The sequence below is a fragment of the Heterocephalus glaber genome, unplaced genomic scaffold, assembly GCF_053883595.1.
Source record: "Heterocephalus glaber isolate CG9 unplaced genomic scaffold, H.glaber_assembly_v1.0 deba00001703, whole genome shotgun sequence".
In the NCBI taxonomy this organism is placed as follows: domain Eukaryota; kingdom Metazoa; phylum Chordata; class Mammalia; order Rodentia; family Bathyergidae; genus Heterocephalus; species Heterocephalus glaber.
The window spans coordinates 1-67,301 of record NW_028258423.1 but is presented as its reverse complement, the minus strand read 5'-3'; the positions used below and the strand labels follow the sequence as shown (position 1 = coordinate 67,301).

General features: G+C 45.3%; 1 protein-coding gene across 2 annotated transcripts; it reads right to left on the bottom strand.

Annotated features, from left to right (window-relative positions):
- Positions 1–11,662: 11,662 nt before the first annotated feature.
- On the bottom strand, positions 11,663–27,157 carry LOC147821770 (protein lin-54 homolog). Of its 2 annotated transcripts, none has more exons than XM_087199345.1 (9): positions 26,522–27,157; positions 21,529–21,602; positions 21,177–21,374; positions 19,359–19,450; positions 18,483–18,554; positions 17,698–17,800; positions 17,403–17,540; positions 14,894–15,096; positions 11,663–12,489 (listed from the first exon to the last, which is right to left on the bottom strand). In XM_087199345.1, exons 1-9 carry the CDS (start codon positions 26,748–26,750, stop codon positions 12,288–12,290), a joined length of 1,311 nt encoding a protein of 436 aa, XP_087055471.1. In that variant the 5' UTR covers positions 26,751–27,157; the 3' UTR covers positions 11,663–12,287. The 2 variants fall into 2 exon arrangements, with proteins under 2 accessions (XP_087055471.1, XP_087055472.1); XM_087199346.1 differs by having other exon boundaries at positions 26,549–27,145.
- Between the last annotated feature and the right edge of the window lie 40,144 nt (positions 27,158–67,301).

Here is a 67,301-nt window from a genome sequence, read left to right as displayed (position 1 = left end):
CCATCCCACTGCTTCTGCTCCAGAGGAAGGGGCTTCTCAGCCACCATCCCCTCCCACTGCTCCCAGCCCACAGGAAAGGGCTTATGGGTCACCATCCCTAACGCAGCTTCCGGCCCCTGTCCCACATCACCCAGCTCAGAGGAGGTCATCCGTGCAGGTACTAACAGCTCCCCGCCCCAGTCAAAATGAGAAAACAGGTAAATAAGTCTCAAATCAGACTTCCAGATCACCTACAACAACCACAAGGGAAATTAGATGGAGCATTCTGATACTCAACCACCTGGACCCACTGAACTGGCAACAAAAGGGGATCTGGAAAAAATGAAATCAGAAATAATTTCTCAGATAACAGGAGAAATTGTGCCCCTAGTGCAAGACATGATTAATAAATCTAGAGAGGAGCTCAGGAACATTATGGAATCCCAACATAGGAAACAAATGGAATCCATAAAACAGATGCAAATAGATTTCCAGGATATGAAAAACTCCACTGAAAGTCTACACAGCAGAATGAGCCAATGTGAGGACAGAATTTCAGATATAGAAGATAAGATTGCAATTAGTGACCAGGAAAAGAAAAATTGCTTCAAAATTATAAGGGAACATGAGAAAATCAATCCAGCAGCTGCTAGATGATGCAAAGAAGAATAACATAAGACTGATTTGAGTCAATGAAGAAACAGGAGAGAGTGGAGATGACATAAAAAATCTCCTCACAGAAATAATGGGAGAAAACTTCCCAAGCAGGGGACAAGAGCTTGACATACAGATAAGGGAGGCATATAGGACTCCAAATAGCCTTGATCAAAAAAAATCTACACCTAGGCATATAATTGTTAAGATTCCAGAAACTCAACAGAAGAACAAAGTTCTCCAAGCAGTCAGAGAAAAGAAACAAATCACATACAAAGGAAAGCCCATCAGAATCACAGCAGACTTCTCAATGCAAACCCTCAAGGCAAGAAGAGCTTGGAGTGATGTATTTCAAGCCCTAAAAGAAAACAGCCTCTAACCCATATTGATGTACCCTGCAAAACTATCTTTTAAAATGGATGGAGAAATAAGATACTTTCATGACAAAGAGTACCTTAGGAACTTCGTGAATACCAAACCAGCACTCCAAAGAATTTGACACAATATCCTAGGAACAGATATTGAGGATCACAACCCCAGGAAGCAAAGCAGAATGAACACATCTGGCATGACAAGAAATTAAATGGAAAGGGGGAGAACCCAACAAAAAGAAAAAGTCATGGCAATGACAAGTCAATACATTTCAGTTATGACCATCAACATTAATGGTCTCAATTCACCAATCAAAAGAAATAGACTGGCAGAATGGGTCAAGAAGCAAAATCCAACAATATGCTGCATACAAGAAACACAATTCAAAAGGAAACTCATAGACTGAAAGTTAAAGGGTGGAAAACAATACTCCATGTGACAGGAACCTGAAAAAAAGCAGGAGTAGCTATCCTCTTGGCAGATCATGTAGATTTCAAACCAACCCTGATTAAGAGAGATGAAGAAGGACACTACATCCTTGTAAAGGGAAGAATCCAAGAGGAAGAGATGACAAACATAAATATCTATGCACGAAACACTAGTGTGCCCAACTATATAAAACAAATACTAATGGACATGAAAAGTCATATATGCACTAATACAATTGTAGTGGGGGACCTCAACACCTCCCTGTCACAAATAGATCTAGTCTAAAAATCAGTAAAGAAATACTAGAACTCAATCGAACTCTTGAACAAATGAACTTAACAGATGTTTACAGAGTCTTCCACCCCACAAAATCAGAATACACATTCTTCTCAGCTGCACATGGGTCATTCTCCAAAATAGACCACATACTCACACATAGAACATGTTTAAGTGCAAAGGAATTGAAGTTGTCCCCTGTACATTGTCAGACCATAGTGTGATGAAATTGGAGATCCATAGCAAAAGAAACTCAAAATATTTCATAAACACATGGAAATTGAACAACACACTTCTGAATAACCAATGGGTCACAGAGGAAATTAAAGAAGAAATCAGACAGTTCCTTCAATGAAATGACAATGACGTTACAACATATTGGAATCTATGGGACACAATGAAAGCTGTCTTGCAAGGGAAATTCATAGCAGTGAATACGCATATTAGGAAAACAGAACAATCCCAATTAAACAACCTGATGCTGAACCTCAAGCTTCTAGAAAAACGAGAGCAGGACAACCCCAAAGCTCATACAAGGGAGGAAATTATAAAGATCAGAGGGGAAATCAATGCAATGGAGACTAAGAGAACAATACAAAAAATCAATGAAGCCAAGAGTTGGTTCTTCAAAAGAATCAACAAAATTGACAAACCTTCAGCCAACCTTGTCAGAAAAAGGAAAGAAAAGGCCCAAATCCATGCAATTAGGATTGAAAAGGGTGAAATTACAACAGACCCAGCAGAAATCCAGAGGATCATCAATACCTATTTCCAGAACCTATACGCCAATAAGATCGACAACACAGAAGAAATGGACAGATTCCTAGATACATATGAAGTACCAAAGTTGAACGAAGAAGACCTAAAAATTCGGAACAACCCAATATCAACCAATGAAATTGAAAATGTAATTCAACACTTATCAACTAAGAAAAGCCCGGGCCCTGATGGCTTCACTGCTGAATTCTACAAGACATTTAGAGAGGAACTGCTGCCACTACTGTTTCAACTCTTCAGTGAAATTGAAAGGGAAGCAATACTCTCAAATTCATTCCTGGAAGCAAGCATCATCTTGATCCACAAAGCAGAGAAAGACCCAACTGAAAAAGAGAACTATAGGCCAATCTCACTAATGAACATAGATGCAAAAATCCTTAATAAGATAATGGAAAGAGAATGCAGAAGATCATCAAGAAGATCATAGACCCTGATCAAGTGAGATTCATCACAGGGATGCAGGGATGGTTCAATATACAAAAATCAATCAATGTAATACACTATATCCACAGAGCCAAAGACAAAAACCATATGATTATCTCCATAGATGCAGAAAAAGCATTTGACAAAATCCAACATGCATTTATGATAAAAACCCTACAAAAAATTGGAATAGATGGTCTCTACCTCAAACTGATAGAAGCCATCTATGAAAAACCAACAGCCAATATCGTACTAAATGGTCAAACACTGAAATCCTTCACACTAAAATCAGGAACAAGATAAGGATGTCCACTATCACCACTCTTGTTCAATATAGTTCTGGAAACATTAGCCACGGCAATTAGACAAGAGAAAGAAATAAAAGGAATAAAGATAGGTAATGAAGAAGTCAAATTGTCACTATTTGCAGATGACATGATACTCTATATAGAAGACCCCAAGAACTCCACCAAAAGTCTTCTAGACTTAATAACCAAATTCACTCAAGTAGCTGGTTACAAGGTCAACACACAAAAATCAATAGCTTTCTTCTACACCAATGACAGACTCACTGAGAGAGAAATAGGGCAAATAATTCCTTTCACATTAGCATCCAAAAAACTGAAATACCTAGGAATCATCCTAATGAAAGAAATCAAAGACCTCTTCTCTGAAAACTATGGCACTCTGAAAAGAGAGATTGAAGATGATATCAGAAAATGGACAGACATCCCCTGCTCCAGGGTAAGAAGAATTAATATAGTGAAAATGGCCATACTTCCAAAACTGCTATATAGATTAAATGCTATCCCAGTTGAGATCCCAGCAGCACACTTCATAGACCTTGAGAAAACAATCCAAAAATTCATTTGGAACAAGAAGAGACCAGAATAGCCAAATCAATTCTAGGTAACAGAGACATGGCAGGGGGTATCACAATCCCCAACCTGAAAATATATTACAAAGCTACCATGATAAAAACAGCATGGTACTGGCAAAGAAACAGACTTGAGGACCAGTGGAACAGATTACAAGATGCAGAAACGCCAGACACACTCAGCCATCTCATCTTTGATAAAGGAGCCAAACACCCTCACTGGAGGAAAGATAGTCTCTTTAATAAATGGTGCTGGAAAAATTGGGCTTCAACTTGCCAAAGATTAAAACTAGACCTATATCTCTCACCATGCACTAAACTAAAATCAAAATGGATTAAAGATCTAAATATTAAAATAGAAACTCTGAACCAGTTGGAACAGAGGTTAGGTAGAACCCTTGAAGACATTGGTGTAGGAAAAGATTTTATGAACAAAACCTCAGTTGCCTGTGAACTAGCACAAACAATCAACAAATGGGATCTCTTCTTATTAAAAGGCTTCTGCACAGCAAGAGAAACCACCAGCAGTGTGAAGAGACAACACATAATGTGGGAAAAAACCTTCACCTGCTCTTCCTCAGACAAAGGTCTACTATCTCGAATCTATAAAGAACTTACAAAGATCAGACCTCCCAAATTTAAAGACCCAATCAGAAAATGGGCATCTGAAATGAGCAGACATTTCTCACACAAAGAAGTAGAAATAGCAAATAAATACATGAAAAAATGTTCAACATCACTGGTCATTCGAGAGATGCAAATGAAAACAATGCTGAGATTCCACTTCACTCCAGAAAGAATGGCTGCTATCATGAAATCAACCAATAACCAATGCTGGCAGGGCTGTGTGGAAAGAGGAACCCTGCTCCACTGCTGGTGGGAGTGTAGACTGGTGCAACCACTGTGGAAATCAGTATGGAGATACCTCAAAGAACTAGGACTGGAAGTCCCATTTGACCTTGCTATTCCACTGCTGGGGATCTTCCCCAAAGAATTAAAAGAATCATACCACAGTGATATATGTGCGCCCATGTTCATAGCAGCACAGTTTGTGATAGCTAAAACTTGGAAACAGCCCAAATGCCCATCAACTGGAGACTGGATAAAGAAAATGTGGTTTTTTAATAAAATGGAGTACTACTCAGCCATAAAATATGAGAAATTAGAGACATTAATAGCTAAGTGGATGGTCATTGAGGCAATACTCTTAAGTGAAATAAATAGGACACACATGTGTAAATACCAAATAGTTTCTCTGGTGTGAGAAACTGAAAGTGTAAATAAGGACTAAATGTATAATAGGTAATGTGAAATAGGAAGTAAAGGGGCAAAGGGGAAGGAAGTGGGAGGGCTAGGGGAAAGGACAGAAGGGAATGGGATTAATATGAGAAAACGGAAAAATAGGAACAAAATCTTTGTAAATAGGGAGGACTGGAGGGATTGAAGGGAGGGCTGGGCAAGGGTGAAAAATAAGAACCAAGAGAGATTATGTAAAGGTGCAAATTTCCAAGGATGAATGTCATTATATTGTATACCTAAAATGTACCAATGATTAGAATGAATAATCGATAATGTAAAATAGGAAGAAAAGGTCCAAAGGGGTAGTGGTCGTGGGAGGGGCAGGGGAAAGGAAAGAAGGAAAGGAAAAATGCTGAGAAATGGAAAAAATGGAAATAAAGTCTTTGTAAATAGGGAAGGGTGGAGGGCATGAAGGGAGGGCTAGGAATGGGGAAAAAATAAGAACCAAGATGCATTACGTAAAGGTACAATTCCCAATGAGAAATGTAATTGTGTTGTATACCTACAATGTACCAATAAAAGAATTTAATACATTAAAAAAAAAAAGAAGTACCTTGGAAGACAAATTAATGAAACTAACTCTATAGGAAATATAAAATTTTGAATAGCACTTATTACAAAAAGTATATTCCTAGCTTGAAAACCTAACTATATGACAACAGGCTCATATACATTTTAACTGATAAATTATATCAAACATTTAAAGCAGAAAAGAGAAGGAACACTTCTCCCCTTATTTTAGGAAATCAACATTATACTAATACTAAAACTGGATAAAGATAATAGAAGAAAAAAGTATGAACATAGATAGAAATTTGTGTAACAAACCAATTAGAAGTCAGATCTGGCAGTATGTAGAAAGTGGTTTTATTATAGGGATGGCAGTGTTGGTTCAGCATTGGAAGATCCACCCCCAGAAGTCATCATTTTAATGGAGGAAAGGAAAAACCCATATGATCCTGTCACTAGTTGGAGAAAAAGTATTGGACTAAATTCTACAGCTATTCATGGTAAATGCTATCAGGAGACTAGAAGTAGAACAGAACCTTCTCAACAGATTAAAGACACATGCTCCATACTTCCAGCAAAAATGCCTTATATGAATGTAGAAGATACAATGTTTCTCCCTAAGGTGGGGAACAAGGGCAGATTATACCTACTCTTCATCTGTCCATTAAACTTTGAAACATAGGCCTAAACCAAAATAGTCTGGAAATAAAATGACACAATTAGCACATGACTGGCAAAGTAGATGCAAAATCTTTGTATGTAGATGAAATGATCATCTACAGAGAAAACACTAAAAAATCTCTAGGACACCCTAGAACTTGTATTTGAATTTAGCAGGATTAGAAAACACAAGGTATATATAAAAATTCAGGTCTATATACTTGCTATAAATGAAAAATTCGATATTGAAATTTAAAAGCTATGTAAGAGTACAAAGGACCTAGAAAAGTAAAAAGAAAAAGAAAAAAAAGTGTTGCAAGATGTTTAGTACCTAATTTGAAGACTTCCTGTAAAGCTACAGTAATCAAGGCAGTGTTGGTATAAGGAAAGACATATAGATCATTGGAATAAAACAGAGAATCTAGAAATAGAACCACACATATATGGTCCACTGAGTTTTGAAAGATTATTTAACATTTACATTTTATAGAATATAAATTCATCCCAAGAGCTGAGGAAGACAGTGTTTTCAGCAAATGGCATTAGAACACCTGGCATCCGTATATAAAATTAAACTCAACCCTTTATTTCCATACATAAAAAATAACTTGAAAGGATCTATGAACCTAAATATGAAAGCCTAAAAGTATAAAACTTTAAGGAAGAAATTATATGGGAAAATATTTATGAATTTAGGGTAGGCAAGAACTTCCTAGGATATAAAAAACATGATGTATAAAAGAAAAAAAATTGATGAGATTTCATCAAAATTTAGAACTTTAAATGACATTGTTAAAATGAAAAGTAGTCCTTAAACAGACCATAATTACAATGCATATAACCTATGACCAGAATACACAAAGAACTCTTACAGCTCATTAATAGACATCCTAATTAAAAAGTAGACACAAGATGATAGCCAGTACAGCACAAGGAAAGGTGTGCAACACTAGAATCAGAAAAATGCTAATCAGTACAAGATTGAATTATACACTCATTAGGGAGATGAAGTTAAAAGTTTTAAAAGCCTTGTCATGACTTTTTCTTTTTGTTGGATTCTCCCGCTTTGAGTTTAATTTGTCAAGCCCAATGGATTCATTCTGCTGGGCTTCCTGGGGTTATGATCCTCATTGTCTTTTCCTAGGATATTGTGTAAAATTTTTTGGAGTGTTTGTTTGGTATTCATGAATTTCCTAAGGTTCTCTTTATCATGAAAGTATCTTATTTCTCCATCAATTTTGAAAGATAGTGTTGCAGGGTACATCAATCTGGGTTGGAGGCTCTTTTCCTATAGGGCTTGAAATACATCACCCCAAGCTCTTCTTACCTTAAGGGTTTGCATTGAGAAGTCTGCTGTGATTCTGATGGGCTTTCCTTTGTATGTGATTTCTTTTCTCTCACTGCTTGTAGAATTTTGTTCTTCTGTTGGGTTTCCGGAATCCTATTATATGCCTCTGTGTAGATTTTTTTATCAAGGCTAGTTGAAGTCCATATTATATGCCTCACTTATCTGTATGTCAAATTCTTTTCCCCTGCTTGGGAAGTTTTCTGTCATCACTTCTGTGAAGTTTTTTTATGTCATCTGCACTCTCTCCTGTTTCTTCATTGACCCCGGTCAGTCTTATGTTATTCTTCTTTGCATCGTCTAGCAGCTGTTGGATTGGTTTCTCGTGGTCCCTTACAATTTTAAAGCAATTTTTCTTTTCCTGGTCCTTAATTGCAATCTTATCTTCTATATCTGAAATTCTGTCCTCACATTGGTTCATTCTGCTGTGTAGACTTTCAATGGAGTTTTTAAATCTCCTGGAAATCTGTTTGCATCTGTTTTATGGATTCCATTTGTTTCCTATGTTGGGATTCCATCATGTTCCTCAGCTCTATTTTTTTGTGTTCTCTCTAGATTTATTAATCATGTCTTGCACTATGGGCACAATCTCTGCTATTATTGTGAGAAATTATTTCTGATTTCATTTTTTCCAGATCCTCTTTTGTTGCCCTGTTCATGGAGTCCAGGTGGTTGAGCATCAGATTGTTCCATCTCTTTTCCCCTTGGGGTTGCTGTACGTGATCTGGAAGTCTGTTCTTGAGGCCTGTTTATGTGTCTTCTCATTTCCATAGCAGGGGGTGCTTCTGGCACCCGCACGGCTCTCGTTCTCTGCCCTAGGAGCATGGAATGGTGGCGGAGGGGCCTCCTTCCGGATGCTGGGACTGGCACACCTTCTCTGCCCAAGGAGCATGGAATGGTGGCAGAGCCTCCTTCCAGGTGCTGGGACTGGCTCACTTTCTCTGCCCTAGGAACTTGGAATGGCAGTGGGGAGCCTCCTCCTGGGTGCTGGGATAGACTCACCTCCTCTGCTCTAGGAGCTGTGGAATGGTGGAGGGGAGCCTCCTCGTGTGTGTCTAGCACCATTTATTGAAGAGGCTTTCTTCCAATGAAGGTGTTAGCGCCTCTGTCAGAGATGTGGCTATGTTTGGAGTTGTTTCTGCATATTCTAAACTGTTCCGTTGATTCTCCAGTCTGGTTTTTGGGGTTTGTGTGTGTGTGTGTGTGTGCGCCAGTATCCTGCTGTTTTTATCACAATTGCTTTGTAGTATAATTTCAAGTTGGAGATTGTGATGCTTCTTGCCTTGCCTTTGTTGCCCAGAATTGCTTTTGCTATTCTAGGTCTCTTCTGGAGCCAAATGAATTTTAGGACTGTTTTCTTTAATTCTGTGAGATATACTATTGGAATTTTGATTGGGATTGCATTAAATCTGTGTAAGTTTTTGAAGTATGGTCATTTTCACTATATTGGTTCTTCCTACTCAAGAACAAGGGATATCTTTCCATTTTCTCTATATTCATAGTCATTGTCTGCCTCATTTTTAATGATCATTTAGTTTTTCTTTCATGTATTATTCAGTGAGTTACATTTACATGTTTTAATGTTGGACCAACCTTTTATTCCTGGGAGAGACTTTACTTGGGTGATGTATGTTTTTATGTACTGCCAGATTTCATTTGCTAATATAAAGTCCCTGTGATTTTACATAGTAACTTCCATATACTTTTCTCACTGCTTTTGAGTAGAAACTAAGAATGTCTTGGAGAAACTAAGAATGTCTTAAGTGCTGTCCCAAATTTGCCACTGAGAAAATACTTAATTAAAAAAAAAAAATCCCTCAAAATCACATGATCTGGCTGAGGGTGTAGCTCTGTGATAAAGTACTTTCCTAGCACACACAGGCCTTCAATTCAGTCTCTAGCATGAAGGGGAAAGATGGATTAAAAATACAGTTTGCATTTGGTGTACCAATGATGATAAAGTGTAAATTTTTAAAGGAGCCCTAGGTAACTTGCATAATAAAAAATCCCAGTAGTAAAGATGTTAGCTGATTTGCTCCCCTCGGTTTAGAGTGGCTGGCCCCAAATTCCTACCTAAAATGGTTAAGGGATGCAATGAAACTAGAGGTAGAGCTAGGGGTCTTTGAACCTTCAATTATAAACTAGTCATTTCCTTATTAATGTTACAGAGCAACAAAAATAGAAATTTTTCTAAAGGTATTTTTATTCACATTCTACATAAGAGTGAGAAATTAATTGTTAAATATCTACAGCAGGGAGCTAAGGCTGTGTGCCCCGTCCACCCCTCCACTGCTGTGCAGGCTATAGGGCTGTGCATTAGGGTTCCGTCTCCCACATGAAACTGTGGAAGGTGTGTATCATAAGTAGGTGGGGTTTCTGCTCCCAGAAGAAAGTGGAAAAGGAAAATAAACATTCTCATTTCAAAGCAATTTGTGTTAGAGATAACCAGCAAAGTTCTTTTTTTAGTTGTATGGTTTATGAATAATGTCAAACTTATTTGAAAATCAGATCATTTAGAAGGTTTCTTGCATGTTGAATGGTTAAAACTGATTATTGAACTAAAGAAAAATTTTAGAAAGAAAACGAAAGAATGCAACTTTTTTACAGAATAGTATAAATGTTTATTTTCTGTATGATTTACTTTCCTGTCCTGTTTTTACAATATAGAAAAGCGTATTCTTTGAATAGCTCTAGTAAATATAAATTTAATCATTCTATCTTGGGATGTAAATAGAGCTAAAAAGTTATATACCCAATCTTCCCCAAATAGTCTTTTAAAATGGTTGAATGTGGCTATTAATGTGGTTCAACAATTTGATGCAAATGCCTAAATACAAAAAGTTGTTTAGTAAGTACTGCACAGGAAGAAAAAGGGCTTAATACTTCAGATAGCCTCTTGAAAATCAAAAACCTAGTAGCATGTGATTGCACCTTCAAATTTTTACAAGCAAAACATTCTTAAGCAATGCCATCATACATAATCTACAATTGTAATCAAAATTCACATTTTCTGCACACTGTATATAAATACACATCACAATGGTGCAATTAGAATTAACACAGAATATATACAAAATGAACAAAGTTTAGGTTTAGACCAAAAATTTATTGCAATTTTTGAAAAATAACTTGATTAGGTATTATTTTATCCTCTTACACTAATTTACATTTATACAAATTTTAATTAGGCATACTAGATTGAGGTGCTAAGAATGTCTGCACTATCTACATTTAAAGTTACTGCACTATACTTCTTTAAATCCAGATTTCAAAAGGAGGATACTTTAATGAACAATGGAATCCTCTTTTGGATTACTTAATTTCTATTGCCTATATCTTGCATGTTGATATGAACATATATACACAATACATACAACTATAGAGTCCTTGTAGAAAATATAATAATCATATATACTGATAATTACTGAGGATTAAGGTACCTAACAAAATGCCTAAATTCCAACATGGTTTGTTTTGTCATAAAATCAAGAGTCCTACTACAATAGGCTCTTAAATTCATAATTTAATTACTGAAAATGATTTAGCCTATTTTACCAATTACATGAAAACACACATGCCTTCAGCTTACCAAATCACTGGCTAAAAACAATGCCATAATAAACTTCCCTCATAAAAAGAAATTCCATTATAATTTTGAAAGCTTTGCTAGGAGACCTATTTCAGTAATCAAGTAAAAGCCATATATTGGTCTGAAAGTTCTTAGTTCAAACGTCAACAAAGAGAGCCATATAGAGAAAAATCCTTCCTTAAATTCATCTCTTACAGCTTCAATATTCCTTATTTCTCCATCCAAGCTAAATTTTATACTTGATAATTATATGAAGTTCTATAATATCTCTACATAATTTTTACTTATATTCACACACCTCTCACTTTACTAGTAGCCAGTAATCACTTTGACACAACTTATTTCAAACACATACCACTTCTGTGAAAATGGAGACAGCTCAGAGCATTCTTAGCCATTCCTCATTACAGAAACACAATGCACACCTTCTGATAATTATTTACTGTCTCTTCACTTGTGCGTTTGTGTGAAAAAACAATTTTTATTTTAAAATTGTGCCTGGGGATTGCTGCCTCTTTTGATATTCCAGAATCCAGGCAAAAAGCTGATTTTTTTTAAAAAGAGTGTTTTTTGGAACACAAAATGCCATTTGAATACATTCCATAAGAATTTATGTAGACCTTTTACCTGTGTATATTCTAGATTAGAAGCAAAGAATGACTGCACAGGACCAATGGTGTTTTGACTTTTTCTACTGAACAAAGCCATACAACACCACATATAAATTACTTAATTTATAAAATGTTCTTTGTTGATAGTATCAGAAAGTTAGAATATCTAATCGTTAAGAAACCCAAGCAAATTAAAAATCTATATAATAAAAATTAAAAAGAAAAATTCAATTTAGAAGGGGTGTAAACAGAATTAACTAAGATTCCAAGTTCGATCCCCAGTACCAAAAAAAAAAGAATTAACTAAGATTTAAAATGTATTAATTTCCTCAATTAAAATTTCTTCTCTTTCAGTATTATAATTTCAGATCTCTTAAAACAAGGACTGAGTTGAAATACAGTAATCGTTAACTTATCCAGAAAATCAAGGGTCCTTGAACCCTACATTTTCTGTACAGTTCCATTTCTCCATCTTTTATGCACAGGTCAGCAGTTCATGGCACAAGGGTCACTTTTCGCTTTTCCTGCAGAGTTGATGACACTCATCAGACAGCGTCCAAATTCCTCCAGTATCATTCGCTCAGCAGCTGCCTTTGACTTCCCCTTCTTGTCTGCTTGCTCTGCCTGGGCAAGCAGGCAGTTACATGTGGCTTCAGCTACTTCCTTGGTGACAAAGGTGAATGGCAACCTGAAATGATGTTGAGAGAGAAACAGAAAGGTGGTGATGCCTGAGCAACGACAGCAGCAAGATCTTCTCCATAGAGTCCAGTATCTGAGTGCCACACCATACACAAACATCCTAAAGAGCTTTGGGGTCATGCTGGGTTTAGCACGGACATATCTAAAACACCATTCAGGAAATACAGTATTTAACACAGAATACATGATCGATTACTGACACAAAACACGTGGTCAATGACCTACCTACATGTAGTAAGTAGGTAATTCACCACTAATACCAGATTTCTCATTGGGCTCACTAAAGAAATAATTCTACATGTCCCATGGACATCTTTGTAATTGAAGTCCTTGCAGCTCATGAGCAAGACTGTGCCACTGTGGGTCTCTCTTTATTCAGAGCTGTTTGTCCAGAGCCAAAAATGGCACCTGACCGAGGCAATATGCCCAAGGAATGGCTGAGTAATACTGGGAATACTGTATGATTCCCAATACTAAGGACCATCGCTGGGGCAACCTTTAAAGAAAGCACTTTCCCACATTCCCTCATACCAAATGAAACAACCACACATGCACACCAGCACCTTGCTGTTCCTCAAAACACACGACACAAGGGGAAAACCAAACCCTGTTCTCTACCATGCCCTTTTTAAAGACCTGAACCACTGAGCAGTGAATTAGACAGCAGCTCCTCCTAAGCCTATGCTATTGTGGCCAGGTCTCCAAGCCTGAGAGATTAAACCAGGAAACCTGACCTAACCACAAACTCAGCAGCCCATCAGTGAACAGTCACTCCTAGAATACTGCCATCTATGTCAAGGAAGCCTGAAGGTAAGGCCCACTCTCACAAGGGAACATAATTGAAATTCAGGATGCCATACTATTGCACAGAATCTTTAATGTACAAAAAACCATTTGAAATTAAATCATGGTAACATTGTAGAATTACTAATACTACATAATAAAAGTGTTCACTACAAAATACTTGGAAATTAAAGGGGACTAAAAGGAAAGAAAGAGAATTCCAGAAGTACTGGTGCACACCTGTAACCTCAGCACTGGGGAGGCTGAGGCAGGAGGATCATGAATCCAAGGCCAGCCTGGGCTACACACTGAGACCCTGTCTCGAAAAGTACCAATCAATCAATCCAAAAAACCCACAAGAGTTCCAGATTTTAAACACTCGAACAAAGGTTTATTAACATGCTGATGTAACTTTATACTGGCTTTTTTAAAAAGAAGGTTTTTATTGTATTGTGTAACTTCGTATTTTCATTTCCTAGCATAAATATTTTCCCAAGTGGAAAAATTTTATGTTTTACCTTACTATACCTTTAATCTCCACATGAAGATTAGACTTACTCATCTAAAAGATTATTAAAAGGCCAACAAGTATTCATGCCATAACCCTAACTAATGTATCTGCCCATTTCCACTTCTGTCAAGAAACATCTGTGTAGTCCAGGTGTGAGAGTTCATCAGAATAGCTGAACTATTTTGTACAAAAAGACAGCCTTATTTATTTTTATTTTTTCTGGTACCAGGGATTGAACTCAGGACCTTGTGTTTATAAGGCAAGAGCCAGAACCACTGAGCTAAATCCTCAGCCCCTTTTTCATTTTTTTTTTAATGGGACCGAGGATTAACTTCAGGACCTTCACACTGAGCAATATCTCCAGTCTTTTCATTTTTTTTTCACTATGAAACAGGGTCTTGCTAAGTCTCTCAGTTGCCTGGGCTAGGCTCTATTTGTGATCCTCCTGCCTCAGCCTCCTTGAGTGCTGGGATTACAGGTGCATGCCACCACAACTGGCCAAAAGCCTTACTTTTATAAGCATTGGATCTTAGTTCGACTTAAAGGGCTTATTCCACTTAACTTCTCAAATTAATCTAATAACAATAAAAGACTACAATATCAGAGTATGATGGGTAGTTCCAATAGGATGGGAAAAGTGCTTCAAGAATATAGAAAAAGGGCCAGGGATTTAGCTCAGTGGTTTTGCTGCCTGCTGTGCAAGCGCAAGGACCCAAGTTCGATCCCCGGTACCAAAAAAAGAATATCGAAAAAGAGGTAAGAAAATGCAAAGATATGAGTAATTAACCTCATCAAAAAAGGTGTAAAAAATTTGGTTTTTTATAGGTGTTTCTCAAATTACATAGTACTGCCTCTTAGTAGGGAGAAATCTAATTAAATTAAGCACAACAAACTAAAGCATCACTTTGTATTTTAGAATTGCACAACGTATCTGACAGTGATTTTTCTGTTATCCTTAAATTCCTTTAAAAACAACTAAAGATGGAAAGAAATACAAAATTCAGATTTGAACTCAGCTTTGAATCCCCCAAAAGAAACATTACCAAAAATAAGAATTTGAGAAACATTATAGAAAGACTTTTAGAAGATGCAAACTTACTTTCCTCCTCCACTATTCAAAGCTGGCGCTGGCCGAGTAAGCAGGTCGGAAATCTGAGAGGACAGCTTGGTCTTGGCCGCTGTCTGCTGCTGCACCCTAACTTCAGCTGCATCTGCCAAGTGCATCAGTGTCTTTCTTTCTGGGCTTTCTTCAAAATTTTTACAGCCAATACACTTGCATATCGAGGAACACATTATTTTTGCCTAAAAGATTAACAAAAGAGGAAGTTTCCTAATCAAAACCTATAAGCAGATGCCACAATCAAATCAACAAATAATATTACCTGGCCAACTGACATTAAGGTTAGATGGAAGCACCTTTTGTGACAAAGACTAATTAGGATAACTACACATGTGGACCAGTCAGGAGAGGCTGAACTGTTCAGGTCCTTTCCTGTCAACTCCACCCACTGAGTACAGATTCTCTCCCACCAGGAATGACACAGGTTCTCTGTAAGGAGTGTGAATGAGACACTAAGGTATCACCAATGACAGCTATTCAGAACCCAGCCACTTTAAACAAATCATCATTGACATGCCAGTGACCACACAGTTTCACACGAAAAGGATTTCAACCATACTAGAGTAGTGATGGTGAGCCTTTTAGAGCTCTCAATGATAACACCTGCTGTGGCACATACGCCATAGGTTTGCCACCATTGTTAATGGGTTTATTTTCTGCTTTTTGGTGAACCTAGGAATCAAACACAGGGTCACTTTACCACTGAGCCACATCCCTAGCCCTGTGTATTTATTATTTTGGGGGCAAGGCCTCCCTAAATTGCCCAGGCTGGCTTTGAACTTGGAAATCAGACCCCGAACAGCTGGGATTACAGACATGTGCCCTCCATGCCTGGCTGATGTGCCACGTTGACTAGATACTTCCCTCACTGAACTATCTTCCCTCTCCAGATCCCCAACCTCCTCAATGATCAGGAACCAGTGTGTCCTTCCATGTAAAACATAAAATATATTTACATGAAACGGAGGCCTTACGTCCAAATAGCAGTTAATAAATACAGAATTCTCTCTTTGAGTTTTTAGTTTGTTTTACACAATCATGTACCTGCCTTTCAGCATCTTGCTTTCGTACATGGCAAGAACTAATGGGGTTCCTCTAACCTGTCACCTGGCACAGCTGGAATACATTATCTTTAATGGCTGGGTGGAATTCCTGGTATATATGTGCCACATTTTATTGGGCATTTATTCCTCCACTGATGGGTATTCAGTTTCTCGTTCCATTATCCACAAATAATGCATGAAAAGATTTGGGGCGGTAAAAATTATGATGTTATTTTTCTGAGTTAGTTTTAGAACAGGGCTCACTAGTCAAAGTATATGTAGCTTTCAATTTTAAGAGATGTGGTCAGATTTTTTTTTCAGCTGTAATACTTCACATTTCATCACCAATGTATAAATTAAGGCTTTCTATGTTCCCTACAACAATGGATGTAATAACTTAGTATTTGACGATCTCATTGAGGAGAGCACTGTTCTTTACATTTTCTTGGCTCTTAATGAATTCCTTTCATGTAAATTTAAATAAGCAAAACTACTGTCTATCTCCGTATAGCACCTAGCAAGATAAATTGACCATATTATGAATACATTTACTCTGCTTCTTTGTGTGCATGCATATGTACGAGTGTGTATAGAGAGGGAATGAAGATTGAATCCCAGGTACTCTCTCACTGAGCTCCATCCCCAGCCCTGTCTGTCTATCTGGCTGGCTGTCTATGCTATCCTCCTGCCTCAACCTCTCCAGTGCTAGGAATATAGGTGTGTACCACCACCATACCCGGCTGCCCTGGTTCTTTCTTACAATACACAAATGAGTTCTATTTATCAAAGCATTAATGACTATACATTTGAATTAAATGGATTACTGTCAGCCTGTGTGGGAATCCAACCAAGTGACATTTTTATTAAGCCCTGAAGACAGAAAAAAATCCCTGGCCTTGAAGCAGGGGGAGGTATCAGTGGTGATAATTTGGACTGTTTTTTTAATTTGTTTTTTGTGGTGCTGGGGATCATGTCCAGGGCCTTGTACACTAGGCAAGTGCTTTACTACTGAGTTCCATCCCCAGCCTAGGACAACCCTTGGTCTCAGGACTATGCCCAGAGCACAGGCTGTTGCACACACACATGTATTTCAGAAAAGCCTGCAGAGAGCAGCAGGCAATGCTGTCTCTTGGTTGAAGACACCACTGTAGTTTGTAAACCTCTGTGACATTGCTATTTTTATTGAAACTTGACATGCAGGTGCTGTGGTGTTCATGCTGTCAGTCATGAAGCAGCAAATCAGCAGCAAGACCCCAGCTGTACCAACGAGCACAAGGCTCACTGCCCTGAAGCCGATTCCTCCTCAGCTGGGGCCCTGGAACCAGCTGTATTATTTCCAACACTAACACAAAATGACTCCCAATTGTCATGGAACACTTTTGCAGTGTGTTCAACTAAAGCTGTTTGCCAAAGGCAGTTAGGAGATGCTCCCTGCAGCATCTCACCTCGTAGCACTCACAGTAGTTCTTGAGACACCCTGAGCGCTTACAGTTACAGCCCTTGCTGTGCCGTCGGTCTGACTCTCCCTCCTTCCCTTTCCCAATCTTCGGCTTGAAGGCTTCTGGATTTCTGTCCAGGCAGGCCTGCCAAACACACCAGTGTCAACTGCACTGAAGTCACAGCACATTATGCATACACACCACATAGGTTATTAGACTTTCTTTATAAGACAACTGGGTTCTTTAAAATAAAACCAGAAGAAACTAGATTTTTGTCAGATAAAAAATAAAAAATAATCACCTTTATTGCTTTTTGCCTTTCATTTTCATGTTCCAAATTGTTGTAACAATTAGTACAATTGCAGTTGTTGCAAAATTCACCATTTGCAAAGCAATCACAATATCTGGAAGGTGAAAACCAGTCTAAGATTAAAAGTCGATGAAATAAAGCTAGTAACTAGATAATTATATATATACACATGCATTATGCTTGTGATAAAGCATTTCAGAAACAAATTTACCCAGCACCACCTAGTTGCAGAGTTAAAAAAACAGGTGGTCAGGCTCAAAATTTAAGTCACCAACTCCTAGAATTTGGGCCTAGAAACTTAGTCTAAATAGTAACAGTTGTCAGCATAAGATCTATAGGATTTTATGTGCCCCAAAGTGAATTATTTCAGAATCCTGATAAAGGAAAAACACAGCTTAAGCCAGAGCAGTGTTGCTTTGCCTTCTGAGTCCCTCAAAGGCAGTGCCACCCCTGAACTACTGCATCTTCTAGCTGAGCACTGCAGACCAAACACGAGGTCGTAAGTGTCTGTCATTAAGGACATGAACTGTGTCTGTCTCATGCTGCATGTCCCTAGCCGATAACTCATGTATCACCACAGAGAACTCCAAAGCACTGCCTTTCATCCATGAAGGAAACTATACTTCTATACTGCTATAGGTGCTCATGCACTTGTATGTTTATTTAAATTACTTAGACTTATGAAATTGGCCTGTTAAGAGTTTAAATTAGGTCCATTTGTTTTTAAGAGCATTTCTAATTATATAAGGTAAGCAAACAATAGAAAAAACACTTACAATTTCAAACACAGAGATTTTGTACAATTACAGGGCTTTCTGGGCCGACTGGCAGACTCTGATGGGATTATCCTATACAGACACACAAAAATATACATTTTAATCCATTTAACATAACCATTTAAAACTATGAAAGTCTCCAATCTATTAATTTCTCCTGAAATAAATCTTGAACAAAAGTATTCATCTCTAATAAAAGTCTATTTTGTAAATATGTATTTTAAAGTTATCAATAGCTATAAAGAACACTTCTCATATACCCTTCCTTCTGAAAGAACAAAACTTGAAAACAGGTCAAAACCCTTGGACTTCAATTATACAAGACAGGGGCCAGGGATTTAGCTCAGTGGGTCCGCCACCTGTCTTGCATGCACAAGGACCCGAGTTCGATCCCCAGTACCAAAAAAAAAAAAAAAAAAAAAAAATATATATATATATATATATATACACACACACAAGACAGTGAGAAGGGTGGGGGAGGACCGGGCTTTGGAAAAGGACAGGTGCCCTGGAATTAACCATGCAAGCACTGCTTCCACACCCAGACTGCAAAGATGGAACCAAGACGTCAACAAACAGGAAGAAAAACCAAAAACCTCACATAATTTAAAAATAGTTAACATCATTTTAAACACATATGCAGAATGACAGAGTGAGAGACAGAAAGAGAATAAATGTGGAAAAGTTGGTGGATCTGAGTAAAGGGTATCTGGAGATCTTTGTTTCTATAACTTGTTTGTTTGATATTTGAAAATAAAAAGCACTTTAGAGGACTGTTTATATAGCTTTAAGGGAAAAAAAATCAAATGTGATGTATTTTGGAATAAATATACTTAATGTTGGATTTAAGTCAACCCGACAACTTAAAGCACTCACCCATTGAATGGAAGCCTTGCCTGGGTCTGGATCCCAGGCGTCCCAGTGAAGTTAGAGTTGCTTGCTATGGACACATATGAAGACTGCTGTAGCTGTGTGTAAAGAAGGTGAGTTAAGATCATATCTGAAAAATAGACAACACTCTGAGATGCAGTGATCATGAGAAGCACAAATTCATCAACCAAAGTAGAAAACAATATAATGAAGAAGTCATATAAACACTTCCTGCAACTACTTTATTTTTTTGAGACAGGGTCTAACTATGTAGCCCAGGCTGGCCTCAAAATCAAGATACAGCCTTCTGCCTCAGCCTCTCTAGTGCTGAGATTACAGGTATGCACCACCATGCCCAGCTTCATGGAGCTCTTTGTAAGACCCAAACCAATACTAGAGGTGAAATAACATGAACAATTTAGTATACTAATACTAAATACTATAAATGTAAAAAAATTATTTCCTAAGAGTATGTTAGAACTATGGGAAATTCTAGATGGATACCCTACAAATACTGAAATAAACTTTATTGGTTAGAAAAATGCACATAAAATACATACTATATTGATCACACTACAAATCATAGATAATGAAGTTAAGTGCATAAGTGAGCTTCATTTTATGGGATTTCTTTTTCTTTATCCCTTTTTTTCTTTCTTTTCTCCCTCCCTCCCTTCTTCCTACCCTTCTTGCAGTGCTGGTGGTGGAACATGACCTTGTGCGTGCTGGGTAAACATTCTATACCAACTCAGCTACATTCCCAGCCCTACACTGACTTCTAAACATAGAAAAGGTATAATAAAAATACTGACTGGGTGTGGTGGTGCACATGGCAGCCTCAGCACCCCGGGAGGCTGAAACAGGAGGCTGACAAGTTTGAGCCCAGTCTGGGTAACTTAGCAAGACTGTCTCAAAGACAAAAAACAAACAAAAAAGGTCTGGGGATGTTGCTCCATACAGAGGGCCCAGTTCAATCCCCAGTACCACAAGGGGGTGTGGTTGGAGGACTTGAAAGAACATTTGTTGCTTGTAGTGGTATATGCCAGTAATCCTAGCAGTTTGGGAAGCTGAGTCAGGAAGATGACAAGTTTGATTCCTGCCTGGGCAACTTAGTGACATGCTGTCTCAAACAATAAAAGGGGCTGTGGATGTAGCCCAGTGGTAGTGCACCTGAGTTTGATCCCTAGTGCTAACAAAACAAAACAAACCTGAACATCAGTCCACATACATTTCATTAAAGTACAAGTATTTCTTTCTATTTCCTCTCTGACAATGGAAGTCAATCCATTCAATACTTAGAACACTGTTTAATCTTTGCATGACAAAGAAAAACCTCCATCTGCTTCCTGCTAGTGGTGCACCACACCTGGACAAAAGGCTAGTGCATGACTTCCATTCTATCGAGGGCTCAATGACAGTGGCTCAGCCACTAAAGACACCTGGAAAATCCTCCCATGGTTTACTTTCCAAACACAAGCCAGTGGCATCCTATTGTGAAGAAGAGCAATATCACAGTCATAGTCTTTCTAAAGACACTGGGACTTTGCCAACTTTAACTTTCTCCATCTCCAAGTCTTGCCTGTCACCAACCAGCACACAGCTCCAAACTGCCTACTTTTTTTATCTGACTTGTGTCATATATTCCTAAATGCTGAAAACACATAGAAATAAACTCACATGCTTCAGATAACACTTCAAGATTTTAGAAAGAGCCATGTTAATCCTGATTCTGATGCTCCTGAATAGTTTCAGAATGTGGTGGTACTAGACGTCCTAGACCCGATCTCATTTCTGGAACACAGTGACTTCACCTTCTCCACATACCTGAGTGACATACTGAGCCGGAAGCACTGCATAGCCCACATTCCCTGTCCCTGGGGCTGGGGCCAGGACTGTTCCTGGAGGCAGGTTGGTGAGGTTGGGCTGGATCTGGGGCAGTGGTGTGGCGGGCATGATGAGCCGCTGCTGGGGCTGGGTATTGGTTACAATCTGTGAAGTTGGGTTGATTGGTTTTGGAACAACCTAAAAAAGGGAAATTTTGTGCTCAATGGTCACAATAATAAATTTTATAGCTGTTCAATTCAGTATCAATCTCTTATACCTAAATCTCAACTCTGAACTTGAACAGTAAATTATCATTTGGGAGAAACCAAGAAAGAAGTTATGTGATACTCACTTGTTTGACAGCCTGCGCTGGGACAAAGGGGACTGACATCCGCACTGGGGTTGCATTAACAACCACAGGCTTTGCTTTTAAAAGAAGAAAAAAATATGAACAATTTATAGAAAATAGTACTCAAAACCCTTAGAATACTTAGCTCCCTTCAAGTTATACTCAGCAAGGAGTATAAGGAATCCCATGTGCTGCCTACTTTGCATCATCTTTTACCAGTTACTGCTCAGAACTGTCCACCCTGTCCACCAGAGAACTCACATCTGAGCAGCCACAGTCTGCTGAGGAGAGAATGTCTATAGGCTCAAGATGCTCTACTGAAACTATTTCAATCTGTACGTACACGACTTACACACTCAGTGTTCAATCCAGCCAAATGCAATGTATAAATAAAAGAACTGCAACTCATAAGCTTGGATGACAACACTGCTCTCTACATTACTATTTCTAATTGCTGTGTTTCTATCCAAACCAGAGAAAAATATTGTTCTTGCATAATTCAATATTTATAGAATAAATACTAAAAGGCAGCATGGCAAAATGACTAAGAATACGGGTACTAAAATCATAGACCCAGGGAGCTCAAATCCCGGTTGTGACACTTTTTTAAACTCTATCTCCCTGACTCCTTGTTGCCATCTGGTTAAGCATCTATTCTCACAGCATCCAGACTTAGTATGTTACCATCAGAAATGATTAGAACAGTGCCTAACAGGGCCAGGGATTTAGCTAAGTGGTGCCGCCACCTGCCTTGCAAGCTCAAGGTCCCAAGTTCCATCCCCAGTACCCAAAAAAATTTTAAATTAAAAAAAATAGAACAGCGCCTAATACACAGTAAGTGCTCCATGATTGTTAGTTTCCATTACTGTCACTGCTGTTATTACAATCATAGCTACTATGGAAATTGCATCACTGCCAGTGTTCCGGGGAAACTAAAGCATAGGACCCTCTGCTTGCAAGGAGATTACATTCTAGTAGAATAGATCAGCCAAGTCCCAAGTAAAAGAAATACTACTGAAGAAAATAAAACAAATTCTGGGATTTCAAAGGATAGAGAATGCAAGTCTTATTGGCAGAGATTAAGAATATAGAAGTCTTTCTCCTAGCTAGGGCTGATGGTGCATGCCTATAATTCCAGTACTCTGGGAGGCTGAGGCAGGAGAAACACAAGTCTAAGCCCAATCTGGGCAATTCAGTGAGACCCTGTCTCAATAATAACAAGGGCTGAGGTTGTAGCTCGTTGCAAAGGCCCTGGGTTCAACCCCCAGTACAAAAGAAAAAAAAAACTGAGAAGTGGAGGGGGTGCAGAGGTGGAAAGATGAGACCTAGGGAGGCAAGGAACATGACTTCCACCACAAGGTGGGGAGCTGCAGTGCAGGGGATAGGCAGGGCACAGGGAGTGGCCACTGCAGGGCTCTCAGGAACCAGGAAAGTAATGATTGTGAGAGGCACATACTCAAGGACAAGTTGACCTAAGGAGGACGAACATGATACAGAGAAGTAACAGGTAACATGCAAGAAGAGGTCAGTGCTGTCCAGGGGAAGGGGAAGTGCCGCTCTTGAAGCCTCCTCCTGTCATCCCACATGGGAAGAGTATAAGAAGGATGACATCTCTCTGGGCCTCGAGATGGGTGGAGACAGTAAGATCACACTGCTGTCACAATAATGGAAAGACCCCAGAAGGCCTATCATGACAGTAAGAGTTTTTTTGTTTATACTTTTTTTCCCATACTGGGGATCGAACTTGGGACCTTGCACTTGCAAGGCAGGCGCCAGAACCACTGAGCTAAATCCCTGGCCCCTTTGTTTATACTTTTGATGAAGACAAGAGGGCTGATAGCTGAGGACAGAAGAGCTGAGAGTACTGAGAGAGATCTGGCAAGAGGGATCTGAAAGTGCAGGCCACAGCACCAGGTACACACTAGGGGAGCTCCAGAGTGGTAGGAACAGTGACAGCTGCACAACTCTTGGCATTCACTGAAATCCTGTACTCTGTACACTTAAAAGGGTGAATTCTGAGCCAGTGTAGAAGTGCACACCTATAATCTCAGAACTCTGGGATGCTGAGTCAGGAAGACTGCAAGTTCAAGGTTGACCTGGGCAACTTAGTGAGACCCTGTCTCAAAATAAAAACGAAAGAGTGAATTTTATGGTACATATATAAACTATATCTCGCTAAGTTTGTGACACAGAAGGAGTATATGACTGTGAAATAAGGGAATGCTGACAAAGCCAGGCACAGTGGTAAACATCTGTAGTCTCAGCTACTCAGGAGGCTGAGGTGGAAGATTCACCGAGCCCATGAGTTCAAGGACAGCCTGGGCAACAGAGCAAGACTCTGTTTCAAGATAAAAAAAAATAAAAGAGAGGAGCAGTGACATCCAACATCCACCCAAGGCTGCTTCTGCTCTGGCTTGGTTCTTCTCAGTGAGAGGAAAGCATTAGTGAAGTTACACTAACTGCTGCAGACTGTCTCAGCCACACTAGGAGTGACAGGGCAAATGTGGCATGCACCTGCAACACAGGCAGCACCCTCTACACCTGCTCCTGAGCACACAGGGCAGTCCTGAAGCCAGGGCAAGATCCTGCAGAGTAGAGGACTCATTTCCTGTCTGTTGTTGAGAGTGTGGGCAGGCGTGGCCCACTGTACCTGCATCCAACCCACCAGAGGCGGGCAGAAACACAGGCACTAAGAGCACACGGAGTCTCCCTGACCCACGGAATGAGGGCAAAGTGAAAGGAATGGTCAGACACAGCACCCTAACAACGTGGAGAGGGGAGGGCATAAAATGAAGCCAACAGCCGTGTTTCTCCTCCTCCTCCGTCAGTGTTTCCTGCTTCAGTGTATGACTACTGCAGTTTTCAGAAAAGCTGGCATCATCTTCCATTGTGCAGTTCTCAAAGGAACGCTAAACAACTCTTTTTTTTTTTTTGGTACCAGAGATCGAACTCAGGACCTTGCACTTGTGAGGCAGGCGGTGGAACTACTGAGCTAAATCCCCGGCCCAACAGCTCTTTACAATAGCGTCTTTTCAAGCTTCAGTAACCAGGCCAGAAAGTGTCTGAGGCTTTCTAGTTTGTGAGATAAGCATCTGCCCTCCTCAGAGAGCAGAGTCCCTGCTGAGGAAGCCAGCCAGGCAACCCGGGGCCCAGAGACACCACTCCTCACACAGCTCTGGGGAAAAATGTGCAAGACAAGCCCTGCTCCTGTGGCCTTTAAGTAAATCCTTCTCGGGAAATGAGGACTCCAGAAAGGCTTGTTAATATATTTGATGAACCAGAGCAACTCATTAGAGTACCCTAAAAAACACTATAAATTTATCTCATTATCCCTATAAAGTAATATAACATATGTACTCAGATCTTTTACAGAACAGGAAAGAAACACAAATACAGGTGAATATAAGATAAACTGTACAGCCAGGATGTGTGATGGGTTTGAAGAAATACAGAGAGGAAGAAGGAAGTGAAGAGACAGACAACGTGGACGGGAGAATGCAAGAAAAGGAAGTCAGCTGGGCATGGTAGCACGTGCCTATAATCTCAGCACCGAGGCAGGAGACTGTAAGTTCAAGTCTAGCTGGGCAACTTAGCAAGATCCTGACTCAAAATAAAAAATATAAAGGGGTAGAGCAGCCTAGTTCGGGGAAGAGGGAAGAAAATGAGGGGAAGGGAAGAGGCCCAAGGAATAAGCTGGGGAAACAGCAGCACTGCCAGAAGAGGAAAAAAGTAGAGAGACACAAAAGATAGACACAAAGTTAGAAAAGGCAGCACTGGGACATACACTAGAATCCTAAATGTGCAGTCTATTCCTTCACTTTCCTGGGTCTTCAGCTTCCTTTCATCTATATCAAAAATTTGTTCATGCCAATAAGAAAAGTGTTAACTCTGTCTTAAAAAAATGGATTCTCCACACTTGTACACACGCACGCGCGCGCAATAGAACCAACAGCATCAAATGACTATCTCCATCATCATAACATCTAAGCACACTAGGCTGGATACATATGAAAATGTGTTTACTCCATTGTCTCAAAGGTGAGTGAGCTACCAATAGGTAGTCTTTGTACCCTACCACTGAGCTATCAGAGCTGTATTCCCAGACCCTCTATTACTTTAATAAACAATTAATCATTCACTAGCCATCAACTGCCTTTTTTGGTTTTTTGTTTGTTTTTGTTTTTTGAGACAGTGTCTTGCTATGTAGTTCAGATTGGCCTTGAACTTGCTATGTAGTCCAAGCTGGCCTCAAACTCCCAGTGATTGATCCTCCTGCCAATCCAAGTGCTGGAATTACAGATGTATACCACCACACCTAGCCTCAACTGCTTTTTGACATTGGTAAAATATAAAGTGGTTTTTCATAGAAAAACTCAAGCCCTAAACTATAAATATCCTTTTTCACGACATTCAGTTTTTTACAAAGTAGAAAAATATGAGAAAGATTATTTATGTGTCTGATGCAGGTCGTAGGAAGGATTAAACAGAAACACAGAAAATAGAAGGACCACAAAGAGGGATATCTTCTAGGAAAACTACAACTGAGCAAGAACATGTTAGTCACTTTTTATTAGCAATTACTGATTCAAAATAAGTACTACTCAAAATTAGAGAAAAGCAATATTAAATTCCTACTTATTTGTACCTTGCCTATTGGTCATTTCAACTGACCCGAACCCTACCAAGGAGCTGCGTAGTTTTAAAACTAAAATAAATAATTTAAGTCTATTCCAATGGCATTAATGGTGGGATTTAAACCAGTGATAAAATAGCAAACCACACATTTCCAAGTACAGTCACTGGGACTATCCAGTATTATAGCACAACTCTAGCCACCGACCTTTAGCAGGAGGAAATGTTAGTTACATGCCACTCTAATCTATTGCACTGTCTCCTGCAACAGCTGTGAAGTCCAGCTGCCAGCTGAAATGAGCACTTAATTAAAACTTCAGCAAGAACAGGATCGATGCTCTGTAATAACCCCAGAAGCACTCACCACTATTTTTGAAAAGTGGGTATTCACCTTGCTGCAGAGGCGGAGTGTTGGTGCTGGGGTTTTGACTGGCAGGTGGGGTGGAGCTGCTGGCGGTGGTGGCAGTGACAAGTCGGACATAATGGAACTTGCTGCCAGGCACTTGGATTTGTTGGACATTGGGCGAAGTGGCCAGAGGAATAATTGTCTTAAACTGCGACGTGCTCACACCTCCTACAGTGATGGTCTGCATGGCTGATTTCACCGCCTGTTAATTAACATGACAAGACACAGCTAGCATTAATCCAGATGCAACTTTCCTGCTCTTTGAACTTAGGACAGTTGCCCAAGTAATAAAGAATGCTCCTGATTGGGATTTGTTGTTGTTTTTGTGTTGTGTTCTTTTGTTTTTGACTTCAGGACGCCATAGACTATTCTCTGAGTCTGTAAATAAAGCTTGGAAGCAGGGAGGGAAAAGAAAAAAAAAAAAAAGAACGTTCCTGGGCTTTATCAAAACTGCTAAAAGAAACAAGCTGTTCAAAGAGAAACAAAAGACAATAATAATGAATGTAAGGGTGAAATCTAAATTTATGAGTTCTACCTCCCATCACCAATAGTTAACTCCCTTGACAATCCAGATCACATGACTTGCTATAGAGAAATTATTACTTAATTTATAAGAACTTACACAATTTTGACAGATAAAATTTGTAAGAAAAAACATTTTTTAATTTCCACAATTAAGTTCCATATTCCAAAGAGAGAAAAGAGGATATAGATATCTCCCCCAGAGTAAAATAATAATGTTTATATAAGGTCCGGTCAATGCTGAAAGACTTACAATATCCACTCCCAGATACAAAAGTACCCACTTACCATACAGGCAGGATGCAAATTCAGTACACAAGCACCCCAATACTGGTTATCTAGGGAAACTTATCAGTTTTTAGGTGAATTGGATCTTAGACAATATAATCATTTTAATTAACTTTAATCCTTTCCTTCAGTTTGACAGAAAGCAGTAAGACTGCCCCCAAAGCAAAACAAAACATCAGATGGAGAGAAGAAACCAGTCCTCCGGGAGGTCCCTAACTCACATATAGTACACTGCATCCAAAGCTGGTTGCATTTATTATTCTCTAAAAGGCTATGTCCCCACCTGCTTTACAGAAAGCCTTCAGGGTAGATGACAATAGCCATACGATGGAGGCTCTTTCCTATATTCACTATGAGAAGAACAACTTATGAAAATCATTCTTAAATGTCTGAACATTTCTATAAAAGCCAAAGAAAAAAGAAAAAAGAATGTCCTTTGATATTCAGTCAAATGAGATTGTCAAGGAGATTATTTTGGCATAATTCATGTATTATCATTTGGCTGAGGCATCAAGAAGCCAACTCAAAGATGGAGCTAAACAATATCCACAGCAGTCAGTGAATGAAAACAGAAAGCAAAATGCACAGATATGGAAGCTACTGAAAGCTCCAGTAACCTACAGGGCCACTATGTACACTGCATCAGCTATCAACTCAAAATGGGAGTGAGTACTGCCCTAAGAACAAGATGCTTCAAACAGTAACAGTTCTGGGCTTGATACATACAGAAAACAATAATAAAAATATCACATGGATGAACTGGTTTGAATCTAGCAACCACATTATGAGATAGGTGTAGCCTGGTAAGTTTGCATAGTGCTGTCTTTTTCCCTAAGTTGTGCATACTTAAGGCTTATCTGTAAGGGACACATATACATGCTAAATGGTTACAAGAGGGAGGCAAATTAACATGCCCCTCATCTGCCCTTTTTGTTTTTGTGGCAAGAGCAGCTAGAATCTGTTAATATAGCAGGAGCCCTAAATATAGTCCAATTGTATGACCTATAGTCCTTATGTTTTGTTGCAACAGGATCCTTGGACTAGTTCATCCTCCATTTCTGCTACTTTGTATCCTCTCACCTCCTCCTCACTCCCTCTGCTGCAGCCCATCTCCAGTCTCCCTGGGAAATGCAGTTTTATTCTGTCTCTGTATATGTACTCTTTCGTTTAGATTCCATTAAGTGACATCATACACTCAAACTGTGGCAAATGGCAAGTTGTTTTTTAAAGTCAAATAATATTCCAGAGAGAGAGAGAGAGAGACGGGGGGGGGGGTGTTTCTATACCCATTCATTCATTCATTAGTAGACACTTAGGCTGTTGTGAGTGACCTGCAGGGACATGGGCTGCCTATCTGGGAGGTGATGATTCACTCCCTTTGGGTGTACATCCACAACAGAGTAGCTGGGTCACATGGTGGTGCCTTTCTTCCCTAGAGGTGCTGCTGTGTGTCCCAGGCTGGTCTCAAACTCCCAGGTTCAGCCTCCTGAATGGATGGGGGTGGCTGCACACACCAACACACAGGCTGATGTTGCTGATGATCCCTTTAGAAACCTTCAGTCTTCCCTCGAGGCTGCACCAATCTGCGTTCCCATTCACTGCTATGTGGGGCTCCTTCCTCCCAACATGCTGGTTGACACCAATCTTTCACCATTTTGTTAGCAGACATCTTACCAGGCATGAGGTGGACTCACACTGCCCTAATGATGTTGAGCACCTTTTCATCCATCTGCTGGCCATTTTTATATCTTCTTTGGTGAAATACCTATTTAGGCCCTTTGCTCATTTTTCATTTGGTTTATTTATTTTTCTTTCATGAGTTGTAGGAGTTCTTTTGGGTTCTTTTTTTCCGGTACCAGGAATTAAACTCAGGACCTTCCACATCAGGCAGGTACAATGTCACTGAACTACATCCCAAGCCTGAGTTGTATGAGTTCTTTATAAATTTTGAATATCAGCCTCTTACTGGGTAATGGTTTGCAAATATTTTTTCCCCAATCTATGAGCTGTTCTCTCATTTTGTTGTTTCCTTTGTGTGCAGAGCATTTTAGTCTGACACAGCTGCATTTCTTAATTTTTGCTTTTACAATGTGCGCTTTTGGTGTGACATCCCCCTCACCCTCCCTCCGTATCAAAAAAAAAAAAATCACTCCCAAGCCTAATATTCAGGAGCTTCTCTCATTGACTCCTTGGAGTTTCAGGGTTTCTACTCTTACACCAGGCCTTTCGTTCACTTTGGAGTTGTTCTATGTTTGATGTTAGACAAGGGTCTGACCTCATTCTCTTGCACGTGGTAAACTCGTTTTCCCAGCACCATTTTTGTAGACTATCCTTTCCCCAGTGTACTTTTTAAAAATATCTTTACATTAAACTTCCCGTATCCTAAACATCAAGAAAGAACTTTTACAATTGGATCTGAAAAAAAAGATTTGCTGGGCATGGTGGCGCATACCTGTAATCCCAGTACTCAGGAGACTGAGGCAGGAGGACCTCCATGAGTTCAAGGCCAGCCTGGACTACATAGTGAGACCTCATCTCAACCCCCTCCCCTCAAAAAAGACTTGACTATACTTTAAATTAGTACAGTATATAAGTTCATTTACATTTACCATAGCCAATTAAATATCTGGATTTAAATCAATCATTCTATTATTTCCTATTCGAACCAGCCATCATCTTCTGTTCCTTTTCCTTTCCCGTCTTAATTTCCTTGGGATTAGTATTCTACTGGAGCTGGGATACAGCTCAGCAGTAGAGCACTCACCTGCTATGGTTGAGGCCCTGGGTTCAATACCCAGCATTACCCATTGTTATTTCATTTTCCCTGCATTTGCTTGTTATTTATACATTATGTTACTATTCTTTAAGTGGTTATCATAGAGATTATAATACACAATGTACAGATATAAATTAGTACTTACAATAAAATCATTTACTTTTGCCCCAGTTTGGTGCTGTTGTTAAGTATTTTAATTCTACATATAATTTAAACTTCACAAGATATTTGATTAGCTACATTTACAAAACTTACTCTTACAGCCTTTCCTATGTCTCCATGCTTCCATTCAGGATCATTTTCCCTCTGTCTAAAGAGTTTACTACAGGATTTCCTTAGGTGTAAGTCTACTGATAAAAAACTCTCAAAATGGTACTTAATCTTTTCTTTATCTATGGATCCAGTCTGCCGATAAACTCATCTACTGATTGAGTTCTCCATCTCAGTTTTAACTGTTCAGTTTGAAAATATTCCCTGAGCTAAGTGTGATGGTGCATACCAATAATCCTAGCAACCCCAAAGGCTAAGCCCAGAAGGACCTTGAGATGGAGGCCAACCTAGGCAACTAAGACTCTTGTCTCTAAATAAAAATAAAAAGGGGTGGGGATGTAGCTCAGTGATAAAGTGCTTGCCTAGCATGTGTGAAGTCTGTGGTTCAATCCCTAGGATTAAGGAAAGGATGCATCTAATTCTTCTTTATAGTTGCTAGCTGTTTGCTGAAATTGCTCATCTTGATAGCTAAACCCTTAAGTATATAATCCTATTTATATTTAAAGTCTCAGTACGAAAACTCCATTATTATGTCTCTTGCCTTTGAATCACGTAGTCTAGTCTCCTAGTATGGCTGATGTTCTTCACTGTTAAGGAGATAAGTTGAGACTCTGAATGGTACTAAATGACTCTGGAGACTTCACCTTGGCTCCTGGCATGCAGCACAAAGTAAGGGCAAAGAATCCTAAACCAGCCCCACACTAACTGGGGTGACCGTGGTGGGGCTTCAGGACCCAGGCGCCGTCTGTGTCCAGTCAGTGCCTCTTCCATGAGACAGCACCCATGGGGTGCCAATAGGAGGACCTGGGTGGCCCCGCTCCTAGGGCTGGAACCCAAGCTTTTGTCCACAGATCTGTAAGACTGACAGTCATTCAGCTCCTCCACTTGGCCACGATACTTTCTGCTCTTGACCACAACTTACCAATCAGCACTTGCCCTAAGGGAAACTGCTACCCAGAGTGTCAGATGGCCTCCTGGGGTATTCCTTTACCCAGGATGGTGGCCTCTGAAGTGCTGGCTCTTTTGGTAGGTCTTCTAACCCTTCAAACAGATTATTAAAATATACTGCACTCTACTTTTAGTTATTCTTAGTGGGAAGCCTGGTCTGCAATGAACTGGTTCTGTATACCCAAAAGTAGAAAACTCCATGTCACATGCCTATAATCCCAGCATTCAGGAGGCTGAGGCAGGAGGATCATGAGTTCAAGGTCAGTCTGGGCTACACAGTGATTTTAATGACTGACTACATAACGAGACCCTGTCTGAAACATAACATAACATAACACAACAGAAAATCCAGACTGTCAAGTTCCATCATTCCTTAGCTTATGGCCACGGGTAAATAACTAAACTTCAGAAAATGGGAAAATGATACTTTTCTCAGGATTGTTCGGAAGACGAAATGAGTTAAATTATGTAAAATGCAGATTATAGTGGTACCTCGGTTTATGAACTTAATTTGTTTTACAACTTTGGAAAAGATGGCTGCATTTGTGTTTGTGCAGGGAAGATGGCTGTGGTTGTGTTTGTCACCTAATGTGGATTTGCAAACAGAAGGAAAATTTTGCAAAACACTTTTGTTTGTGAACCGAACTATTTGCAAACAGAAGCATTCATGAACTGAGATATTATTGTATAAGTAATATGTCATATAGTGCAATGCTCAATAAAAGTAAGCCACTATTTATATCACCATTAATACAACCACTTCAGATAGGGATAATGAAGCTTGGGCAGATGAGGTAACTTCCTCAAGGTCACACAGCTAGCAAGGAACATGGCCCTAGATTTGAAACAGATCCAACTCCAACACCCATTCTCTTAACCAAAACATTATACTGTATCCTACTGTAGATGCTTGATGAATAATTATTTTTTCTTCAATTTTTTTTTTATTGGTACATGTTTGCAGTACATAATCATTACATTCCTGGTGGGGAGTTGGTACATGTGCACAACACATCTTAGTTCTCTTTTCATTTTCCCCAATAATTATTAAATGATTGAATAAAACATCATCCAGTCCTCAAGGACTATGTTAAGAACTAAAATAACATATTTGCCACTAAGGAACACAAAATTATTTTTTAATTGGCATACTGAACAGAGGTATGGACATAATTTTTTTTTAATTTAATAATTTTATAATAATTTTCTTTTTGGGGGGTTACTAGGAATCAAACTCAGGACCTTTCGCTTGCCAGGCAGGCAAAGCACCACTGAGCTAAATCCCCTACCCTAATAATTTTAGACTTACAAGAACAATCCCCCTGTACCCTTCCCCAATATAATAACCTCTTACCACCCACTGAATGTTACCAAAACCAGGAACCTGACATTTGATACAGCACTGCTGGCTACACTACAGAACTCCTTGCATTCAGAACCCACCTGTTCGTGTTTTGATGTCCTACCCTAGGTAACCGTGTCACTTGCATAGATTCACATAACCAACACCACCATTGACACAGGAACCTTCCTGGGACAATCCAACAGTCACACTTGACTCTTGGCTCTAACCAGACAACCATGGGTGAAACCGCAATGTCAACATTTGGAATGCGAAGTAGCTCATAAAAGTTGATAGTTAAAAACTGCAAAAGACAGAAGCACTAAAGCATACTTCACTGCTGGACAGAGCTGTCACAAGTTGTACCTTATGAAACTCCACAAGAGCCTCCCTGAACACACTCCAAGGCTGCAAAACACTTCATGTCATTCAAAAAGCACCTTGCTGCAGCTCTCTTTCCTAAACCACCTCTCTAACAGTAGGATAAAAGTCAATATCCTAACTGGAATTCAAAACAGCTATGTTAAATATGTTCTTAAAACAGTGGACTTGAAGGATTTGTTTTAATTTATATTATTTCCTAAGCCATTTCTTACAGATTAATATCACAATTATTTAAGACAATTTCTTTGATTATTTTCCACTTGGCAAATACAGTATTAGATAGCCTTACTTAAGTACAGATTTACCCAAAAGAAAAAGAGAATGAAACATTCTCTTTTTGTTTTACAAATAGATATATTTTTTTTAACTTGGTAATTTGGGGAGATACAGATAGATAGACAGACAAATATAAACAGCTCAACCATCACAAAAAATATTGAATTTGTAAGGACACATACATGCTTTTCAAAATTTGTGACGTTTATGAGCTAATCATCATAACTGTGTCTGTTATCCCAATTCTCACACTTTTGGCTGTTAAATGAATGAAGATGTGAATTTGTGAACTTCAAAATGTTTTCAAGCTAAAAGAGACAACTAAGTTAAGAAAAGTTAAATACTATGTGCTTACATTACTATTATGGTTTATATCTAGATGTCCCCCAAAGTTTCATGCGCTCAAAGGCTTTTGGGAGGTGACTGGATCATGGAAGGTGTGATCTTCACCAGTGGACTGGCCTGCTGAAGAGTTTATAGCTAACAGTGATGTTGGGAGGAAGCCTGGTCGAGGAGGTGGTCACTGGGAATGTGGCCTGGGAGGGTCTCTTTCCTGCCTCCTCTCCTGATCTCTCTGCTCCTACTGCCATGCCTTGAGCTTCTCTGCCAGGCTCCTCTGCTATGCCGCCTTGTGTGGAGCCAGCTGACTATAAACTGAAATCTCTACAAACTCGAGCCAAAATAAACCTCCTTAGCATTGCGGGTGTCAGGTATTGTGTCTCAGCGACAAGAAAGTAACTAAGACACTAATGACAGAGACATACTTTAAGACACCTAACAGGACATTCAGGACTGACTTACTGACTGGTAAAATATTATAAAATAAGTGAAAGACATTCATTTGCTGTTTTCATAACTATTAATTCAACTTCTGTTTTATTCACTGTTTCCTATGATAGTAACAAGGGTGAGTAATTTCATGTGTGTGATGCCGGCAACAGAACCTATAGTGAGTGCCTTGTTTAGCTAATGAAGAGCTCTCCTACCCAGGCCCAAGGCTGAAGAATGCAAACACGATTCATTCACATCCATTTACACAGTAATGGAACAAGTTGAATGACCATATGAGACAAAATTAAGACAAAATGCTTTATGAAGTGACATGAAAAAGGACCAGTCCTACTAAAGAGTAAAACATGCTATCAAGATAGGGTAAACAAAAACAATACAGGATTTGCCTAGGAATCAAGTGCTAAAGATCAAATGAATAGATAAGAGAATCCACATATAGAAAACTCCATGAAGAAATTTGGCATCTGAAATCAATGGAGACAATGAATTATTCAATAAACAATGTAGATTGGCTAGTTTGAAGAAAAAAGCTGATTTCTATAGCTCGCTCCTTCTAACAGATTCCAAAAGGATCAGAGATTTAATCTAAAAAACCCAAAACTGGCATAAAACAGGCACAGTCCAACAGAATAACAGAAGGCCTACAAACACTCCCTTGAATCCAGGCAAATGTGTGCAACAAGGGTGCCGGAGAAGAAAGAGTCTTTTCAACGGTGTTGAAGAAACTGGGTATCTACACGCAAAAGAACAAAGTGGAGGGGCCCAGGATTTAACTCAGTGGTTCCACCACCTGCCTCACAAGTACAAGGTTCTGAGTTTGATCCTCGGTACCAAAAAAAAAAAAGAATAAAGTAGGACTCTAATCCAACACCATGTACAAAAATCAACTCAAAAATGATCCACAACCAAAATGTAAATGCAAAACTATAAAACTATTAGAAGAAAACAAAAAGCAAAGCTCCATAACACTGGATTCGGCAATGATATAACACCAAAGTGTTGGTAATACAGGAAAAATGACAAACTGAACAGAAAAATATAAAAATTTGTACATCAAAAGACACAACAGAGTAAAAAGACAACCCATAGGAGAAAATATTTACAAGCCGGTGCTGGGGTGCATGGCTGTAATACCAGCTATACAGAGGCTGAGGCAGGAGGATCATGAGTTTGAGGGCAACTTAGCAAGAGCCTGCCTCAAAATAAAATAAAAATGGATGAGGATGTAGCCCAGTGGTAGATAGAGTGCTTGTCTAGTACGCATGAAGTTCTGAGTTCAATCCCCAGTACCATAAAAACAAAAACATACAAACCAACCTTATTCAAAACTGGGCAAAGGACTTGGACAGACATTTCTCCAAAGCAGCACAGGAAAATAGGAGCATCTGGGTCCCAGGGACTCTCTAAGCCAAGCAGCATAATGCAGAGATCAGAGAGATGCAAACACTAACTCTAGACTCTTAGAAACTACAGAATATAAACAGCCTGTCTGTGTCTAGATAAAAAGATAAAAGGTGAGAAAAAAGATAAAGAAATTAAGACAAATAGCAATCACTTACACACTTATAAAACATAGAACTGGATTCCAATTCAAACTGTGTAAAAATAAATAGAAGGGTGCCGGAAGGAACGCAGAAGTGCACACCGCAGAACCATGCTGAAGATTGCGTGTGGCTTCTCACGTGGTGTTCTTCTCAGGAGAAAGGAGAGGACTTTCTAGGACCTGTCTTTCAGCAGAACCTCCGTGCCCTTTCCAGGAAAAAGTGCCTGTCACGCTCCCGGCCTCCTGGAACAGTGCTGCCGAAATCAGCAGTGCAGAGAGCCAGACCGGCACGGGAAGAGTGTTGGCTATAAGGTGAAGTGTGGAGGGAACTGGAACTGGCAAGTGGACAAAGCTCTGGCTCCTGTCTCGTAGAAGGAAGTGCACCTTTTCTCCTACCCTTCCCTTGCCTTGCCTGGGAGAGCTGGCGCTCGAAGCACGCTGGAAGGAAAACTGAAGTGGAAGCTGCCCGACCACCCTGAGGACTGTGTTTGGTTTCACACCTGATGTTCTTTTCAGGAGAACGTAGAGGGCGTTCCAGGACCTGTCTTTCAGCCAAACCTCAGTGCACTTTCCAGGGCAAAGTGCCTGTCCCTGTACAGGCCTCCGAGCGATGTGCTGCCGAAATCAACAATGCAGAGAGGCAGATTGGGGTGTGAGAGGTATTGGATGGAAGTCCAAGCGTAGAGTGCACTGGCAAACGGACAAAGCTGTAGCTGCTTTCTCTGGGAAGGAAGTGCACTTTATATCCTAACCTTCCTTTGACTTGCCTGTGGGACAGTTGGACGTAAAAGCGTGCTTGAAGGTAAACTGAAGTAGAAACTGCCGGACCGTACTGCAGACTGCGAGTGGCCTCTCACGTGAGGTTCTTCTTAGGACCCAAAGGAGAGGAACAAGCAGAACCTTTCAGCAGAACTTCAGTGCCCTTTCGTAGCCAAAGCGCTAGTCACGGTGCAGGCCTCGTAGAAATGTGCTGCAGCAATCAGCCCTGGAGAGAGCCACACGGTGAGGTGAATTTCATTGCCTTTGTATGCATGAGTGCGTGCAGTGGACTCGCAAACTGACAACGGTCTTACCTGCTTGCTGTGAGAAGGAACTGCACTTTGCATCCGACCGTGCTTTCGCTTGCATGGGAGAACAGGCCCTAGAAGTGTGCTTGAAGGAAAACTGAAGTGGAAACTGCCGGACCATACTGAAGGCCGCCTTGGTCTTCTCACGTGTAGTTCTCCTCGGGAGATATTGGAGGACTTTCCAAGACCTGTCTTTCAGCAGAACCTCAATGCTCTTGCTCGGCCCAAGTACTAGTCAGCATATAGGCCTCAAAGAGATGTCCTGCAGAAATCAGCAATTCAGAAGGCCAGGTTGGGATGTGAATGATCCTGCAAGGGCGGCACAGACTGATGTGCCCTGGCAAACTGACAGAGCTCTACCTGCTGTCTCTAAGAAGGAACTGCACTTTATATCCTAACCTTCCACTGACTTGCCCGGGAAAGCTGGGGCTAGAAGGGTGCCGGAAGGAACGCAGAAGTGCACACCACAGAACCATGCTGAAGATTGCGTGTGGCTTCTCACGTGGTGTTCTTCTCAGGAGAAAGGAGAGGACTTTCTAGGACCTGTCTTTCAGCAGAACCTCAGGGCACTTTCCAAGGCAAAGTGACTTTCACTATACAGGCCTCCGAACGATGTGCTGCAGAAATCAGAAATGCTGGCTGGGGATCTAGCTCAGTGGTTCCGCCGCCTGCTTCGCAAGCAGAAGGACCCGAGTTCGATCCCCGGTACCGGAAAAAAAAAAAAAAAAAAAAAAAAAAGGAAAGAGGAAAAAAAAGAAATTCAGAAATGCAGAGAGGCAGGTTGGGAGGTGAACGGTGTTGGCTATCAGTCCAAGAGTGGAGTGCACTGACAAACTGGCAAAGCTCTAGCTGCTTTCTCCGAGAAGGAACTGCGCTTTATATCCTAGCCTTCCCTTCCTTGCGTGGGAGTGCCGGCGCTAGAAGTGTGCTTGAAGGAACACTGAAGGTCAAACTGCCGGACCACACTGAAGACTGACTGTGGCTTCTCACACGAAGTTCTCCTTAGGACAAGGCAGAGGACTTTCTAGGACCTGTCTTTCAGCAGAACCTCCGTGCCCTTTCCAGGAAAAAGTGCCTGTCACGCTCCCGGCCTCCTGGAACAGTGCTGCCGAAATCAGCAATGCAGAGAGCCAGACTGGCACGGGAAGAGTGTTGGCTATAAGGTGAAGCGTGGAGGGAACTGGAACTGGCAAGTGGACAAAGCTCTGGCTCCTGTCTCGTAGAAGGAAGTGCACCTTTTCTCCTACCCTTCCCTTGCCTTGCCTGGGAGAGCTGGCGCTCGAAGCACGCTGGAAGGAAAACTGAAGTGGAAGCTGCCCGACCACCCTGAGGACTGTGTTTGGTTTCACACCTGATGTTCTTTTCAGGAGAACGTAGAGGGCGTTCCGGGACCTGTCTTTCAGCCAAACCTCAGTGCACTTTCCAGGGCAAAGTGCCTGTCCCTGTACAGGCCTCCGAGCGATGTGCTGCCGAAATCAACAATGCAGAGAGGCAGATTGGGGTGTGAGAGGTATTGGATGGAAGTCCAAGCGTAGAGTGCACTGGCAAACGGACAAAGCTGTAGCTGCTTTCTCTGGGAAGGAAGTGCACTTTATATCCTAACCTTCCTTTGACTTGCCTGTGGGACAGTTGGACGTAAAAGCGTGCTTGAAGGTAAACTGAAGTAGAAACTGCCGGACCGTACTGCAGACTGCGAGTGGCCTCTCACGTGAGGTTCTTCTTAGGACCCAAAGGAGAGGAACAAGCAGAACCTTTCAGCAGAACTTCAGTGCCCTTTCGTAGCCAAAGCGCTAGTCACGGTGCAGGCCTCGTAGAAATGTGCTGCAGCAATCAGCCCTGGAGAGAGCCACAGGGTGAGGTGACTTTCATTGCCTTTGTATGCATGAGTGCGTGCAGTGGACTCGCAAACTGACAACGGTCTTACCTGCTTGCTGTGAGAAGGAACTGCACTTTGCATCCGACCGTGCTTTCGCTTGCATGGGAGAACAGGCCCTAGAAGTGTGCTTGAAGGAAAACTGAAGTGGAAACTGCCGGACCATACTGAAGGCCGCCTTGGTCTTCTCACGTGTAGTTCTCCTCGGGAGATATTGGAGGACTTTCCAAGACCTGTCTTTCAGCAGAACCTCAATGCTCTTGCTCGGCCCAAGTACTAGTCAGCATATAGGCCTCAAAGAGATGTCCTGCAGAAATCAGCAATTCAGAAGGCCAGGTTGGGATGTGAATGATCCTGCAAGGGCGGCACAGACTGATGTGCCCTGGCAAACTGACAGAGCTCTACCTGCTGTCTCTAAGAAGGAACTGCACTTTATATCCTAACCTTCCACTGACTTGCCCGGGAAAGCTGGGGCTAGAAGGGTGCCGGAAGGAACGCAGAAGTGCACACCGCAGAACCATGCTGAAGATTGCGTGTGGCTTCTCACGTGGTGTTCTTCTCAGGAGAAAGGAGAGGACTTTCAAGGACCTGTCTTTCAGCAGAACCTCAGGGCACTTTCCAAGGCAAAGTGACTTTCACTGTACAGGCCTCCGAACGATGTGCTGCAGAAATCAGAAATGCTGGCTGGGGATCTAGCTCAGTGGTTCCGCCGCCTGCTTCGCAAGCAGAAGGACCCGAGTTCGATCCCCGGTACCGGAAAAAAAAAAAAAAAAAAAAAAAAAAGGAAAGAGGAAAAACAAGAAATTCAGAAATGCAGAGAGGCAGGTTGGGAGGTGAACGGTGTTGGCTATCAGTCCAAGAGTGGAGTGCACTGACAAACTGGCAAAGCTCTAGCTGCTTTCTCCGAGAAGGAACTGCGCTTTATATCCTAGCCTTCCCTTCCCTTGCGTGGGAGTGCCGGCGCTAGAAGTGTGCTTGAAGGAACACTGAAGGTCAAACTGCCGGACCACACTGAAGACTGACTGTGGCTTCTCACACGAAGTTCTCCTTAGGACAAGGCAGAGGACTTTCTAGGACCTGTCTTTCAGCAGAACCTCCGTGCCCTTTCCAGGAAAAAAGTGCCTGTCACGCTCCCGGCCTCCTGGAACAGTGCTGCCGAAATCAGCAATGCAGAGAGCCAGACCGGCACGGGAAGAGTGTTGGCTATAAGGTGAAGCGTGGAGGGAACTGGAACTGGCAAGTGGACAAAGCTCTGGCTCCTGTCTCGTAGAAGGAAGTGCACCTTTTCTCCTACCCTTCCCTTGCCTTGCCTGGGAGAGCTGGCGCTCGAAGCACGCTGGAAGGAAAACTGAAGTGGAAGCTGCCCGACCACCCTGAGGACTGTGTTTGGTTTCACACCTGATGTTCTTTTCAGGAGAACGTAGAGGGCGTTCCGGGACCTGTCTTTCAGCCAAACCTCAGTGCACTTTCCAGGGCAAAGTGCCTGTCCCTGTACAGGCCTCCGAGCGATGTGCTGCCGAAATCAACAATGCAGAGAGGCAGATTGGGGTGTGAGAGGTATTGGATGGAAGTCCAAGCGTAGAGTGCACTGGCAAACGGACAAAGCTGTAGCTGCTTTCTCTGGGAAGGAAGTGCACTTTATATCCTAACCTTCCTTTGACTTGCCTGTGGGACAGTTGGACGTAAAAGCGTGCTTGAAGGTAAACTGAAGTAGAAACTGCCGGACCGTACTGCAGACTGCGAGTGGCCTCTCACGTGAGGTTCTTCTTAGGACCCAAAGGAGAGGAACAAGCAGAACCTTTCAGCAGAACTTCAGTGCCCTTTCGTAGCCAAAGCGCTAGTCACGGTGCAGGCCTCGTAGAAATGTGCTGCAGCAATCAGCCCTGGAGAGAGCCACACGGTGAGGTGAATTTCATTGCCTTTGTATGCATGAGTGCGTGCAGTGGACTCGCAAACTGACAACGGTCTTACCTGCTTGCTGTGAGAAGGAACTGCACTTTGCATCCGACCGTGCTTTCGCTTGCATGGGAGAACAGGCCCTAGAAGTGTGCTTGAAGGAAAACTGAAGTGGAAACTGCCGGACCATACTGAAGGCCGCCTTGGTCTTCTCACGTGTAGTTCTCCTCGGGAGATATTGGAGGACTTTCCAAGACCTGTCTTTCAGCAGAACCTCAATGCTCTTGCTCGGCCCAAGTACTAGTCAGCATATAGGCCTCAAAGAGATGTCCTGCAGAAATCAGCAATTCAGAAGGCCAGGTTGGGATGTGAATGATCCTGCAAGGGCGGCACAGACTGATGTGCCCTGGCAAACTGACAGAGCTCTACCTGCTGTCTCTAAGAAGGAACTGCACTTTATATCCTAACCTTCCACTGACTTGCCCGGGAAAGCTGGGGCTAGAAGGGTGCCGGAAGGAACGCAGAAGTGCACACCGCAGAACCATGCTGAAGATTGCGTGTGGCTTCTCACGTGGTGTTCTTCTCAGGAGAAAGGAGAGGACTTTCAAGGACCTGTCTTTCAGCAGAACCTCAGGGCACTTTCCAAGGCAAAGTGACTTTCACTGTACAGGCCTCCGAACGATGTGCTGCAGAAATCAGAAATGCTGGCTGGGGATCTAGCTCAGTGGTTCCGCCGCCTGCTTCGCAAGCAGAAGGACCCGAGTTCGATCCCCGGTACCGGAAAAAAAAAAAAAAAAAAAAAAAAAAGGAAAGAGGAAAAACAAGAAATTCAGAAATGCAGAGAGGCAGGTTGGGAGGTGAACGGTGTTGGCTATCAGTCCAAGAGTGGAGTGCACTGACAAACTGGCAAAGCTCTAGCTGCTTTCTCCGAGAAGGAACTGCGCTTTATATCCTAGCCTTCCCTTCCCTTGCGTGGGAGTGCCGGCGCTAGAAGTGTGCTTGAAGGAACACTGAAGGTCAAACTGCCGGACCACACTGAAGACTGACTGTGGCTTCTCACACGAAGTTCTCCTTAGGACAAGGCAGAGGACTTTCTAGGACCTGTCTTTCAGCAGAACCTCCGTGCCCTTTCCAGGAAAAAAGTGCCTGTCACGCTCCCGGCCTCCTGGAACAGTGCTGCCGAAATCAGCAATGCAGAGAGCCAGACTGGCACGGGAAGAGTGTTGGCTATAAGGTGAAGCGTGGAGGGAACTGGAACTGGCAAGTGGACAAAGCTCTGGCTCCTGTCTCGTAGAAGGAAGTGCACCTTTTCTCCTACCCTTCCCTTGCCTTGCCTGGGAGAGCTGGCGCTCGAAGCACGCTGGAAGGAAAACTGAAGTGGAAGCTGCCCGACCACCCTGAGGACTGTGTTTGGTTTCACACCTGATGTTCTTTTCAGGAGAACGTAGAGGGCGTTCCGGGACCTGTCTTTCAGCCAAACCTCAGTGCACTTTCCAGGGCAAAGTGCCTGTCCCTGTACAGGCCTCCGAGCGATGTGCTGCCGAAATCAACAATGCAGAGAGGCAGATTGGGGTGTGAGAGGTATTGGATGGAAGTCCAAGCGTAGAGTGCACTGGCAAACGGACAAAGCTGTAGCTGCTTTCTCTGGGAAGGAAGTGCACTTTATATCCTAACCTTCCTTTGACTTGCCTGTGGGACAGTTGGACGTAAAAGCGTGCTTGAAGGTAAACTGAAGTAGAAACTGCCGGACCGTACTGCAGACTGCGAGTGGCCTCTCACGTGAGGTTCTTCTTAGGACCCAAAGGAGAGGAACAAGCAGAACCTTTCAGCAGAACTTCAGTGCCCTTTCGTAGCCAAAGCGCTAGTCACGGTGCAGGCCTCGTAGAAATGTGCTGCAGCAATCAGCCCTGGAGAGAGCCACAGGGTGAGGTGACTTTCATTGCCTTTGTATGCATGAGTGCGTGCAGTGGACTCGCAAACTGACAACGGTCTTACCTGCTTGCTGTGAGAAGGAACTGCACTTTGCATCCGACCGTGCTTTCGCTTGCATGGGAGAACAGGCCCTAGAAGTGTGCTTGAAGGAAAACTGAAGTGGAAACTGCCGGACCATACTGAAGGCCGCCTTGGTCTTCTCACGTGTAGTTCTCCTCGGGAGATATTGGAGGACTTTCCAAGACCTGTCTTTCAGCAGAACCTCAATGCTCTTGCTCGGCCCAAGTACTAGTCAGCATATAGGCCTCAAAGAGATGTCCTGCAGAAATCAGCAATTCAGAAGGCCAGGTTGGGATGTGAATGATCCTGCAAGGGCGGCACAGACTGATGTGCCCTGGCAAACTGACAGAGCTCTACCTGCTGTCTCTAAGAAGGAACTGCACTTTATATCCTAACCTTCCACTGACTTGCCCGGGAAAGCTGGGGCTAGAAGGGTGCCGGAAGGAACGCAGAAGTGCACACCGCAGAACCATGCTGAAGATTGCGTGTGGCTTCTCACGTGGTGTTCTTCTCAGGAGAAAGGAGAGGACTTTCAAGGACCTGTCTTTCAGCAGAACCTCAGGGCACTTTCCAAGGCAAAGTGACTTTCACTGTACAGGCCTCCGAACGATGTGCTGCAGAAATCAGAAATGCTGGCTGGGGATCTAGCTCAGTGGTTCCGCCGCCTGCTTCGCAAGCAGAAGGACCCGAGTTCGATCCCCGGTACCGGAAAAAAAAAAAAAAAAAAAAAAAAAGGAAAGAGGAAAAACAAGAAATTCAGAAATGCAGAGAGGCAGGTTGGGAGGTGAACGGTGTTGGCTATCAGTCCAAGAGTGGAGTGCACTGACAAACTGGCAAAGCTCTAGCTGCTTTCTCCGAGAAGGAACTGCGCTTTATATCCTAGCCTTCCCTTCCCTTGCGTGGGAGTGCCGGCGCTAGAAGTGTGCTTGAAGGAACACTGAAGGTCAAACTGCCGGACCACACTGAAGACTGACTGTGGCTTCTCACACGAAGTTCTCCTTAGGACAAGGCAGAGGACTTTCTAGGACCTGTCTTTCAGCAGAACCTCCGTGCCCTTTCCAGGAAAAAAGTGCCTGTCACGCTCCCGGCCTCCTGGAACAGTGCTGCCGAAATCAGCAATGCAGAGAGCCAGACCGGCACGGGAAGAGTGTTGGCTATAAGGTGAAGCGTGGAGGGAACTGGAACTGGCAAGTGGACAAAGCTCTGGCTCCTGTCTCGTAGAAGGAAGTGCACCTTTTCTCCTACCCTTCCCTTGCCTTGCCTGGGAGAGCTGGCGCTCGAAGCACGCTGGAAGGAAAACTGAAGTGGAAGCTGCCCGACCACCCTGAGGACTGTGTTTGGTTTCACACCTGATGTTCTTTTCAGGAGAACGTAGAGGGCGTTCCGGGACCTGTCTTTCAGCCAAACCTCAGTGCACTTTCCAGGGCAAAGTGCCTGTCCCTGTACAGGCCTCCGAGCGATGTGCTGCCGAAATCAACAATGCAGAGAGGCAGATTGGGGTGTGAGAGGTATTGGATGGAAGTCCAAGCGTAGAGTGCACTGGCAAACGGACAAAGCTGTAGCTGCTTTCTCTGGGAAGGAAGTGCACTTTATATCCTAACCTTCCTTTGACTTGCCTGTGGGACAGTTGGACGTAAAAGCGTGCTTGAAGGTAAACTGAAGTAGAAACTGCCGGACCGTACTGCAGACTGCGAGTGGCCTCTCACGTGAGGTTCTTCTTAGGACCCAAAGGAGAGGAACAAGCAGAACCTTTCAGCAGAACTTCAGTGCCCTTTCGTAGCCAAAGCGCTAGTCACGGTGCAGGCCTCGTAGAAATGTGCTGCAGCAATCAGCCCTGGAGAGAGCCACAGGGTGAGGTGAATTTCATTGCCTTTGTATGCATGAGTGCGTGCAGTGGACTCGCAAACTGACAACGGTCTTACCTGCTTGCTGTGAGAAGGAACTGCACTTTGCATCCGACCGTGCTTTCGCTTGCATGGGAGAACAGGCCCTAGAAGTGTGCTTGAAGGAAAACTGAAGTGGAAACTGCCGGACCATACTGAAGGCCGCCTTGGTCTTCTCACGTGTAGTTCTCCTCGGGAGATATTGGAGGACTTTCCAAGACCTGTCTTTCAGCAGAACCTCAATGCTCTTGCTCGGCCCAAGTACTAGTCAGCATATAGGCCTCAAAGAGATGTCCTGCAGAAATCAGCAATTCAGAAGGCCAGGTTGGGATGTGAATGATCCTGCAAGGGCGGCACAGACTGATGTGCCCTGGCAAACTGACAGAGCTCTACCTGCTGTCTCTAAGGAACTGCACTTTATATCCTAACCTTCCACTGACTTGCCCGGGAAAGCTGGGGCTAGAAGGGTGCCGGAAGGAACGCAGAAGTGCACACCGCAGAACCATGCTGAAGATTGCGTGTGGCTTCTCACGTGGTGTTCTTCTCAGGAGAAAGGAGAGGACTTTCTAGGACCTGTCTTTCAGCAGAACCTCAGGGCACTTTCCAAGGCAAAGTGACTTTCACTGTACAGGCCTCCGAACGATGTGCTGCAGAAATCAGAAATGCTGGCTGGGGATCTAGCTCAGTGGTTCCGCCGCCTGCTTCGCAAGCAGAAGGACCCGAGTTCGATCCCCGGTACCGGAAAAAAAAAAAAAAAAAAAAAAAAGGAAAGAGGAAAAACAAGAAATTCAGAAATGCAGAGAGGCAGGTTGGGAGGTGAACGGTGTTGGCTATCAGTCCAAGAGTGGAGTGCACTGACAAACTGGCAAAGCTCTAGCTGCTTTCTCCGAGAAGGAACTGCGCTTTATATCCTAGCCTTCCCTTCCCTTGCGTGGGAGTGCCGGCGCTAGAAGTGTGCTTGAAGGAACACTGAAGGTCAAACTGCCGGACCACACTGAAGACTGACTGTGGCTTCTCACACGAAGTTCTCCTTAGGACAAGGCAGAGGACTTTCTAGGACCTGTCTTTCAGCAGAACCTCCGTGCCCTTTCCAGGAAAAAAGTGCCTGTCACGCTCCCGGCCTCCTGGAACAGTGCTGCCGAAATCAGCAATGCAGAGAGCCAGACTGGCACGGGAAGAGTGTTGGCTATAAGGTGAAGCGTGGAGGGAACTGGAACTGGCAAGTGGACAAAGCTCTGGCTCCTGTCTCGTAGAAGGAAGTGCACCTTTTCTCCTACCCTTCCCTTGCCTTGCCTGGGAGAGCTGGCGCTCGAAGCACGCTGGAAGGAAAACTGAAGTGGAAGCTGCCCGACCACCCTGAGGACTGTGTTTGGTTTCACACCTGATGTTCTTTTCAGGAGAACGTAGAGGGCGTTCCGGGACCTGTCTTTCAGCCAAACCTCAGTGCACTTTCCAGGGCAAAGTGCCTGTCCCTGTACAGGCCTCCGAGCGATGTGCTGCCGAAATCAACAATGCAGAGAGGCAGATTGGGGTGTGAGAGGTATTGGATGGAAGTCCAAGCGTAGAGTGCACTGGCAAACGGACAAAGCTGTAGCTGCTTTCTCTGGGAAGGAAGTGCACTTTATATCCTAACCTTCCTTTGACTTGCCTGTGGGACAGTTGGACGTAAAAGCGTGCTTGAAGGTAAACTGAAGTAGAAACTGCCGGACCGTACTGCAGACTGCGAGTGGCCTCTCACGTGAGGTTCTTCTTAGGACCCAAAGGAGAGGAACAAGCAGAACCTTTCAGCAGAACTTCAGTGCCCTTTCGTAGCCAAAGCGCTAGTCACGGTGCAGGCCTCGTAGAAATGTGCTGCAGCAATCAGCCCTGGAGAGAGCCACAGGGTGAGGTGACTTTCATTGCCTTTGTATGCATGAGTGCGTGCAGTGGACTCGCAAACTGACAACGGTCTTACCTGCTTGCTGTGAGAAGGAACTGCACTTTGCATCCGACCGTGCTTTCGCTTGCATGGGAGAACAGGCCCTAGAAGTGTGCTTGAAGGAAAACTGAAGTGGAAACTGCCGGACCATACTGAAGGCCGCCTTGGTCTTCTCACGTGTAGTTCTCCTCGGGAGATATTGGAGGACTTTCCAAGACCTGTCTTTCAGCAGAACCTCAATGCTCTTGCTCGGCCCAAGTACTAGTCAGCATATAGGCCTCAAAGAGATGTCCTGCAGAAATCAGCAATTCAGAAGGCCAGGTTGGGATGTGAATGATCCTGCAAGGGCGGCACAGACTGATGTGCCCTGGCAAACTGACAGAGCTCTACCTGCTGTCTCTAAGAAGGAACTGCACTTTATATCCTAACCTTCCACTGACTTGCCCGGGAAAGCTGGGGCTAGAAGGGTGCCGGAAGGAACGCAGAAGTGCACACCGCAGAACCATGCTGAAGATTGCGTGTGGCTTCTCACGTGGTGTTCTTCTCAGGAGAAAGGAGAGGACTTTCAAGGACCTGTCTTTCAGCAGAACCTCAGGGCACTTTCCAAGGCAAAGTGACTTTCACTGTACAGGCCTCCGAACGATGTGCTGCAGAAATCAGAAATGCTGGCTGGGGATCTAGCTCAGTGGTTCCGCCGCCTGCTTCGCAAGCAGAAGGACCCGAGTTCGATCCCCGGTACCGGAAAAAAAAAAAAAAAAAAAAAAAGGAAAGAGGAAAAACAAGAAATTCAGAAATGCAGAGAGGCAGGTTGGGAGGTGAACGGTGTTGGCTATCAGTCCAAGAGTGGAGTGCACTGACAAACTGGCAAAGCTCTAGCTGCTTTCTCCGAGAAGGAACTGCGCTTTATATCCTAGCCTTCCCTTCCCTTGCGTGGGAGTGCCGGCGCTAGAAGTGTGCTTGAAGGAACACTGAAGGTCAAACTGCCGGACCACACTGAAGACTGACTGTGGCTTCTCACACGAAGTTCTCCTTAGGACAAGGCAGAGGACTTTCTAGGACCTGTCTTTCAGCAGAACCTCCGTGCCCTTTCCAGGAAAAAAGTGCCTGTCACGCTCCCGGCCTCCTGGAACAGTGCTGCCGAAATCAGCAATGCAGAGAGCCAGACCGGCACGGGAAGAGTGTTGGCTATAAGGTGAAGCGTGGAGGGAACTGGAACTGGCAAGTGGACAAAGCTCTGGCTCCTGTCTCGTAGAAGGAAGTGCACCTTTTCTCCTACCCTTCCCTTGCCTTGCCTGGGAGAGCTGGCGCTCGAAGCACGCTGGAAGGAAAACTGAAGTGGAAGCTGCCCGACCACCCTGAGGACTGTGTTTGGTTTCACACCTGATGTTCTTTTCAGGAGAACGTAGAGGGCGTTCCGGGACCTGTCTTTCAGCCAAACCTCAGTGCACTTTCCAGGGCAAAGTGCCTGTCCCTGTACAGGCCTCCGAGCGATGTGCTGCCGAAATCAACAATGCAGAGAGGCAGATTGGGGTGTGAGAGGTATTGGATGGAAGTCCAAGCGTAGAGTGCACTGGCAAACGGACAAAGCTGTAGCTGCTTTCTCTGGGAAGGAAGTGCACTTTATATCCTAACCTTCCTTTGACTTGCCTGTGGGACAGTTGGACGTAAAAGCGTGCTTGAAGGTAAACTGAAGTAGAAACTGCCGGACCGTACTGCAGACTGCGAGTGGCCTCTCACGTGAGGTTCTTCTTAGGACCCAAAGGAGAGGAACAAGCAGAACCTTTCAGCAGAACTTCAGTGCCCTTTCGTAGCCAAAGCGCTAGTCACGGTGCAGGCCTCGTAGAAATGTGCTGCAGCAATCAGCCCTGGAGAGAGCCACAGGGTGAGGTGACTTTCATTGCCTTTGTATGCATGAGTGCGTGCAGTGGACTCGCAAACTGACAACGGTCTTACCTGCTTGCTGTGAGAAGGAACTGCACTTTGCATCCGACCGTGCTTTCGCTTGCATGGGAGAACAGGCCCTAGAAGTGTGCTTGAAGGAAAACTGAAGTGGAAACTGCCGGACCATACTGAAGGCCGCCTTGGTCTTCTCACGTGTAGTTCTCCTCGGGAGATATTGGAGGACTTTCCAAGACCTGTCTTTCAGCAGAACCTCAATGCTCTTGCTCGGCCCAAGTACTAGTCAGCATATAGGCCTCAAAGAGATGTCCTGCAGAAATCAGCAATTCAGAAGGCCAGGTTGGGATGTGAATGATCCTGCAAGGGCGGCACAGACTGATGTGCCCTGGCAAACTGACAGAGCTCTACCTGCTGTCTCTAAGAAGGAACTGCACTTTATATCCTAACCTTCCACTGACTTGCCCGGGAAAGCTGGGGCTAGAAGGGTGCCGGAAGGAACGCAGAAGTGCACACCGCAGAACCATGCTGAAGATTGCGTGTGGCTTCTCACGTGGTGTTCTTCTCAGGAGAAAGGAGAGGACTTTCAAGGACCTGTCTTTCAGCAGAACCTCAGGGCACTTTCCAAGGCAAAGTGACTTTCACTGTACAGGCCTCCGAACGATGTGCTGCAGAAATCAGAAATGCTGGCTGGGGATCTAGCTCAGTGGTTCCGCCGCCTGCTTCGCAAGCAGAAGGACCCGAGTTCGATCCCCGGTACCCGAAAAAAAAAAAAAAAAAAAAAAAAAAAAGGAAAGAGGAAAAACAAGAAATTCAGAAATGCAGAGAGGCAGGTTGGGAGGTGAACGGTGTTGGCTATCAGTCCAAGAGTGGAGTGCACTGACAAACTGGCAAAGCTCTAGCTGCTTTCTCCGAGAAGGAACTGCGCTTTATATCCTAGCCTTCCCTTCCCTTGCGTGGGAGTGCCGGCGCTAGAAGTGTGCTTGAAGGAACACTGAAGGTCAAACTGCCGGACCACACTGAAGACTGACTGTGGCTTCTCACACGAAGTTCTCCTTAGGACAAGGCAGAGGACTTTCTAGGACCTGTCTTTCAGCAGAACCTCCGTGCCCTTTCCAGGAAAAAAGTGCCTGTCACGCTCCCGGCCTCCTGGAACAGTGCTGCCGAAATCAGCAATGCAGAGAGCCAGACTGGCACGGGAAGAGTGTTGGCTATAAGGTGAAGCGTGGAGGGAACTGGAACTGGCAAGTGGACAAAGCTCTGGCTCCTGTCTCGTAGAAGGAAGTGCACCTTTTCTCCTACCCTTCCCTTGCCTTGCCTGGGAGAGCTGGCGCTCGAAGCACGCTGGAAGGAAAACTGAAGTGGAAGCTGCCCGACCACCCTGAGGACTGTGTTTGGTTTCACACCTGATGTTCTTTTCAGGAGAACGTAGAGGGCGTTCCGGGACCTGTCTTTCAGCCAAACCTCAGTGCACTTTCCAGGGCAAAGTGCCTGTCCCTGTACAGGCCTCCGAGCGATGTGCTGCCGAAATCAACAATGCAGAGAGGCAGATTGGGGTGTGAGAGGTATTGGATGGAAGTCCAAGCGTAGAGTGCACTGGCAAACGGACAAAGCTGTAGCTGCTTTCTCTGGGAAGGAAGTGCACTTTATATCCTAACCTTCCTTTGACTTGCCTGTGGGACAGTTGGACGTAAAAGCGTGCTTGAAGGTAAACTGAAGTAGAAACTGCCGGACCGTACTGCAGACTGCGAGTGGCCTCTCACGTGAGGTTCTTCTTAGGACCCAAAGGAGAGGAACAAGCAGAACCTTTCAGCAGAACTTCAGTGCCCTTTCGTAGCCAAAGCGCTAGTCACGGTGCAGGCCTCGTAGAAATGTGCTGCAGCAATCAGCCCTGGAGAGAGCCACAGGGTGAGGTGACTTTCATTGCCTTTGTATGCATGAGTGCGTGCAGTGGACTCGCAAACTGACAACGGTCTTACCTGCTTGCTGTGAGAAGGAACTGCACTTTGCATCCGACCGTGCTTTCGCTTGCATGGGAGAACAGGCCCTAGAAGTGTGCTTGAAGGAAAACTGAAGTGGAAACTGCCGGACCATACTGAAGGCCGCCTTGGTCTTCTCACGTGTAGTTCTCCTCGGGAGATATTGGAGGACTTTCCAAGACCTGTCTTTCAGCAGAACCTCAATGCTCTTGCTCGGCCCAAGTACTAGTCAGCATATAGGCCTCAAAGAGATGTCCTGCAGAAATCAGCAATTCAGAAGGCCAGGTTGGGATGTGAATGATCCTGCAAGGGCGGCACAGACTGATGTGCCCTGGCAAACTGACAGAGCTCTACCTGCTGTCTCTAAGGAACTGCACTTTATATCCTAACCTTCCACTGACTTGCCCGGGAAAGCTGGGGCTAGAAGGGTGCCGGAAGGAACGCAGAAGTGCACACCGCAGAACCATGCTGAAGATTGCGTGTGGCTTCTCACGTGGTGTTCTTCTCAGGAGAAAGGAGAGGACTTTCAAGGACCTGTCTTTCAGCAGAACCTCAGGGCACTTTCCAAGGCAAAGTGACTTTCACTGTACAGGCCTCCGAACGATGTGCTGCAGAAATCAGAAATGCTGGCTGGGGATCTAGCTCAGTGGTTCCGCCGCCTGCTTCGCAAGCAGAAGGACCCGAGTTCGATCCCCGGTACCGGAAAAAAAAAAAAAAAAAAAAAAAAAAGGAAAGAGGAAAAACAAGAAATTCAGAAATGCAGAGAGGCAGGTTGGGAGGTGAACGGTGTTGGCTATCAGTCCAAGAGTGGAGTGCACTGACAAACTGGCAAAGCTCTAGCTGCTTTCTCCGAGAAGGAACTGCGCTTTATATCCTAGCCTTCCCTTCCCTTGCGTGGGAGTGCCGGCGCTAGAAGTGTGCTTGAAGGAACACTGAAGGTCAAACTGCCGGACCACACTGAAGACTGACTGTGGCTTCTCACACGAAGTTCTCCTTAGGACAAGGCAGAGGACTTTCTAGGACCTGTCTTTCAGCAGAACCTCCGTGCCCTTTCCAGGAAAAAAGTGCCTGTCACGCTCCCGGCCTCCTGGAACAGTGCTGCCGAAATCAGCAATGCAGAGAGCCAGACCGGCACGGGAAGAGTGTTGGCTATAAGGTGAAGCGTGGAGGGAACTGGAACTGGCAAGTGGACAAAGCTCTGGCTCCTGTCTCGTAGAAGGAAGTGCACCTTTTCTCCTACCCTTCCCTTGCCTTGCCTGGGAGAGCTGGCGCTCGAAGCACGCTGGAAGGAAAACTGAAGTGGAAGCTGCCCGACCACCCTGAGGACTGTGTTTGGTTTCACACCTGATGTTCTTTTCAGGAGAACGTAGAGGGCGTTCCGGGACCTGTCTTTCAGCCAAACCTCAGTGCACTTTCCAGGGCAAAGTGCCTGTCCCTGTACAGGCCTCCGAGCGATGTGCTGCCGAAATCAACAATGCAGAGAGGCAGATTGGGGTGTGAGAGGTATTGGATGGAAGTCCAAGCGTAGAGTGCACTGGCAAACGGACAAAGCTGTAGCTGCTTTCTCTGGGAAGGAAGTGCACTTTATATCCTAACCTTCCTTTGACTTGCCTGTGGGACAGTTGGACGTAAAAGCGTGCTTGAAGGTAAACTGAAGTAGAAACTGCCGGACCGTACTGCAGACTGCGAGTGGCCTCTCACGTGAGGTTCTTCTTAGGACCCAAAGGAGAGGAACAAGCAGAACCTTTCAGCAGAACTTCAGTGCCCTTTCGTAGCCAAAGCGCTAGTCACGGTGCAGGCCTCGTAGAAATGTGCTGCAGCAATCAGCCCTGGAGAGAGCCACAGGGTGAGGTGACTTTCATTGCCTTTGTATGCATGAGTGCGTGCAGTGGACTCGCAAACTGACAACGGTCTTACCTGCTTGCTGTGAGAAGGAACTGCACTTTGCATCCGACCGTGCTTTCGCTTGCATGGGAGAACAGGCCCTAGAAGTGTGCTTGAAGGAAAACTGAAGTGGAAACTGCCGGACCATACTGAAGGCCGCCTTGGTCTTCTCACGTGTAGTTCTCCTCGGGAGATATTGGAGGACTTTCCAAGACCTGTCTTTCAGCAGAACCTCAATGCTCTTGCTCGGCCCAAGTACTAGTCAGCATATAGGCCTCAAAGAGATGTCCTGCAGAAATCAGCAATTCAGAAGGCCAGGTTGGGATGTGAATGATCCTGCAAGGGCGGCACAGACTGATGTGCCCTGGCAAACTGACAGAGCTCTACCTGCTGTCTCTAAGAAGGAACTGCACTTTATATCCTAACCTTCCACTGACTTGCCCGGGAAAGCTGGGGCTAGAAGGGTGCCGGAAGGAACGCAGAAGTGCACACCGCAGAACCATGCTGAAGATTGCGTGTGGCTTCTCACGTGGTGTTCTTCTCAGGAGAAAGGAGAGGACTTTCAAGGACCTGTCTTTCAGCAGAACCTCAGGGCACTTTCCAAGGCAAAGTGACTTTCACTGTACAGGCCTCCGAACGATGTGCTGCAGAAATCAGAAATGCTGGCTGGGGATCTAGCTCAGTGGTTCCGCCGCCTGCTTCGCAAGCAGAAGGACCCGAGTTCGATCCCCGGTACCGGAAAAAAAAAAAAAAAAAAAAAAAAAGGAAAGAGGAAAAACAAGAAATTCAGAAATGCAGAGAGGCAGGTTGGGAGGTGAACGGTGTTGGCTATCAGTCCAAGAGTGGAGTGCACTGACAAACTGGCAAAGCTCTAGCTGCTTTCTCCGAGAAGGAACTGCGCTTTATATCCTAGCCTTCCCTTCCCCTTGCGTGGGAGTGCCGGCGCTAGAAGTGTGCTTGAAGGAACACTGAAGGTCAAACTGCCGGACCACACTGAAGACTGACTGTGGCTTCTCACACGAAGTTCTCCTTAGGACAAGGCAGAGGACTTTCTAGGACCTGTCTTTCAGCAGAACCTCCGTGCCCTTTCCAGGAAAAAAGTGCCTGTCACGCTCCCGGCCTCCTGGAACAGTGCTGCCGAAATCAGCAATGCAGAGAGCCAGACCGGCACGGGAAGAGTGTTGGCTATAAGGTGAAGCGTGGAGGGAACTGGAACTGGCAAGTGGACAAAGCTCTGGCTCCTGTCTCGTAGAAGGAAGTGCACCTTTTCTCCTACCCTTCCCTTGCCTTGCCTGGGAGAGCTGGCGCTCGAAGCACGCTGGAAGGAAAACTGAAGTGGAAGCTGCCCGACCACCCTGAGGACTGTGTTTGGTTTCACACCTGATGTTCTTTTCAGGAGAACGTAGAGGGCGTTCCGGGACCTGTCTTTCAGCCAAACCTCAGTGCACTTTCCAGGGCAAAGTGCCTGTCCCTGTACAGGCCTCCGAGCGATGTGCTGCCGAAATCAACAATGCAGAGAGGCAGATTGGGGTGTGAGAGGTATTGGATGGAAGTCCAAGCGTAGAGTGCACTGGCAAACGGACAAAGCTGTAGCTGCTTTCTCTGGGAAGGAAGTGCACTTTATATCCTAACCTTCCTTTGACTTGCCTGTGGGACAGTTGGACGTAAAAGCGTGCTTGAAGGTAAACTGAAGTAGAAACTGCCGGACCGTACTGCAGACTGCGAGTGGCCTCTCACGTGAGGTTCTTCTTAGGACCCAAAGGAGAGGAACAAGCAGAACCTTTCAGCAGAACTTCAGTGCCCTTTCGTAGCCAAAGCGCTAGTCACGGTGCAGGCCTCGTAGAAATGTGCTGCAGCAATCAGCCCTGGAGAGAGCCACAGGTGAGGTGACTTTCATTGCCTTTGTATGCATGAGTGCGTGCAGTGGACTCGCAAACTGACAACGGTCTTACCTGCTTGCTGTGAGAAGGAACTGCACTTTGCATCCGACCGTGCTTTCGCTTGCATGGGAGAACAGGCCCTAGAAGTGTGCTTGAAGGAAAACTGAAGTGGAAACTGCCGGACCATACTGAAGGCCGCCTTGGTCTTCTCACGTGTAGTTCTCCTCGGAGATATTGGAGGACTTTCCAAGACCTGTCTTTCAGCAGAACCTCAATGCTCTTGCTCGGCCCAAGTACTAGTCAGCATATAGGCCTCAAAGAGATGTCCTGCAGAAATCAGCAATTCAGAAGGCCAGGTTGGGATGTGAATGATCCTGCAAGGCGGCACAGACTGATGTGCCCTGGCAAACTGACAGAGCTCTACCTGCTGTCTCTAAGAAGGAACTGCACTTTATATCCTAACCTTCCACTGACTTGCCCGGGAAAGCTGGGGCTAGAAGGGTGCCGGAAGGAACGCAGAAGTGCACACCGCAGAACCATGCTGAAGATTGCGTGTGGCTTCTCACGTGGTGTTCTTCTCAGGAGAAAGGAGAGGACTTTCAAGGACCTGTCTTTCAGCAGAACCTCAGGGCACTTTCCAAGGCAAAGTGACTTTCACTGTACAGGCCTCCGAACGATGTGCTGCAGAAATCAGAAATGCTGGCTGGGGATCTAGCTCAGTGGTTCCGCCGCCTGCTTCGCAAGCAGAAGGACCCGAGTTCGATCCCCGGTACCGGAAAAAAAAAAAAAAAAAAAAAAAAAAGGAAAGAGGAAAAACAAGAAATTCAGAAATGCAGAGAGGCAGGTTGGGAGGTGAACGGTGTTGGCTATCAGTCCAAGAGTGGAGTGCACTGACAAACTGGCAAAGCTCTAGCTGCTTTCTCCGAGAAGGAACTGCGCTTTATATCCTAGCCTTCCCTTCCCTTGCGTGGGAGTGCCGGCGCTAGAAGTGTGCTTGAAGGAACACTGAAGGTCAAACTGCCGGACCACACTGAAGACTGACTGTGGCTTCTCACACGAAGTTCTCCTTAGGACAAGGCAGAGGACTTTCTAGGACCTGTCTTTCAGCAGAACCTCCGTGCCCTTTCCAGGAAAAAAGTGCCTGTCACGCTCCCGGCCTCCTGGAACAGTGCTGCCGAAATCAGCAATGCAGAGAGCCAGACCGGCACGGGAAGAGTGTTGGCTATAAGGTGAAGCGTGGAGGGAACTGGAACTGGCAAGTGGACAAAGCTCTGGCTCCTGTCTCGTAGAAGGAAGTGCACCTTTTCTCCTACCCTTCCCTTGCCTTGCCTGGGAGAGCTGGCGCTCGAAGCACGCTGGAAGGAAAACTGAAGTGGAAGCTGCCCGACCACCCTGAGGACTGTGTTTGGTTTCACACCTGATGTTCTTTTCAGGAGAACGTAGAGGGCGTTCCGGGACCTGTCTTTCAGCCAAACCTCAGTGCACTTTCCAGGGCAAAGTGCCTGTCCCTGTACAGGCCTCCGAGCGATGTGCTGCCGAAATCAACAATGCAGAGAGGCAGATTGGGGTGTGAGAGGTATTGGATGGAAGTCCAAGCGTAGAGTGCACTGGCAAACGGACAAAGCTGTAGCTGCTTTCTCTGGGAAGGAAGTGCACTTTATATCCTAACCTTCCTTTGACTTGCCTGTGGGACAGTTGGACGTAAAAGCGTGCTTGAAGGTAAACTGAAGTAGAAACTGCCGGACCGTACTGCAGACTGCGAGTGGCCTCTCACGTGAGGTTCTTCTTAGGACCCAAAGGAGAGGAACAAGCAGAACCTTTCAGCAGAACTTCAGTGCCCTTTCGTAGCCAAAGCGCTAGTCACGGTGCAGGCCTCGTAGAAATGTGCTGCAGCAATCAGCCTGGAGAGAGCCACAGGGTGAGGTGAATTTCATTGCCTTTGTATGCATGAGTGCGTGCAGTGGACTCGCAAACTGACAACGGTCTTACCTGCTTGCTGTGTGAGAAGGAACTGCACTTTGCATCCGACCGTGCTTTCGCTTGCATGGGAGAACAGGCCCTAGAAGTGTGCTTGAAGGAAAACTGAAGTGGAAACTGCCGGACCATACTGAAGGCCGCCTTGGTCTTCTCACGTGTAGTTCTCCTCGGGAGATATTGGAGGACTTTCCAAGACCTGTCTTTCAGCAGCAGAACCTCAATGCTCTTGCTCGGCCCCAAGTACTAGTCAGCATATAGGCCTCAAAGAGATGTCCTGCAGAAATCAGCAATTCAGAAGGCCAGGTTGGGATGTGAATGATCCTGCAAGGGCGGCACAGACTGATGTGCCCTGGCAAACTGACAGAGCTCTACCTGCTGTCTCTCTAAGGAACTGCACTTTATATCCTAACCTTCCACTGACTTGCCCGGGAAAGCTGGGGCTAGAAGGGTGCCGGAAGGAACGCAGAAGTGCACACCGCAGAACCATGCTGAAGATTGCGTGTGGCTTCTCACGTGGTGTTCTTCTCAGGAGAAAGGAGAGGACTTTCTAGGACCTGTCTTTCAGCAGAACCTCAGGGCACTTTCCAAGGCAAAGTGACTTTCACTGTACAGGCCTCCGAACGATGTGCTGCAGAAATCAGAAATGCTGGCTGGGATCTAGCTCAGTGGTTCCGCCGCCTGCTTCGCAAGCAGAAGACGACCCGAGTTCGATCCCCGGGTACCGGAAAAAAAAAAAAAAAAAAAAAAAAAAAAAAAGGAAAGAGGAAAAACAAGAAATTCAGAAATGCAGAGAGGCAGGTTGGGAGGTGAACGGTGTTGGCTATCAGTCCAAGAGTGGAGTGCACTGACAAACTGGCAAAGCTCTAGCTGCTTTCTCCGAGAAGGAACTGCGCTTTATATCCTAGCCTTCCCTTCCCTTGCGTGGGAGTGCCGGCGCTAGAAGTGTGCTTGAAGGAACACTGAAGGTCAAACTGCCGGACCACACTGAAGACTGACTGTGGCTTCTCACACGAAGTTCTCCTTAGGACAAGGCAGAGGACTTTCTAGGACCTGTCTTTCAGCAGCAGAACCTCCGTGCCCTTTCCAGGAAAAAAGTGCCTGTCACGCTCCCGCCTCCTGGAAAGTGTGCTGCCGAAATCAGCAATGCAGAGAGCCCAGACCGGCACGGGAAGAGTGTTGGCTATAAGGTGAAGCGTGGAGGGAACTGGAACTGGCAAGTGGACAAAGCTCTGGCTCCTTCTCGTAGAAGGAAGTGCACCTTTTCTCCTACCCTTCCCTTGCCTTGCCTGGGAGAGCTGGCGCTCGAAGCACGCTGGAAGGAAAACTGAAGTGGAAGCTGCCCGACCACCTGAGGACTGTGTTTGGTTTCACACCTGATGTTCTTTTCAGGAGAACGTAGAGGGCGTTCCGGGACCTGTCTTTCAGCCAAACCTCAGTGCACTTTCCAGGGCAAAGTGCCTGTCCCTGTACAGGCCTCCGAGCGATGTGCTGCCGAAATCAACAATGCAGAGAGGCAGATTGGGGTGTGAGAGGTATTGGATGGAAGTCCAAGCGCGTAGAGTGCACTGGCAAACGGACAAAGCTGTAGCTGCTTTCTCTGGGAAGGAAGTGCACTTTATATCCTAACCTTCCTTTGACTTGCCTGTGGGACAGTTGGACGTAAAAGCGTGCTTGAAGGTAAACTGAAGTAGAAACTGCCGGACCGTACTGCAGACTGCGAGTGGCCTCTCACGTGAGGTTCTTCTTAGGACCCAAAGGAGAGGAACAAGCAGAACCTTTCAGCAGAACTTCAGTGCCCTTTCGTAGCCAAAGCGCTAGTCACGGTGCAGGCCTCGTAGAAATGTGCTGCAGCAATCAGCCCTGGAGAGAGCCACAGGGTGAGGTGACTTTCATTGCCTTTGTATGCATGAGTGCGTGCAGTGGACTCGCAAACTGACAACGGTCTTACCTGCTTGCTGTGAGAAGGAACTGCACTTTGCATCCGACCGTGCTTTCGCTTGCATGGGAGAACAGGCCCTAGAAGTGTGCTTGAAGGAAAACTGAAGTGGAAACTGCCGGACCATACTGAAGGCCGCCTTGGTCTTCTCACGTGTAGTTCTCCTCGGGAGATATTGGAGGACTTTCCAAGACCTGTCTTTCAGCAGAACCTCAATGCTCTTGCTCGGCCCAAGTACTAGTCAGCATATAGGCCTCAAAGAGATGTCCTGCAGAAATCAGCAATTCAGAAGGCCAGGTTGGGATGTGAATGATCCTGCAAGGGCGGCACAGACTGATGTGCCCTGGCAAACTGACAGAGCTCTACCTGCTGTCTCTAAGAAGGAACTGCACTTTATATCCTAACCTTCCACTGACTTGCCCGGGAAGCTGGGGCTAGAAGGGTGCCGGAAGGAACGCAGAAGTGCACACCGCAGAACCATGCTGAAGATTGCGTGTGGCTTCTCACGTGGTGTTCTTCTCAGGAGAAAGGAGAGGACTTTCTAGGACCTGTCTTTCAGCCAGAACCTCAGGGCACTTTCCAAGGCAAAGTGACTTTCACTGTACAGGCCTCCGAACGATGTGCTGCCAGAAATCAGAAATGCTGGCTGGGGATCTAGCTCAGTGGTTCCGCCCGCCTGCTTCGCAAGCAGAAGGACCCGAGTTCGATCCCCGGTACCGGAAAAAAAAAAAAAAAAAAAAAAAAAAAAAGGAAAGAGGAAAAACAAGAAATTCAGAAATGCAGAGAGGCAGGTTGGGAGGTGAACGGTGTTGGCTATCAGTCCAAGAGTGGAGTGCACTGACAAACTGGCAAAGCTCTAGCTGCTTTTCCGAGAAGGAACTGCGCTTTATATCCTAGCCTTCCCTTCCCTTGCGTGGGAGTGCCGGCGCTAGAAGTGTGCTTGAAGGAACACTGAAGGGTCAAACTGCCGGACCACACTGAAGACTGACTGTGGCTTCTCACACGAAGTTCTCCTTAGGACAAGGCAGAGGACTTTCTAGGACCTGTCTTTCAGCAGAACCTCCGTGCCCTTTCCAGGAAAAAAGTGCCTGTCACGTCCTCGCTCCCCCGGCCTCCTGGAACAGTGCTGCCGAAATCAGCAATGCAGAGAGCCAGACCGGCACGGGAAGAGTGTTGGCTATAAGGTGAAGCGTGGAGGGAACTGGAACTGGCAAGTGGACAAAGCTCTGGCTCCTGTCTCGTAGAAGGAAGTGCACCTTTTCTCCTACCCTTCCCTTGCCTTGCCTGGGAGAGCTGGCGCTCGAAGCACGCTGGAAGGAAAACTGAAGTGGAAGCTGCCCGACCACCCTGAGGACTGTGTTGGTTTCACACCTGATGTTCTTTTCAGGAGAACGTAGAGGGCGTTCCGGGACCTGTCTTTCAGCCAAACCTCAGTGCACTTTCCAGGGCAAAGTGCCTGTCCCTGTACAGGCCTCCGAGCGATGTGCTGCCGAAATCAACAATGCAGAGAGGCAGATTGGGGTGTGAGAGGTATTGGATGGAAGTCCAAGGTAGAGTGCACTGGCAAACGGACAAAGCTGTAGCTGCTTTCTCTGGGAAGGAAGTGCACTTTATATCCTAACCTTCCTTTGACTTGCCTGTGGGACAGTTGGACGTAAAAGCGTGCTTGAAGGTAAACTGAAGTAGAAACTGCCGGACCGTACTGCAGACTGCGAGTGGCCTCTCACGTGAGGTTCTTCTTAGGACCCAAAGGAGAGGAACAAGCAGAACCTTTCAGCAGAACTTCAGTGCCCTTTCGTAGCCAAAGCGCTAGTCACGGTGCAGGCCTCGTAGAAATGTGCTGCAGCAATCAGCCCTGGAGAGGAGCCACACGGTGAGGTGAATTTCATTGCCTTTGTATGCATGAGTGCGTGCAGTGGACTCGCAAACTGACAACGGTCTTACCTGCTTGCTGTGAGAAGGAACTGCACTTTGCATCGGACCGCGTGCTTTCGCTTGCATGGGAGAACAGGCCCTAGAAGTGTGCTTGAAGGAAAAACTGAAGTGGAAAACTGCCGGACCATACTGAAGGCCTCCTTGGTCTTCTCACGTGTAGTTCTCCTCGGGAGATATTGGAGGACTTTCCAAGACCTGTTATTTCAGCAGAACCTCAATGCTCTTGCTCGGCCCAAGTACTAGTCAGCATATAGGCCTCAAAGAGATGTCCTGCAGAAATCAGCAATTCAGAAGGCCAGGTTGGGATGTGAATGATCCTGCAAGGGCGGCACAGACTGATGTGCCCTGGCAAACTGACAGAGCTCTACCTGCTGTCTCTAAGAAGGAACTGCACTTTATATCCTAACCTTCCACTGACTTGCCCGGGAAAGCTGGGGCTAGAAGGGTGCCGGAAGGAACGCAGAAGTGCACACCGCAGAACCATGCTGAAGATTGCGTGTGGCTTCTCACGTGGTGTTCTTCTCAGGAGAAAGGGAGAGGACTTTCAAGGACCTGTCTTTCAGCAGAACCTCAGGGCACTTTCCAAGGCAAAGTGACTTTCACTGTACAGGCCCTCCGAACGATGTGCTGCAGAAATCAGAAATGCTGGCTGGGGATCTAGCTCAGTGGTTCCGCCGCCTGCTTCGCAAGCAGAAGGACCCGAGTTCGATCCCCGGTACCGAAAAAAAAAAAAAAAAAAAAAAAAAAAGGAAAGAGGAAAAAAACAAGAAATTCAGAAATGCAGAGAGGCAGGTTGGGAGGTGAACGGTGTTGGCTATCAGTCCAAGCCAAGAGTGGAGTGCACTGACAAACTGGCAAAGCTCTAGCTGCTTTCTGAGAAGGAACTGCGCTTTATATCCTAGCCTTCCCTTCCCTTGCGTGGGAGTGCCGGCGCTAGAAGTGTGCTTGAAGGAACACTGAAGGTCAAACTGCCGGACCACACTGAAGACTGACTGTGGCTTCTCACACGAAGTTCTCCTTAGGACAAGGCAGAGGACTTTCTAGGACCCTTTCAGCAGAACCTCCGTGCCCTTTCCAGGAAAAAAGTGCCTGTCACGCACGCTCCTCCGGCCTCCTGGAACAGTGCTGCCGAAATCAGCAATGCAGAGAGCCAGACCGGACCACGGGAAGAGTGTTGGCGTATAAGGTGAAGTGAATGTTGAAAGCGTGTTGAAGGGGGAAACTGGAACTGACAATGGCAAGTGGACAAAGCTCTGGCTCCTGTCTCGTAGAAGGAAGTGCACCTTTTCTCCTACCCTTCCCTTGCCTTGCCTGGGAGAGCTGGCGCTCGAAGCACGCTGGAAGGAAAACTGAAGTGGAAGCTGCCCGACCACCCTGAGGACTGTGTTTGGTTTCACACCTGATGTTCTTTTCAGGAGAACGTAGAGGGCGTTCCGGGACCTGTCTTTCAGCCAAACTCAGTGCACTTTCCAGGGCAAAGTGCCTGTCCCTGTACAGGCCTCCGAGCGATGTGCTGCCGAATCAACAAGCAAGATACAAACAATGCAGAGAGGCAGTTTGGGGTGTGAGAGGTATTGGGATGGAAGTCCAAGCGTAGAGTGCACTGGCAAACGGACAAAGCTGTAGCTGCTTTCTCTGGGAAGGAAGTGCACTTTATATCCTAACCTTCCTTTTGACTTGCCTGTGGGACAGTTTGGACGTTAAAAGCGTGCTTGAAGGTAAACTGAAGTAGAAACTGCGGACCGTACTGCAGACTGCGAGTGGCCTCTCACGTGAGGTTCTTCTTAGGACCCAAAGGAGAGGAACAAGCAGAACCTTTCAGCAGAACTTCAGTGCCCTTTCGTAGCCAAAGCGCCTAGTCACGGTGCAGGCCAGCCTCGTAGAAATGTGCTGCAGCAATCAGCCCTGGAGAGAGCCACAGGGTGAGGTGAATTTCATTGCCTTTGTATGCATGAGTGCGTGTGCAGTGGACTCGCAAACTGACAACGGTCTTACCTGCTTGCTGTGAGAAGGAACTGCACTTTGCATCCCGACCGTGCTTTCGCTTGCATGGGAGAACAGGCCCTAGGAAGTGTGCTTGAAGGAAAACTGAAGTGGAAACTGCCGGACCATACTGAAGGCCGCCTTGGTCTTCTCACGGTGTAGTTCTCCTCGGGAGATATTGGAGGGGACTTTCCAAGACCTGTCTTTCAGCAGAACCTCAATGCTCTTGCCTCGGCCAAGTACTAGTCAGCATATAGGCCTCAAAGAGATGTCCTGCAGAAAATCAGCAATTCAGAAGGCCAGGTTGGGATGTGAATGATCCTGCAAGGGCGGCACAGACTGATGTGCCCTGGCAAACTGACAGAGCTCTACCTGCTGTCTCTAAGGAACTGCACTTTATATCCTAACCTTCCACTGACTTGCCCGAAGTGAAAGCTGGGGCTAGAAGGGTGCCGGAAGGAACGCAGAAGTGCACACCGCAGAACCATGCTGAAGATTGCGTGTGGCTTCTCACGTGGTGTTCTTCTCAGGAGAAAGGAGAGGACTTTCTAGGACCTGTCTTTCAGCAGAACCTCAGGGCACTTTCAAGGCAAAGTGACTTTCACTGTACAGGCCTGAACCGAAGATGTGCTGCCAGAAATAGACACACTCAGCAGAAAAAAAAAATGATGGGTGGGGATCTAGCTCAGTGGTTCCGCCGCCTGCTTCGCAAGCAGAAGGACCCGAGTTCGATCCCCGGTACCGGAAAAAAAAAAAAAAAAAAAAAAAAAAGGAAAGAGGAAAAACAAGAAATTCAGAAATGCAGAGAGGCAGGTTGGGAGGTGAACGGTGTTGGCTATCAGTCCAAGAGTGGAGTGCACTGACAAACTGGCAAAGCTCTGACTGCTTTCTCGAGAAGAAGGAACTGCGCCTTTATATCCTAGCCTTCCCTTCCTTGCGTGGGAGTGCCGGCGCTAGAAGTGTGCTTGAAGGAACACTGAAGGTCAAACTGCCGGACCACACTGAAGACTTGACTGTGGCTTCTCACACGAAGTTCTCCTTAGGACAAGGCAGAGGAACTTTCTAGGACCTGTCTTTCAGCAGAACCTCCGTGCCCTTTCCAGGAAAAAAGTGCCTGTCACGCTCCCGGCCTCCTGAACAGTGCTGCCGAAATCAGCAATGCAGAGAGCCAGACCGGCACGGGAAGAGTGTTGGCTATAAGGTGAAGCGTGGAGGAGGAACTGGAATGGCAAGTGGACAAAGCTCTGGCTCCTGTCTCGTAGAAGGAAGTGCACCTTTTCTCCTACCCTTCCCTTGCCTTGCCTGGGAGAGCTGGCGCTCGAAGCACGCTGGAAGGAAAACTGAAGTGGAAGCTCTGCCCGACCACCCTGAGGACTGTGTTTGGTTTCACACCTGATGTTCTTTTCAGGAGAGAACGTAGAGGGCGTTCCGGGACCTGTCTTTCAGCCAAACCTCAGTGCACTTTCCAGGGCAAAGTGCCTGTCCCTGTACAGGCCTCCGAGCGATGTGCTGCCGAAATCAACAATGCAGAGAGGCAGATTGGGGTGTGAGAGGTATTGGATGGAAGTCCAAGCGTAGAGTGCACTGGCAAACGGACAAAGCTGTAGCTGCTTTCTCTGGGAAGGAAGTGCACTTTATATCCTAACCTTCCTTTGACTTGCTGTGGGACAGTTGTTGGACGTAAAAGCGTGCTTGAAGGTAAACTGAAGTAGAAACTGCCGGACCGTACTGCAGACTGCGAGTGGCCTCTCACGTGAGGTTCTTCTTAGGACCCAAAGGAGAGGAACAAGCAGAACCTTTCAGCAGAACTTCAGTGCCCTTTCGTAGCCAAAGCGCTAGTCACGGTGCAGGCCTCGTAGAAATGTGCTGCAGCAAATCAGCCCTGGAGAGAGCCACACTGGTGAGGTGAATTTCATTGCCTTTGTATGCATGAGTGCGTGCAGTGGACTCGCAAACTGACAACGGTCTTACCTGCTTGCTGTGAGAAGGAACTGCCACTTTGCATCCGACCGTGCTTTCGCTTGCATGGGAGAACAGGCCCTAGAAGTGTGCTTGAAGGAAAACTGAAGTGGAAACTGCCGGACCATACTGAAGGCCGCCTTGGTCTTCTCACGTGTAGTTCTCCTCGGGAGATATTGGAGGACTTTCCAAGACCTGTCTTTCAGCAGAACCTCAATGCTCTTGCTCGGCCCAAGTACTAGTCAGCATATAGGCCTCAAAGAGATGTCCTGCAGAAATCAGCAATTCAGAAGGCCAGGTTGGGATGTGAATGATCCTGCAAGGGCGGCACAGACTGATGATGCTGGCCCTGGCAAACTGACAGAGCTCTCCTCTGCTCTGTCTCTAAGAAGGAACTGCACTTTATATCCTAACCTTCACTGACTTGCCCGGGAAAGCTGGGCTAGAAGGGTGCCGGAAGGAACGCAGAAGTGCACACCGCAGAACCATGCGCTGAAGATTGCGTGTGGCTTCTCACGTGGTGTTCTTCTCAGGAGAAAGGAGAGGACTTTCAAGGACCTGTCTTTCAGCAGAACCTCAGGGCACTTTCCAAGGCAAAGTGACTTTCACTGTACGGCCTCCGAACGATGTGCTGCAGAAATCAGAAATGCTGGCTGGGGATCTAGCTCAGTGGTTCCGCCGCCTGCTTCGCAAGCAGAAGGACCCGAGTTCGATCCCCGGTACCGGGAAAAAAAAAAAAAAAAAAAAAAAAAAAAGAAAGAGGAAAAAACAAGAAATTCAGAAATGCAGAGAGGCAGGTTGGGAGGGTGAACGGTGTTGGCTATCAGTCCAAGAGTGGAGTGCACTGACAAACTGGCAAAGCTCTAGCTGCTTTCTCCGAGAAGGAACTGCGCTTTATATCCTAGCCTTCCCTTCCCTTGCGTGGGAGTGCCGGCGCTAGAAGTGTGCTTGAAGGAACACTGAAGGTCAAACTGCCGGACCACACTGAAGAATGACTGTGGCTTCTCACACGAAGTTCTCCTTAGGACAAGGCAGAGGACTTTCTAGGACCTGTCTTTCAGCAGAACCTCCGTGCCCTTTCCAGGAAAAAAGTGCCTGTCACGCTCCCGGCCTCCTGGAACAGTGCTGCCGAAATCAGCAATGCAGAGAGCCAGACGGGCACGGGAAGAGTGTTGGCTATAAGGTGAAGCGTGGAGGGAACTGGAACTGGCAAGTGGACAAAGCTCTGGCTCCTGTCTCGTAGAAGGAAGTGCACCTTTTCTCCTACCCTTCCCTTGCCCTTGCCTGGGAGAGCTGGCCGCTCGAAGCACGCTGGAAGGAAAACTGAAGTGGAAGCTGCCCGACCACCCTGAGGACTGTGTTTGGTTTCACACTGATGTTTTTTCAGGAGAACGTAAGGGGCGTTCCGGGACCTGTCTTTCAGCCAAACCTCAGTGCACTTTCCAGGGCAAAGTGCCTGTCCCTGTACAGGCCTCCGAGCGATGTGCTGCCGAAATCAACAATGCAGAGAGGCAGATTGGGGTGTAGAGGTATTGGATGGAAGTCAAGCGTAGAGTGCACTGGCAAACGGACAAAGCTGTAGCTGCTTTCTCTGGGAAGGAAGTGCACTTTATATCCTAACCTTCCTTTGACTTGCCTGTGGGACAGTTGGACGTAAAAGCGTGCTTGAAGGTAAACTGAAGTAAAACTGCCGGACCGTACTGCAGACTGCGAGTGGCCTCTCACGTGAGGTTCTTCTTAGGACCCAAAGGAGAGGAACAAGCAGAACCTTTCAGCAGAACTTCGTGCCCTTTCGCTAGCAAAAGCGCTAGTCACGGTGCAGGCCTCGTAGAAATGTGCTGCAGCAATCAGCCCTGGAGAGAGCCACACGGTGAGGTGAATTTCATTGCCTTTGTATGCATGAGTGCGTGCAGTGGACTCGCAAACTGACAACGGTCTTACCTGCTTGCTGTGAGAAGGAACTGCACTTTGCATCCGACCGTGCTTTCGCTTGCATGGAGAACAGGCCCTAGAAGTGTGCTTGAAGGAAAACTGAAGTGGAAACTGCCGACCATACTGAAGGCCGCCTTGGTCTTCTCACGTGTAGTTCTCCTCGGGAGATATTGGAGGACTTTCCAAGACCTGCCTGTCTTTCAGCAGAACCTCAATGCTCTTGCTCGGCCCAAGTACTAGTCAGCATATAGGCCTCAAAGAGATGTCCTGCAGAAATCAGCAATTCAGAAGGCCAGGTTGGGATGTGAATGATCCTGCAAGGGCGGCACAGACTGATGTGCCTGGCAAACTGACAGAGCTCTACCTGCTGTCTCTAAGAAGGAACTGCACTTTATATCCTAACCTTCCACTGACTTGCCCGGGAAAGCTGGGGCTAGAAGGGTGCCGGAAGGAACGCAGAAGTGCACACCGCAGAAACCATGCTGAAGATTGCGTGTGGCTTCTCACGTGGTGTTCTTCTCAGGAGAAAGGAGAGGACTTTCAAGGACCTGTCTTTCAGCAGAACCTCAGGGCACTTTCCAAGGCAAAGTGACTTTCATGTACAGGCTGAATCAGCCCCGAAGATGTGCCTGCAGAAATCAGAAATGCTGGCTGGGGATCTAGCTCAGTGGTTCCGCCGCTGCTTCGCAAGCAGAGGACCCGAGTTCGATCCCCGGTACCGGAAAAAAAAAAAAAAAAAAAAAAAAAGGAAAGAGGAAAAACAAGAAATTCAGAAATGCAGAGAGGCAGGTTGGAGGTGAACGGTGTTGGCTATCAGTCCAAGAGTGGAGTGCACTGACAAACTGGCAAAGCTCTAGCTGCTTTCTCGAGAAGGAACTGCGCTTTATATCCTAGCCTTCCCTTCCCTTGCGTGGGAGTGCCGGCGCTAGAAGTGTGCTTGAAGGAACACTGAAGGTCAAACTGCCGGACCACACTGAAGACTGACTGTGGCTCTCACACGAAGTTCTCCTTAGGACAAGGCAGAGGACTTTCTAGGACCTGTCTTTCAGCAGAACCTCCGTGCCCTTTTCCAGGAAAAAAGTGCCTGTCACGCTCCCGGCCTCCTGGAACAGTGCTGCCGAAATCAGCAATGCAGAGAGCCAGACCGGCACGGGAAGAGTGTTGGCTATAAGGTGAAGCGTGGAGGGAACTGGACTGGCAAGTGGACAAAGCTCTGGCTCCTGTCTCGTAGAAGGAAGAGTGCACCTTTTCTCCTACCCTTCCCTTGCCTTGCCTGGGAGAGCTGGCGCTCTCGAAGCACGCTGGAAGGAAAACTGAAGTGGAAGCTGCCCGACCCACCTGAGGACTGTGTTTTGGTTTCACACCTGATGTTCTTTTCAGGAGAACGTAGAGGGCGTTCCGGGACCTGTCTTTCAGCCAAACCTCAGTGCACTTTCCAGGGCCAAAGTGCCTGTCCCTGTACAGGCCTTGCCGAGCGATGTGCTGCCGAAATCAACAATGCAGAGAGGCAGATTGGGGTGTGAGAGGTATTGGATGGAAGTCCAAGCGTAGAGTGCACTGGCAAACGGACAAAGCTGTAGCTGCTTTCTCTGGGAAGGAAGTGCACT

What these genes read in the sequence shown, in the direction of transcription:
- LOC147821770 (XM_087199345.1), bottom strand. Translation starts at nt 26,750, where the DNA reads ATGCAGACCATCACTGTAGGAGGTGTGAGCACGTCGCAGTTTAAGACA. An exon ending in CAGCGCAGGCTGTCAAACAA is followed by an intron (nt 21,375 to 21,528) that starts GTGAGTATCACA and finishes TCCCTTTTTTAG; the next exon opens with GTTGTTCCAAAACCAATCAA. An exon ending in ACTACTGTGAGTGCTACGAG is followed by an intron (nt 15,097 to 17,402) that starts GTGAGATGCTGC and finishes TTAATCTTTTAG; the next exon opens with GCAAAAATAATGTGTTCCTC.